This window comes from Silene latifolia, chromosome 7 (genome assembly GCF_048544455.1).
Source record: "Silene latifolia isolate original U9 population chromosome 7, ASM4854445v1, whole genome shotgun sequence".
Lineage (NCBI taxonomy): Eukaryota > Viridiplantae > Streptophyta > Magnoliopsida > Caryophyllales > Caryophyllaceae > Silene > Silene latifolia.
In genome coordinates this window covers 44,916,812-44,988,900 of record NC_133532.1, presented here as the reverse complement: position 1 = coordinate 44,988,900, position 72,089 = coordinate 44,916,812, and the positions used below count along the sequence as shown (strand labels likewise).

At 35.0% G+C, this 72,089-nt stretch overlaps 2 protein-coding genes across 2 annotated transcripts; one reads left to right on the top strand and one right to left on the bottom strand.

The window, feature by feature from the left end:
• The first annotated feature begins 32,856 nt into the window (after window positions 1–32,856).
• On the top strand, window positions 32,857–33,570 carry LOC141590022 (auxin-induced in root cultures protein 12-like). The gene has a single exon (XM_074410639.1). The coding sequence runs from the start codon at window positions 32,857–32,859 to the stop codon at window positions 33,568–33,570; it is 714 nt and encodes a 237-aa protein (XP_074266740.1).
• A 5,544-nt stretch (window positions 33,571–39,114) lies between these two features.
• LOC141592107 (U-box domain-containing protein 9-like) lies at window positions 39,115–42,473 on the bottom strand. Its single transcript, XM_074412694.1, has 2 exons — window positions 41,901–42,473; window positions 39,115–40,517 (listed from the first exon to the last, which is right to left on the bottom strand). Exons 1-2 carry the CDS (start codon window positions 42,228–42,230, stop codon window positions 39,414–39,416), a joined length of 1,434 nt encoding a protein of 477 aa, XP_074268795.1. The 5' UTR covers window positions 42,231–42,473; the 3' UTR covers window positions 39,115–39,413.
• Window positions 42,474–72,089: the final 29,616 nt, after the last annotated feature.

Here is a 72,089-nt window from a genome sequence, read left to right as displayed (position 1 = left end):
TCATTTTTAACAAGTGACGAATTTAACCTCCTAGGTTTTAAAGAAACAATATTTTACACAAAACGTCTCATGTAGCCAAGAAATACCAGTTTCTTGCGACATAACATTCTTTGTGGCTCTTGAATAATTTTCTCCCACTCTGTCTTCTAGAAATAAACTTGCATTTTTAGAAAGACAGTTTCACGAGCCACAAACCCGGTGTACTCGTGATAATTGAAAAGGGAAAAATGAGCATTTGTTTCTTGTGAAAACTTACAAACATGGTACCCTTACCATTTCATATCTCATATGATTCGATTTAGTGGAAAAATAATTTAGACAAAAATGATAAAATCCCCAAAAGGATCAAGTAACTCAAAGTAACTTGATTGAAGTTCAAACCATATCGAATAGCGTTTGATATTTTATCTAATCACACATTATTCCACAATGCGTGCTAAGAGAGATTAACTTGTGATACTATATCACATTTCCTTTGGCTTATATCAAAGTGTTCACTTTGATAATCCCATCACGACTTAAATCGTGATTCCTTGAACTCTTTGAAATTCTTAAAAGATTTCTCTATTTACCTTATTAAGTGAACATATTAGCGTCAACTTAAATCGTTGGTAAAAGAAAATGATCAACCTATTTTGGATCGATGATTTACAAACTCGATCTCCTTTTCAACCAAAAGGCACGAGACATCTTGCTTTGAATACAAGATACGCATATACCATTAACAATCTAATGGTTTCAAGAGTACTCGATAACTCTTTGCGTTCATCATTCCAAAATTTTAAGGTTTAATCTTGGGTTACTAATTTTGAGTCTTGCATCATCTTCATGATATATTATTCTAGTTTGGTTTAGAATATAATCACCTTGATGATGGGCTAGCCATACATCAAATCATGGTGTATAGGGTCACAAAAGTGAAACCTCTTTTGTATCTTTAACAAATTGTATTCTTATTTAGAGTTTATGTACTTAATAGTCACAATTAAGTACAACTCCAACCCGAAAACTAGATTTAGTACACAATGACTCTATCTCTTGACTTCATTGTTGCTAGTCGTCATATTCTAATCATCCTATGTATCAAACATAATGATGAAAACCACCACCGGTTTCTAATATTGACGAAGTAATACTAGCAAAATTATGTTTAATCAAATAAACATTTAACGAAGAAGGTCCCATTAGATGTCCCACAACTAACTTGTTGATTCTTCAATAATTTGGGGTAGTTTCCTTTCTTGTGTCCAACATTTAGGACAATGGAAACTTTATCGGTCGGGATTGATAGGTTTAGTATCGTCATTCTCAACAACTTTACCTTTAACATTACCTTGTATCAATTCCATTATAATCCTTACTTCTTGAACCTCGTCCTTATCTTAACGGTTTAAGAGAACGCTCCCACTTAATTCAATGAGTCTTTGCTTTGAGAAGCAAAATTGAATTCATGAAGATTCACTCTTCATTTGTTCGTTTTAGTCTTAAAACTTTCATTGAAGTGGTTGCGTTATTTTGGTCAATTACGAATTCTTGACAAAACTAATTACCAAAACAATTTATCGCTTCAAGGTACTTAATTCATTTAAGTACATGAAAAATAATCCATTGTAAGCAGATGTGTTAGTCAAGAATCAAAAACCTGTTTGATAATGAATAACTTTAATCTATACTCTTTACAAGAGATCCTTAGCAATGGTTCATATGAGGTTTTAGAAGCAAATTCATATTTGTCTTTAGTTACGATGTTTTAATGGAGTTTTGAATCAAAAACGAAATGATATCGTATATGAATTGTGGTAAAGAAATAGACCAATATAACAACGGAATAGTGGAAAAAACTTAACATTTATCGTTTTATTAATACTTGTAAACAACAAGTAAAGCATTTACATAGTGACCTCTACCCAACTATGATAAATGATTCCAAGACCCAAATTCATATTGACTTAGGCACGGTAGGGCCGATACATCCTTTATCAATATAACTCGGTGGATTAACGTTTAATCGATTCTACTTTTAGAACTCTTGGTCGATAATATTACATTAACAATTATCTTTAGCCCAAAACACATCCGACAAGGGCACGGTAGGGCCGATACATCCCTTATCAAAAACTTTTGTTGAGTTCAATCCAAATTTCGAATAAATGTGTCCATGATCCAAATCCATATCAACTTGGGCACGGTAGGGCCGATTCATCCCTTATCAACATGAATTCGGTGGATTAACATTCATCACCCACTTCCCCTACGTAACAAGGTTTGTACCCCAAAGAGGGCCGAGTGCACTCCCCTCGCGAAATAGGTTTTCATGGTTTCTACTATTTGGTAAGGCTATATCTCAATTAATTGTTTTAGCGAGAGGTCATGTCAATTTATTATCTATCACGTTTGAAGTGAACTAAAGCGGTGAACTACGATAATTCGAATTGACACGGTCGATAAACTCGATAAAATAGGATGCATGTTTTAGTTATGGCGATTTAGCGATGCATGCGACATAAAATAAAATGCAAGCATAAAAATAAATAAATCCTAGTATGGCCTTTCCTAAAATAGAAAAACTATTTAACTATTACATATTCGGAAACCAACTCCATTGGTCCCTTGAACTTCGGTTGTGGCACGCATCTCGAGGTAACACCGTCTTTATGTATCGCCATTCTTGAAGAAATCCGTCTTTGGGAACTCCTAATGAATAAAATTACATAATAAATTACATAATTTCCTATTATACATTTGTAACTAAAATAAAATAAATCTATTAAATTACAAAACGGTGATACGAGATCACAATAAAATTACAACCGAATCGATATTCCCATACATTTCGGGAAATACCAATTAAAATCTAAGGCCATACTAAGTAAAATTACATAATTCAAAATTACATAAATTAAAATTATGACAATCATAAAGAAAAATGGAGCATTATAATATGTATGACCATGCTCAATTTTATGCTAAATCGCCTTTAATTAGCCAATATCGTATATTACTCGTTTTTTTTACGGTTTGCGTGATTTCAACATTTTACAATCACAAAAATTACATAAATTCATATTTATGCATAAGTTAATTACCCTAACCTCTTAGGACTCAAAATTTAGTCTTCACTAATAATTTGACCATAATTAACTCATATTTTCAAAATTGTTCATTAATGGACTAAAAATTACAAAAATAAGCTATAAACTTCAAATAAATCACAAAATTTCAAATAAATTCAAAATTTGAAATTTAAACTCATGAACATTCTGGAAAAATACCATGACACTCATAATGTTCAAAATCTTAGGTTAAAAAATTTTTAAATTTTTTCCGGAAAAACAATGTTGCGGTTTATCGGTTTTTTAATAAAATAATCATAAAACATGGAAAAATTATATTCATTAACTTTTCAATTTTAGATTTGAAAAAGATAATAAAATGCAACATTAGACGTTTTTCCTAAGTCATAGATTATGTTTTATTAATTTTTCACTAATAATGTCACTATTTATGCTATTTTTCTTCAAAAATTCATAAATCATGCAAAAAGACTTCTTTATAGCCAATTATTTTACACACATTTTGTAGAATTGCATGTGACAACATATTAAATTTCTATGACCATATTCGAAATTTAACTCATATTAACCTATTTTTCACCTAAATCCGAATTTAATAATGAAAAATCCATTTTTCTAGCATAACAAGTCCAAAAATTATGAAAATTTACAGGTTATCTCAAAATAATATATGTGACAACATATCCAAAAATAAACTGAAAATTCGAAGTATAGCTAATTTTAGACCGAAAATGACATTTTTACTCATAAAATCATATTTAAATGCCATTATTGTATAATATGAACAATAAAAATCCGTAAAATTAACCAAAATATCCTAAAACATTTTAGGACCAGAAATATTAACATGCATGGATTAATTTCGTGATATATCATAATAACACAAAATATCAAGTTTTATATGTTATTCTTATAACTCGGAAAAACTTTTAACCGATTTGCATGCAAACAACCGTGGCTCTTGATACCGATTGAAGGAAAAGTAGATCTATATATTCAACATATTCATATATATGTTATAAATTAATTTGTCATAAAATTAAAGATGGATTTTATGCATGCAAACTTTAATAAAAGAAGATAAGAAAACATTTTCTCACCATAAAAACGGATCATAAAGGGCACAAGTGGAGAACTCCTTCCTCCACTTGATCTTGAGCTTTCCATATGTTAGGATGATCCTCCAAGCACTCAAAGTAGAATGCCTCCAATTAGTTGCATCCAAGACTAATCCCATAATCCTTACACTATTATTAACTAGATAATAATATAAGTAACCTTAAAATTATTCTAATATTTTATGATTACTACATTGTAATCTTGAGAATATATTAGATATTGAGAACAAATTTCCATAAAAACAATTTTATGTATTTAGAGAGAAGTTAGAGTATTTTCTTTTCAAAAACATGTGAAAAAGAAAAACACCACACTCCTCAAAAGAGAGGGTGGGACGGTTCAAAAGAGTGAGCATGGAGAGTGCAATTTTTGATGTTATTTATGCCCAATAGCTTTTGACATAGATTAGAGAAAAATATGGAAAAGACAAAAGCCAATCAAAAACAATGGCTTGTCTCATGTGTGTCTAATTGTGTCTAGTGCACACAATTCAAGGCACATTTTACACGGTCCAAAATGACCTATTTACGGGTCCATTTTGGTTCTTATATTTGTCGCACCAATACGTGTAATTTTATTTTAAACATCGTCTCATGTTTTAAATAATTCCCAATTAATTTCGTCTAACATCACTCTGCAAATATACGTGTACAACTGCACATATATTTTACGTACCAATATTAATCACATTAATCGATCAGTACAAATTTAATAATTAACCGCTTAATTAATAATTCCTGTCTCAAATAATTCATTATTCAATTATCGCATAATAAAAATAATAATTTCCGTGCCTTGAGTTCAAAAAACTCGAATTCTCTCTAAATAATTTGTTCGACTACCTTTTAGTCAATTTTAAGGAATTAATTAACTCGTATTGTCATACAATTAATTAATCTTTTCTATTATGGGAATCGTCCTTTAGGTGTGACCTCAAGGGATCAACTGACCACCACCGTCAAACGACAGTAATGTCAAACTCTAGTCAGCCAATCATTACCGATAAATGTTGGTCAGATGACTATATATAATAGAATCATCCCAAGCGTATTCTTGTAATGAGATTTAATAATGATATTTAAATCATGTGATCGCACTATTGTTGAGGACACATTTCCCAACAAGACGCTCGTCCAACACTTCAGGAATCCGAGCGTCTTTGCCAGAGGGACGCCCGTCCAACCACGCCACAATTCGCTCGTCCAGCGTACCAATCCGCCCGTCTAGCCACCACGAAATCCGCTCCTCCCGACACCTTGGACGCTCGGATTCTCTTACAGGCCCATACGTCCTCTTCTTCCCTCCATGAAAGATGCGCATATTTATGAAAGACCGGCAAAAAGGAGACTCGCATCTTTTCTGAGAGGAGTGATTCCTCAAGGACTTAATCGTCATTTAAGCCCTTAGTAAACCCTAATTTGTGTACTTAATCCCCACTATAAATACCCCATTAGTCTAATTAGATTAATCATGTTCTTCTTATCAATCTTTAGTGTAGTTTATATCATTCTAATCCCTTCTTAATCTTGTAATCAAATTCTAATCAAATATTAATACAAATCTCATTTCCTTTATTTCTCTTTTGTTCATCTTTTATTTAGGGTAATTGAAGATTATTTGGGTTATTATTGGGAGATTGACAACCTTCCAATCATTCATCAAGTACTTCTATTATTCTTTGCTTTATTTTGGGAATCATTAGTAGGTATAATTCTCTTAATCCCTTTTTAATTATTGTTAATCATATTCATATATTCATCATGTTTTGCTTTGTTAATATGATTGACAACCTTGTTAACATGTTAAACTTGATAATGAGTGAGTAGTTTCCTTAACTAGGGTTAATGGGTAATTAGGGGAAACCAACATGGGAGATGATTCATGCTTAATTTAATATGTTTTCATAGTTTATTTTCTTGCTTGTTGTGATCTCAACTTATGCACATGTTATGTTTGATGAAATGCGAGCCTATGAATCCTTGCATTTTTTTAGCCATCACTTACCTTTTCAATGAGACTTTTAAGGCATAAACCAACTCGAGTCTCATTAGACCATGCATATAGTTGAGTAACGAGGATTAAGTCGACTTGTAGGTGTTGTACAATCTAATCGATTCGGCTTCGAGACCCAAACCTTCCTAGGATTGTAAGATATAAACCAACTCGATCCATCACAACAATAATTGCTTGCTTATAATTTGAGAACATGTTATGTATGATCAATTCTCATGAATTCCCTATGGCCCCTAGACACCGCTACTTGCAATCGAAAATCCTACATCAATACCCGTCCCATGGGATCCGACCTTTACTTGTCTCTTTACTAATAGTAGAGTTGTTTGTGAAGTTATAAATATTGTTTTGGTCTAGGTGATCCTAACGACAAGTAACCGAAAATTAAGCTCCAAGTGAGTCCGACCACTATTGTCGGAAATTGAAGATTTGTTCAACCTTTGAAGAATGCTTCTACTTCCTCGAAGATATTTCTCATTCTTTGTGTACCTTGCCCTATTCTTTACTTCTTGATGCTTATTTCCTCTTCTAAACTTTATTTTCTTTTTCCTTAGGAGTTACTCTTGTACCCCCAACTTGTTCGTTGTCCCTTATTTAACCTCCCTTAATGCCTTGTAGATATTTCTCCTTCTTTTGTGGGATGTTAATTTTGGTTGGATAATTTGGCTTTGTGGATTTTGTTTGTGATTGACCCATAACTCTTGGTTTTGAGAAGTTGTGATGTTGGAAGGACTTAGGTAGTATGGTGAGACATACTTGGTAATTCTTATACCTAGTTCATTGGTAAGGTGAGTATAATTGATCGGTGGAATCCTGTGTGTTAAGTGTGAGTTGCCTATGATACTAAGATTATGGAACTTGGCCTTGTTGTTTATACTTGGAATTTGAGAATTTGGTAACTCGAGTTTTGTTGCTTGGGTTTTAACATGGAGTAGAGTTTATGATGAGAGCTTGGAAGGAAACACCTCTAGGATTTTGTTGGCCATTGGTGATGAAAGTGTTACTTAGAAATTTGAGTTGAGCTCGAGGTTAGCATAGTCGGTGTACTTTTGTGAGTGTTGTGATGATTACATGGGAACCATGTTAGGTGAGAGTCATAACTATTTTGGAAATCTCATTTGGGTATCCACTTTGCGGTAACGAGGATTAGTAGCCAGAGTTCTTGAGATGTGATTATGAGTTGGGATCGATAGATGTTGAGCTGAAATGAGTTAGATGTTTTGGGTGGTTGTCTCGTAGTTTGTAGAATGTCACCATTTATGCCTTAGGTTTCGAGAGTATAACAAGATCTCCTTGGGATGATAAAATGTGCAAAATAACTTTTGAATTTGGATTTTTGATTGATGGTTTACCATTTTGAGAAACCCATGGTTGACCCTAGTTGAAATGAGTATAGCTTTGTTAGAAGCTTTGACCTTGATCTCGTCGAGGTTGTTTGTAGATGTTTGAGGATTTGGAGTGGTGAAATCACACTTATAATGAAGTACCTTGTTTCATTGAATAGCTTAGGATGAAGTAACATGAATGTTTTGAGGAAATCTTTGGGAGTGATGTGGTTATGAATTTTGTTGTAGGAAGTCTTCGGAACCGCTTAGGTTAATGTTGTTATTTGAGATTGGAGTACCTGGCGTTTCCGTTTTGTCTAATTTCCCTTTTTCTTTGACCATAAGCGTTACCGTTCATACCTCTCTTCCTCGCTCGTTGTATTTCCCTTTGAGTTTGATGCAAGAGGCATATAAAACTCTATGTTCTGTGACCTCCTTGTTGACCTTACCGTGACTTTTTACACTTAAGAGTTCGTCATAGTCTTTTTGTTGGTTAAGTTTTGGGTTCCTTAGTGTACTTTGTAATTACGGTGTCTAAATTCTTTTCATTTTATGCAATTTCTAACCATTTGAGTTACCATTTTGGATTCATTGTTAAAATTTTGTGCTACTTTGACAAAACCTTACTTATTTTAAAGGTTTGAAAATGAAAGTTTGCTTTCAATTTTGTAGGTTCTTAGAAAAATTTGATTCTTTGTTGAAGTTTAATGTTACATTTTCAAAAGTTTGACTTCTTTTAGAGTTTGAAAACGGATCTTTTACTTTCAATCTAGCTTTTGCAAAAGAAAATATGAGTGAATTATCATTTTCATTTAGTTTTAACGTTGACAGGATGTTAGAACTCGTTATTGGAGACGTCTAATAACTTGTTCTACGCTTATCGACGAATGATTTTGTATTTGAGCTTGTCTTTGACTTGGAAAGTTTGCGTTCTTGTGTGCACAACAAGAGCTATTTCGTTCCACGGAAGAGAACTTATACTTTTGAAACCTCTTCTTAAAAGTTTTTGGAAGAATTACTATATCCATCATTGTAAATGCTTTCATTGTCGATTTCAAAAGAAATCCGAATTTATCTTTATGACTTTTCATTTCTACTTTCAAGTTTCGAGGACGAAACTTTTTAAAAGGTGGGATGATTGTAACACCCGCGAATTTTCTATTTTGGCATTTATAATTTAATTAGCCATTTTATTATTTTATTTATATTTTAAATCCGTTTTTTTTTATAAAAATGCGGATTTACATGTATAATAGTGTTAATATTAACAGAAATATCCGTCTTAAGTTTGTAGTAGGTTTGAAACGTATTTTAGTGGAAAATCGACTCGATTTAAGGTTTTGGGCTTAGGATGACCATTGGGCCTTTCTTTTATTTCTTCCCCTCCACCAATCCCGCACTCAAAACCCTATCTTTTTCCTTCTACTCTAAAATTTCAGCAACTTTCCTCAACAAACAAATATGAAACACCATTGTTTCACCATTTCTTCCATTTCACTAAAATCCCCATAATTTGCTCAATTCTTATCCGAATCAAGTGATTTTCGCGTCTATATTCTCCTCTTTCCGTTTGCCGTCCATCCATGTAAGAAAGAACCCAACTTTCCTCTTCCCCTTATTCTGGCCGTGTATATAAGGCACGTTTTTCCCCGATTAAATCGTTTTCTTTGTGTTTAGGTGAGTTCTTGGACAACCCGGAGTAGTTTTGAGTCGAAAGTGTTTTCTTTGAAAAGCTAAAAGGTAACGGTGATAGGTTACTCAACATTATGTTGAATTTATGTGGTTGTTTACTCTTTTAGTGAACAAGTTTACATTTTTACTTGTGTTTGTACTATGTTTGTATGTGACGGTTTTATACAAGTTTTACTAACCTATTTTGAGAAAAGATGGTACCTTTAGATTCATGGTGAAGTGGGTAAATGAATTGGGTAGTTTATTTGAATGGAGATTACATGTTTCATGCTTAAAATTTTGTCTTAAGACGGCTTCACTAATTGTCTAGAAACCATGTGTATAGGTTGTTGATGGGTGTATTTTGTGGACTGTTTTTGAGTCGGTTTCTTGGGTGATTTGAGCCAAATTGTTAATTTCCGTCTCTTGTGTATATACATGTATGATTTGGGTAAGTAGTATGGACGAATACCGCTTTACTCATGCTTAGGAACCCGTCTTAAAATCACCCGTGTTGGCCTGGACACCTGTCATTCCTGACCAGGGCGACCTCCAATACCGCAGAAAATATGACAGATGGACCGGCGTCGAAAAATTAGGTGGTTTACCCACTTGAATCACTCGATTCGGAGTCCGTATGAGTAAATGGCGACCGTTTTACTGTTTCAAATTATATAAATATATACTCCCTCCGTACCTGACCAAAGGTAACACTTACTATAAACGGACGTACCACACCAAAGGTAACATTTCTTATTTGGTCCACAACATTACCAAGTTATCCTTATACCTATTTGATATTTACACAAAATGTCATTACATACCCCACCTATCAACCCACAATTAAACCCACAATTACATACCCCACCTATTTTTTCCCTCTTTACCCTTACTTTTTCCACTTTTTCTTAAATACTCCACTTTTTCCTACGTTACCTTTGGTGTGGTACGGAAGGAGTATATCCTTTGTGTATGATGGTTGTTTATGCTTTTTATTCGTATCATGACCCAAGTTTTCCCTTGTTGACTCGTATATGTTTATGGGCTGTTTGGATTTTGGTTTGTTTACATTTTGCCTCGTGTTTCGTATTAGTTAATTCATTTGTTATCGGTTATTTATACTTTGTTCAAGTAACATGTAAATGTGAAATAAAATGTTTATTCATGATAAGAAAGCATGAAATGATGCTATATGCTTCATATTTGAGTTCATATTCATTTGTTTACATTTTGCCATGTGTTTTGTATTACTCGTTCCATTTTGAGCTCACTTGTTCCATTTTGAGCTCAAGTGACATATAAATACGAAATATAAGGTTTATTCAAGTTATATAAGATTGAAATGGTATTATATACTCCACATATGAGTTCTTCTTTGTTCATGGTCGAATCTTTATCAAGTTTCAAGTATGAAATGACTTAGTATATTTTATTTATGGCTGTACTTACTCATTTCCATGTTTCCATCATATTTCAAGTATGAATGATTTATTCTAAGTAACTACTTGTAATGAGTCGTATTCTTGTGAAAATGTCATAATGATATGCCTTCTTGCTTGACTTATCTTTACGCCTTACTTGTGCCGTTCTGCCAAGTGTTGGTTTACGCCGCTCTCGTGCCGTTCTGCCGGGAGTTGGTTGATTTATGTTTTTCCCGCCCTTTTCGGACTGTTCTGCCGATTGTGGGTTAGCTCATATCATATTCTGGTGACAATGCCTTTATGCTATACATTTTGCTTGACTTGTCTTTACGCCCCTTTTGGACTGTCCTGCCGATTGTGGGTTTAGCTCATATTTTCCGCCTCTTTCGGACTGTTCTGCCGATTATGGGTTCTCGACTTCCATTCTGTCGATCGAGTCTTGGATGCAGACTGTTCTGCCGCATGTCGAATCGGGAACCGTTCTGTCCCGAGAGTCTGGCCAGATTTATACTAGGACTGAGTCTTGGGAGTACCATTGTCATCCTACTAGGGGAATTATATATTAATATATGAGTAGTAAAGGTCTTGTTTGGTTATAGATATTGGTATTTGTCTTTCAAGGCAAGAGTTATGCCTTGTGTTGTTTGTCTTCGTCCTATCGGATACTAGGGGTCGGGATTGATGTTCCCATTCGTTCTTATGGTGAGATGCAAGCCATAAGTATGAATGTGACATTAGTAGCCACGTCCCGTGCAATGTTTGCTAAGTGGTTTTCCAAGTAATGGCTACGATTTCTATTCCTGTAATTTGCATTGATTGATCCCTTACTTAACTACTTCACATGACTCGAATTCTAATCTCATATGTATGTTGTATTTCCTTGAAATGCGTGTTTTTTGTATAAATGACTGTATTGTTGTCTTTCATATTATTTAATTGTCTCACATGAATAGTTGATTTTTTATTATGCTAATGTTGATCTATCTTGTTCCATCTCATTTAATTGCCATGTTTACACATAAACTTGATATTCATATCTTTTGTAAGTATCTTACATGACTTACCTGTTTTAGTTCTTCGTTATGTTCGTTTCGACATTTTGTGGCTGGGAGAACCTTGAGTTACTCCCCACTGACTGTGGCGTTCATGTTTACATGAATGACAGGTACTAGTTGGTGCATTTATGGGGTGAAGACATGTGTGAGCTAGCGAGCACTTTGACCTTGTAGTCGGTTTATTAAGATTGATTAGACTCACCTTTTATTGTATTGTCATTCGAGGGATATATTTTCCCTCACTTTGACTATCACGTTTGTATAATTTAATCTTTATTTCCGTAATACTTTATCTATGTTTTAGATTTTAATGAACCCGCGCTTTAAATTTTAAAAGTTTTAAAAAAATTTCCCATTTTCCGCTTGAATTTATAAGTTATATTTTTCCGCTTTATCGCGAGCTGTCACATATGTGTTCTATCTCAAGGTGTACAGAATCTTTGAATCTCAAGAGTTCACTTAATGAACATGGAGATTACAACTAAGACTTAAGAATCTTGGAACAAACTCGTTATGTCAAAGTACAACGAACAGATACTTCGAGGTTTACAGCTTTTCGAAAACAAATGAAGACTTTAAAATATGAAAAAAAACGTTTTGCAAACACTTGAAGAACAAAGCTTGAAATGCACAAATGATTTTCAAGGTTTTACAATAAATGCTTTGGAAAGTCTTAAGAAATAAATGAGACTAAGACACTTTATTTAGAGTGGATTTGATCATCCAAGTAGTACAACTTAGATAATTAAATCAAATATTAAATAGATAGCCTTTGAGTGATGGTAAGTGTTAGGTTGTAGGCTTGGAGCACAAGTCTTGAATCAAAATCAGAAAACTCTTCCCAAAATACTCAACATGTGACACTTTACCGAAATGGCAAAAAACTTTTCTAGCTTTAGAACTTTGACAAGTTCAACTTACCATTTTGGTAAAAGGTAAATGCACAAATCTTGAGCTTTAATCAATGTGGATTTGTGACTTAAAATTTCAGATTTATTTTCAAACTTTGAAGATTCAAATGCTAAGGTTTAAATTTGTAAAGTTTTAACACTTAAACATTTCGAGTAAAAAGATCCTCCATACTGTAGTATCAGAAACCACAGTGCAATGCATTGTTGCATGGTTTTGCAGCTACTTGACATAAGTGAGAGTGTTACACTTACTCTTACAATTTTCGACCAAGGCTAGGATAACATCATTGTCTTAACTTCTTGATTGCTCCATCTTGATCATGTTGAGCCGTCATTTTAGAGTTCATTTGATTGCTTCAATTACTAATGACTTTCAACTAAAAGCAAACAATCAAATAACAAAGGGACTTGGCATCATCAACCAAATGTGTTCTAACAAATTCCCCCTTTGATGATGACAAGTCTAAACATGTGTGATATTCCCCCTTTAGCCCCTGGTATAACAACCTGACCCGCCACCGTCGTAACAAATCCCCAATAAGATGGGATGTCTACCTTTGGGCCCATAATTTTGTCCTCACTTAAGCCCAAAAGCACAAGGCCTTGTTACTAAGTGATGGGTGGAAGCCCTTATAAACATATCACAAGCTCCATATTTTTCCGATGTGGGACAAATTTCCTCTCCACCTCTTGAGGTGTTACAAACTCCCCTACTTAAATAACACAACGTCCCCGTTGTGCCTGGAAGCTAACCGCAGCCAAACCCAGAATCCTCCCCCGCTAGATGGGTAACCCGGGTACTCCTGACCACAGGCTCACCACATGGTCGCAGGGTTGCTCTGATACCATTTATAATAACCTGACTCGCCACCGTCATAACACAACCCCAATAAGATGGGATGTCTACCTTTGGGCCCATAATTTTGTCCTCACTTAAGCCCAAAAGCACAAGGCCTTGTTACTAAGTGTTGGGTGGAAGCCCTTATAAACATATCGCAAGCTCCATATTTTCCCGATGTGGGACAAATTTCCTCTCCACCTCTTGGGGTGTTACACATGGTTAGTCGGTCTTTGGTCATTTCAACATATACATAATTTATAAACATGATCAAGGTATTCGAAGGGTTCAACATGCTTGACTAAAATAGAACATCTAATCATGGAAGCTAAGACATAATTACGGTGAACGTTAGCCTAAGAGTTAAGAGATCACATATAAGCACGCTTAAACTACTTCCCCCTCTTGACATCATCAAGCAGGGATAAAATATGTTCAAACTAGCTACACGATTCAAACCACATGCAAATATTGTTCAAACAAAATAAAAAAACATCCAAAAGTTGCACAAGAGTTTTAAGAGACATAGAGCCAAATTAGGATAAGGGATAAAAGGATTAGGGAGGCAAGAGCATATGCCATGGATTTTGGCTTCTTGTCATCAAGACGTTCAAAGATATCCTTGCTCATGGTGCGGATATCAGCCACTTCATCCCTTAGCTTGGCATTTTCCTTGATCAAGTGATTAACAAGCCTAACAAGTTGATCCAACTTAGCAATAACCACCCCCTGTTCAACAGTTGACCCAACCGTAGCATCACCTCCACCTTGATTTTTCCTCATCAATTTCCCATTTCTGATTTCCATATTCATCCGAGAAAGCAAACCCGGAGTCATTTCATCACTCAATTTTTCAATGGCGGGACTTCATTTCATGACCAACCCTTCTTTCATAAAAATAATAGAGAGCCACATGCCATAAGGTACCACGGCATTTTTATCGAAATTGCCGTTTTGGAATTCGGTGGACATCTCGTGAATTCGGTGAAACATAAGACGGGGAAGGTTGATTAGTTTGTGTTTGACGATGTGGTGGATAAGGAGCATGTCAAGGAGAGAGCATCTCCCTCGACTTTTGTTGCTTGGGACAAGGTTGCGAAAAACTAGGTTAAAGATGAACCTAATTGGTGCGGTCAATTCAAGAGCATAGATGTTGGTTGGTTCATTATCATCATGGGGTCGAAGAACTTTCATGACTTGGGTAGATGTAACCTCATCAATCTCACCCCAGTCACGTTTTGGGTAAGAGGTAAGCCCGACATCACACACTTCAAGGTGGGCATCAAGTTGTTCAATTGTTAAGACAAATGGTTTTTGGTTAATGTAGGTCGAAAGGGTTCCTGATGCAACATCGACTTTAACTGTAGCATAGAATTAAATGATCTAGGACAAATACATAGGACTATATTTTTCCAAGAGATTCACCCAACCCTGAGCATACATGGCTTCTTTGAAGTATTTGAAAGCGAGAGAGGTATCATACCATGATTTTTTGTATCTCCTTCCACAGTGAAAGCAACAGACAAACATACCGTGAAATAGTTTGAGTACATCCTAAGAAAGATCAAGTGAGTTGAGATGATTGAGGACATCATTCTTGAATGATTCTCTAAAGGGTAAAACAACCAGGTTCGTGCATGTGTTAAGGGGAACTTTGGCCTCAATGATGTCATCTTCATTAGCCACACCCTCCACTAAACCGGGTATGGTTCATGGGTATCGAGGCTTTTTGGGAGCCCGAGGTTTGGATCCGGATCCTTTTCTTCTTTTTTCGCCGGTTTTGGGTTTTGGAGGAGATGATTCAGGGGTTACATCATCACCATCACCAAAGATCTCCACCATTTTCCTCTTGGATCGGGTTCTAGAGGCGGGTTTTGAGAACAATGGGTCAAACCCATCATCAAACACTTGCTCGGCATGCCCTTGGTCATTACCATCTTCAACATTGATGATTTCTTCAACAAGCACCTTCTTTGTTGCATCAATTTTTGGGAGTTCATCTACTTCTTCGGCCTTATTACCGATTTCTGCTTCCCCAACATCATCAATCTTTTCTTTTTCCTTCTCAACTTCAATTTCAACACTTTTCTCCTTATTTTCTTTCGATTTTTCCTCCTTTTCTCTCAAATCTTTCTCCTTTTCTTTTGATTCTCTCTCATTTTGTTTTGATTCTTCCTCATTTTCTTTTGATTTTCCCTCAAGAAGTTCCCTCTCTTTCTCCTCTTTATTTTCACTCGAATAACTCTTTTTCTCCTTTTCTTTTTCTTTCGACTTTTTAATTATCTCATCGTCCTTTTCAATTGTTCCAACTTTTTCAGATTTCATGGTAGAGGGTTCTTCCTCATCAGTATCAAAGTCAACCCAGTGTCCAACTGTAGCGAGATCGGAAATCTCCTACCACGACCTCCTCTGCCCCGACCACCACCTCTTTTAGCAGTTGTTTTGTTTCGTGCAATAGTGGTCTTGGCAGTAGCGGGAATGGTCACATCAGTTTTGGCAGCGGATTTGGGAGGCATTTTTCTTTTTGCAATGTATTTTGAATTGAAAGTGTTTCTCAGTTTGAGAACTTCCTTGGAGTATTTTGGTTTTGAGGACATTTAAATTATTGTAAAGGGAAAGGGGTTTTTACGGTTTTGGGAATTCAAAAAGGAAGTTGATGGGAGGTTTTGTTTAGTGGATAATAGGAAGTTAGTATGGGTGTATGGGGAGTAATTGTGGGGTTGGTGTGGTTAACTAGGAGAGGGTAGTGAAAGTGGACGGTTGAGTATTGAAGAGTTAAGGCTAGGCTTAGGCTTTTGAGTGATGTGACATAAAGGTGTTTAGTGGCTCAATGTAACAATTATCTCAAGTGCAACAAGAGGTTATTAAGTTGTTTTTTTCGGTTAATTTGCATGCAACAAATAATGTATTTAGCCAATTTTGTTTACATGTTAGCCCAACCTCTAATCAATCATTAAGAGAATTATTCCAAACATGTCACATGTCACCAAATAAACCAATTTTCCAACTGAAGTTTTACGAATTGTTCTCTTTCTAACGGTTTTGTAAAAATGACGGCAATTTGATTTTCCGTTCTACAAAAGCTTAGACATATATTACCTTTTTCAACTTGATCACGTAAGAAATGATGTCTTATGTCGATGTGTTTAGTGCGTGAGTGTTGTATTGGATTCTTTGATATGTTAATTGCACTAGTATTATCACAAAATATGGGAGTGGTTTCAAACGTAATACCATAATCATGCAATTGTTGACGTACCCAAAGAATTTGTGCACAACAAAGAGCGGCACTTACATACTCACTTTCGGCCGTGGATAATGCAACGGTATTTTGTTTCTTGGATGCCCATGAGATGAGGCATGGTCCTAAGAATGTAGCAATACCCGAGGTACTCTTCCTATCCAATGAGTCACCGGCATAATCCGCATCCGAAAATCCTACAAGATCAAGTTCGTAGTGAGTTGGGTACCAAAGATATAGCCCTTGTGTTCCAATCAAATACCTAAAAATCCGTTTGACGGCTTTGAAATGTGATTCCTTAGGATTTGATTGGAAATGGGCACAAACACACACACTAAATTGTATGTCGGGTCGACTAGCGATCAAGTAGAGTAATGAACCGATCATACCTCGACATACCTTTTCACTAATGCTCTTACCATTGTCGTCCTTATCAAGCTTGACTTTGGACACCATTGGTATAGGCATAGGCTTGGAATTAGTCAACCCGAACTTATTTAACATTTCCTTTAAGTACTTTTGTTGATGAATCATTGTTCCTTTTTCACTTTGTTTAATTTGAAGACCAAGGAAGAATCCAAGTTCTCCCATCATACTCATTTCAAATTCGGAAGTCATTAAATCGGACAAGTACTTATAAAGAACATTGTTAGTTGCTCCAAAAATAATGTCGTCGACATATGCTTGCACAAGCAACAATTCGTCTCCTTGTGACTTGATAAACAACGTTTTATCAACGGAATCACGTAAGAAACCATTTTCCAATAGAAATTTTGAAAGCCTATCATACGAGGCCCTAGGAGCCTGTTTTAACCCATAAAGCGCTTTATCAAGTTTAAAGACGTGGTTAGGAAATTCGTTGTTTACAAAGCCCGAAGGTTGTTCGACAAAAACTTCTTCATCAAGGTACCCATTTAAAAATGCAGTTTTGACATCCATTTGAAAAAGTTTTATGACTTTATAAGATGCAAAAGCTACAAGCATTCGTATGGCTTCAAGCCTAGCTACCGGTGCAAAGGTTTCGTCATAATCGATTCCCTCTTGTTGGTTAAAACCTTGCACCACTAGTCTAGCTTTGTTCCTTACGATTTCTCTAACATCATCTAGCTTGTTGCGAAAGACCCACCGTGTACCAATTATAGTACATTGGGAGGGCCTAGGGACAAGATGCCATACCTTGTTTCTTTCGAATTGCACCAATTCCTCCTGCATAGCTGTCACCCAGTATTCATCAGACAAGGCTACCGTGACATGGCCAGGTTCAATTTGAGAGAGGAATGCATCGTATGTGATGCGTGTCTATAACATGATGTTTTACATCTTTATTTCCACGCATTTTATGTCTATTATATGTAGTTTATTCTACTATTTCCCCTATTTCTGTCTACTCTCGTGTTTTTATGCAATATTGCAGATTATTGCGGAAATGGGTAGAAAATGAACCAAATCTTGACCCCGGAAGCTAAGCTTAGGAAGGACATGAATATTTGACTCGGACTTGAAGTTTAGAATGCATTTCAAGGCCTGAAGATAGCAAAAGCATGGGTGCGTACGAGTTTAACAAGCAAAGAAGCACCTCACGACATTGCAGGCTGCTTCAGATGGCTATATCTCGAGTTCTACAGCAGATAATCGAGTGATTCCAATTGGAGGTGAAAGCTTATTCTCTTAGCTTTCCAACGCCGCGTAGAACGTATGATTTGACCAAGTAACGAAGAAATGGCAGCTGTTTTAAGATCAGTGCGCGTACGTAGGAATCGTCGAATGCAATTCAGCATGTGGCCGTCGTTGGTCGATCGACTGGTCAAAGTGGTCGATCGACCAGACCGCGGGTATTAGAAGCTACTGTTCAGCTATACTTGGTCGATCGACTGGGTCTAGTGGTTGATCGACCACTCCACGAGCTGATGCGTGAATTAAAAGATGAGATTTAACTTAAGCCCATTGTATATTAGGTTTAGGAATAAGAGTTGCGTGATATTCCTATATAACGTAGCTTAGGTTTCAGATTTATGCATTCAGTTTTCATCAGTTTTAGAATATCAAATAGTTAGGTTTTCATTCTTGTTTCGTATTCAATACAAGTTACCTTTTGCATTCGTTTTACGGATTCTACTCTTGGAATTCTTCCATTCGGTATCCTCTTTGTTCTTATTCAGTTTATTGCTCATATTTAGTTCATAGTATAGAATTGCTAGTTAGTGTCCCGAAGCCGATTATTGTTTATTGCCTTTTTGTTATTTCAAGCATGAATTCGGTAGATTGTTTCGTTAATATTGTTGTTGTTTTTAGCAATATCATGAGTAGCTAAATCCCTTGTGCTAGGATGTAGGGGATCTATAGCGTAGATGGCGTAGAATTAGGCGACCTGAAGTAGGGCATCCGTCGATCGACTGGCTTCTCTTCGTCGATCGATCGTAGCGCTTGGTCGATCGATGCCTATAGTGGTCGATCGATTGACGCGTGTATGATTAGCACCGTTTTTAATTTATTAATAGCAATATTTGACAACGAGGCGAGAGGCTATTTGTTAAATGCTTAGTATTGACCAACCCATTAAGATCGAGAGACAGGGGAGGGAAATAATTAATGAATTAGAACGACTAAATTGCTAAGATCGAAAGACAGGTAATTTAGGCTTTAAGAATCACTTTTCAGTGCGAGAGCTAGCATTAGTGAGACTTAGGGGCTAGTAGCATAGGCCGAAAGGAGCTACTGGTTAACTTGGACCGAGAGGACTTGTTATTTACCCATCTACACGACTTTATTTCAGACTTACCTAGGATTTTGTGCCATCGCAGCTATAGTGAACCGACCGTCTTAGCATTTCTTTTATATTTGATTTAATCCAGTCTCTTTAGTTTACTTTTAATTTCATTGCCACTAGTATTAGACCAATTCAACTCAAACACCCCCCTTATTTGTTACTTCTAGACTGAAATATAGAACAACTAAAATTCCCTTCCTCCCTGCGGATCGACCCTGACAGCCACTAGCTTCTGTTAGTAGTATTTAGGTTATAAATATTATTTTTGGTACTAAACGACGGTATCAAATTTTGGCGCCGTTGCCGGGGAGGTAGCGCTAGTTTTAGTTGTTTTTATTTTAGTTTGTCTTTAGCCTCAAGGGATTTATTCCTTGAGGCAGTTCTCATCTTTTTCCTTTAGTTTTGTTTTTATAGGTCTTTCAGGTCCCATCTAAGCAGGATTTTGGAAGGAGCATACCAAAGGGAAGGCTTGAGTACCTTTGATTATTCCACCAAGATGTCTAACGTCTCCAGAATTGTAGCACAATTTGAAGCTCAGAATGCAAAATCTGACAAGCTGGAGAGTGTACAGTCGCGGAAAGCAAGTGTAGAGATGAGTACTGTTGCGGCACTTGAGGCTTCTGTTAATGCTCAATCTGAAAAGCTTGAGGTGGCACAATTGAAGCAAGAAAATTCAGAGCAGAATGCTTCGGTTCATGGCACCAATGAGATTGCGGAATTGAGAACGGCAGTCCAAGCTCTTATGGCTCATATGGTGAAAATTGAGAGCCAAATGGCTATCTTAGCGGCTAATCAGCAAGGAGAGGATTCGGGAAATATGGAGAAGCTTACTAAAATTTCTGATGCGGAAAGAGATCACGTTCCCAGTGCTCGTGGTCGATCGACCAACACCACTGGTCGACCGACCAGTATACCTGAGCAGACCGCAAAATCATCATCTGATTTGCAAGATTCCATAGCTAATGATGATGTGACGAGGGTTTTGAACATGGACAAGTCCGATATTGTCGATTTACGTGATACTTCGGCCCGAGTTATTGACGGGTCGTTCATAGAGCGAGCTATGAAGTCATTTCCGAGAGTTGATAAAGACAAGGTCCTTAATTCAAAGGATGTTTCAAGGAAGGAAGTAGAAGAGCGGCCCAAGTTGTCGATAAAGCCTCCATTTCCTGAGCTGCTCCAGAAATCGGCAGATGAGGTACACTATCGACTGCATATTGATGATGTCCCATTTTTTATTCCTACCCTTATTTCTGCTCTAACACCTCCGCCCCAGATTGGGAGCAAGATGGAGGAAGATTTTGCTTTGCTTTGACTATTTCAGAGCCGGTTTGGGAAGAAAGAGCCGCCCGATTTTCCAAAGATTGAAGAAGTCAGAGCGAGGCATGGAGTATGATCTGGAGTTCGATGAGCCGGACGATACTAGAGCATGGAGGGCTAGAGCTGCTGACAATCCATTTAGTTACCTAGATGACGGAGATGGGTGGTCTCCATCTGCTGAGATTAGTATTGCTGAGGCGACTGCATCTAGCCAAAGGCCATGGTCGGAGTTATCCTGCGTTTCTCGCGGATAAATAATTTAATGCTTGAGTTTTTAAGACAATTTACCGCATTTAAGACTTTTTACTGTTTTTGGTTTGCGCGAGACTTCGCTTTTATAAGTTTGCTTAGGATTTATTTATGCTTTAAACTATTACTTTGGGTTGTGCGCAATTTTTGGGCGCGTTATTATGTGCTTTTGCAGGTTTATAGACCATATTAGCTCAAGTTATTGAGCTAATTTGAAGAAATCGAAGTTACAAAGGGTTTTGGTCGATCGACCGCCTATGTGGTCGATCGACGATCGCTACGATTCTGAAGCTTTTGTTCGTGTCACCTTGGTCGATCGATCGGGTGATGTGGTCGATCGACCACTTTCATTTCTTACTGTTATCGATCATTCCCCTGCTGTGTTTGGTCGGTTTGCGGAGTTGAGGGAGTCTTTTCTCCACTTTATTCTCCGATTTATTTCTGTTTTCTTCCATTTCTTTATTTTACACATAATTTTGCGTTTAATAAATTGTTTTCTCGGATTTACGCACGGTACTTTTGTTTGTCTTTTCGTGTACTTATTGGTAGCATCACTGCCATCAAAACCTCCTAGCTCACGCTGGTTTGGGGAGGTTTCCTTTTGCGCTTAAAATCTTGTAAGTTTCCGAGTCCCAATTTCATGTCTTATTTAGTTTCTTATCGCAAAATCCCAATTTCCTTTGCTTATTTTTACACATGATTTCGCACAATGAGGGCATTGTGTGATTTGGTTTGGGGAAGGGTTTTGCGTTGCATTTCATTCTGTTTTGCATTCACGTTTACATTTTTGTCTTGCATTGTTTTTTATTTTCCATATATACAAAATTTGAAAAAAAAAAAAATTCAAAAATTCAAAAATATCACGTTTAATATTGCATATTAGGTTGAGTCGGATTGGAGTATTCATTACTGATAGTTGTCATTTGCTTAAGCCCTGCATTTTATCACATCTTTTAGCAAAAGTTTTTGCAATATCTCGAATTTCGTTTCAAAATTTGTTGAACAATTAGACTTGACTTGAAATTTTGGCAAACTACAAAACTTTCTAAGGAATTAGAGCTTTATAAACTGGTGTCATTCATGACCAGTTTCATTTAGGATTGTGAGTAGTTACTCCCTGCATATCGTGTAACATTAATTTGCACAAGTATGACATTTAATTTCTTTTTGCCTGCATACATTCGGGTTGGTGGTTGGTATTGCATGTTTGGAGAATGCTTGCGAAAATCCCTTTTATTCATTTTACCCATTAGCTTCACATTAGCCAAAAATTGCCAGTTGACCATTTAGCTACAATCCATAAACTAAGCCTACCCTTTGCTCAGCTAGTTTAGTAGTTTTAGTGGTATTCGTTGTATTGTAACAATTTTGGCTCTATTTGCACTCTATGAAGTTGGTAATGAATGAAGAAGGAAAGAAAAAGAAAAATGAAAAAAATTGAAAAATAGTGACTGCCGAAGAAAAAGAAAAAAAAAACGAAAAAAAAAAGAAAGAAAAACAAAAGAAAAAGAAACGGCAAAGAAAGAAAAAAAAAAGGGGTTTATTCCTATGTTGCGATTTGTATTTTATGAGGAGTATTGAGTTTGGATTAGTGAAGTGTTTGCCTAATTCATTAAGGCATTTGAGCTTATTTCATTGAGTTAGAAGTGGATGTTTTATTCGGTTTGTTAGGATGCTAGCTTGGCTATTTCCCTCTCATTCCCATATTGTTTTTGCCTCTTCTTACCCATAGCCTCACTTATCCAAATCTTTGCAAGTATTCGGCATGTGATGGACCCTGAATGGTTGGAATGTATGTGCACGGTAGCTAGAATTACTTATCATACTATATTGCATGCATGATCATGTTGGTTGAGTTTAGGTGAGCGACTCTTATTTCCTTCTCTCTTACACATATATATTTGCTTACCATTTGCTTTGTTGAGAGAAGAGTGACCCGGGAGAGTCCAATCTTGAAAGTCTTGCAAGGTCAAACGTTCAACATCTTTTTGGAATATGCATAAATTCGTTTGTGTGACATTGAGCTATTAGTAGTTGATTCATATGCATTAAATTGGTTTAAGTAGATGATTTTCAGTTTGTCCATGTTTTGCTCCTTTCTATCTAGATTTAGTTTTGCATTTAGTTTGCTTGGGGACAAGCAAAGGTTTGGTTTGGGGAAGTTTGATGCGTGTCTATAATATGATGTTTTACATCTTTATTTCCACGCATTTTATGTCTATTATATGTAGTTTATTCTACTATTTCCCCTATTTCTGTCTACTCTCGTGTTTTTATGCAATATTGCAGATTATTGTGGAAATGGGTAGAAAATGAACCAAATCTTGACCCCGGAAGCTAAGCTTAGGAAGGACATGAATATTTGACTCGGACTTGAAGTTTAGAATGCATTTCAAGGCCTGAAGATAGCAAAAGCATGGGTGCGTACGAGTTTAACAAGCAAAGAAGCACCTCACGACATTGCAGGCTGCTTCAGATGGCTATATCTCGAGTTCTACAGCAGATAATCGAGTGATTCCAATTGGAGGTGAAAGCTTATTCTCTTAGCTTTCCAACGCCGCGTAGAACGTATGATTTGACCAAGTAACGAAGAAATGGCAGCTGTTTTAAGATCAGTGCGCGCTGTAGGAATCGTCAGAATGCAATTCATGACAATTGTTGGTCGATCGATCGGTCAAAGTGGTCGATCGACCAGACCGCGGGTATTAGAAGCTACTGTTCAGCTATACTTGGTCGATCGACTGGGTCTAGTGGTTGATCGACCACTCCACGAGCTGATGCGTGAATTAAAAGATGAGATTTAACTTAAGCCCATTGTATATTAGGTTTAGGAATAAGAGTTGCGTGATATTCCTATATAACGTAGCTTAGGTTTCAGATTTATGCATTCAGTTTTCATCAGTTTTAGAATATCAAATAGTTAGGTTTTCATTCTTGTTTCGTATTCAATACAAGTTACCTTTTGCATTCGTTTTCTGGATTCTACTCTTCGGCAATTCTTCCATTCGGTATCCTCTTTGTTCTTATTCAGTTTATTGCTCATATTTAGTTCATAGTATAGAATTGCTAGTTAGTGTCCCGAAGCCGATTATTGTTTATTGCCTTTTTGTTATTTCAAGCATGAATTCGGTAGATTGTTTCGTTAATATTGTTGTTGTTTTTATCAATATCATGAGTAGCTAAATCCCTTGTGCTAGGATGTAGGGGATCTATAGCGTAGATGGCGTAGAATTAGGCGACCTGAAGTAGGGCATCCGTCGATCGACTGGCTTCTCGGTCGATCGATCAGTGCGCTTGGTCGATCGATCGCCTATAGTGGTCGATCGACTGACGCGTGTATGATTAGCACCGTTTTTAATTTATTAATAGCAATATTTGACAACGAGACCGAGAGGCTATTTGTTAAATGCTTAGTATTGACCAACCCATTAAGATCGAGAGACAGGGGAGGGAAATAATTAATGAATTAGAACGACTAAATTGCTAAGATCGAAAGACAGGTAATTTAGGCTTTAAGAATCACTTTTCAAAGTCGAGCTAGCATTAGTGAGACTTAGGGGCTAGTAGCATAGGCCGAAAGGAGCTCTTTGGTTAACTTGGACCGAGAGGACTTGTTATTTACCCATCTACACGACTTTATTTCAGACTTACCTAGGATTTTGTGCCATCGCAGCTATAGTGAACCGACCGTCTTAGCATTTCTTTTATATTTGATTTAATCCAGTCTCTTTAGTTTACTTTTAATTTCATTGCCACTAGTATTAGACCAATTCAACTCAAACACCCCCCTTATTTGTTACTTCTAGACTGAAATATAGAACAACTAAAATTCCCTTCCTCCCTGCGGATCGACCCTGACTGCCACTAGCTTCTGTTAGTAGTATTTAGGTTATAAATATTATTTTTGGTACTAAACGACGGTATCAGTATGCATAGAAATTTTGGAGCGATGATCTGGTTTTTTTGCCAGATGTTGGGTCACTGGTTAGGTTTGATAAAGGATGTGAGCTTTGGTGTTTCCATTTTTTGGGAATAAGTGGGTTTGAGGAATTGGTTTGTTCTTGTGTAACGATCGAGGTATTTGCATGAGGATTATTTGAGGGGGGTGATTGTGGTTCGTTTATTACTTGGTTGGGCTGTTCTTCACCATCCACATTCCCCCTGGATGAGCTACCCTCTTCTTGTGTTAGAGGACGATTAGTTCCCCCTGAATTTTGGACATCATCCTCAAGCAACAGTGGCTCCAACTGTTGCTCAGCCTCTTCCACCACTTGATCCATATCATGTCGTGTTATTCCAATCTGAAAATCATCATCATCTTCATCATCTTCATCATCTTCATCATCAACCTGTGTGTTAGACACAAATAGACTAGTTTCATCAAATATTACATGAACACTTTCTTCCATCTTCATAGTCCTCTTGTTATATATTTTATAAGCTTTACTATGATCGGAATAACCAACAAAAACTCCTTCATCACTACGAGCATCAAATTTGCCTAGGTTGTCTTTTCCATTATTGTGCACAAAGCATTTACTACCAAAGCATTTTAAGTGTGAGATGTTAGGTTTTATTCCTCGTAGTAGTTCATGGGGAGTTTTCTCAATGATTTTTCTAATCATGACACGGTTGTAAATGTAAGAAGATGTGTTTACGGCTTCGGCCCAAAAATTCGTTGGAACTTTAGAGCTAATGAGCATGGTCCTAGCCATATTTTCAAGAGTTCGATTCATTCGTTCCACAACCCCATTTTGTTGTGGGGTTCTTGCGGTCGAAAAGTTGTGGCTAATACCATTCTCATTACAATAGGCCTCGAATGACAAGTTTTCAAATTCGGTTCCATGGTCGGATCTCAATGAGATGAGTTTATAACCAAATTTGTTTTGAACCTTTTTGACCCAAATTAAAAACTCATCAAATGTTTGGTCTTTAGAACTTAAGAAAAGAAGCCAAACAAATCTTGTAAAATCATCTACAATGACACAAATGTAGCGACTTCCACCTCTACTTATAACGCGCATGGGTCCACATAAGTCTGTGTGAATGAGTTCAAGAGGTAAGGAAGTTCTAACTACCTTTTTGGATTTAAAGGAGCACTTGACTTGTTTGCCTTTGACACAATCGTCACAAAGTGATTTTGATACAAAATAAAGGTTTTCCATAAATCATTAGGACTAGTTTATTTCCTAATTAGAGATTATTATTAGTTTATTTTATTTCCTAGTTAACAGAATAAGGCAAGACGGTTTTAGGTAAGTTTCATATTGTGTTTTAGGTTAGCTAGGCCGGTTTCTAACTCCTATATAAGGAGGTCTAATGTATTGTTTATCACATCGATTGAAAGTTAATAAAAATTCCAGAAAAACGATCAAGGTTGATCAGAAATTCCAGATTTGAGACGGTACTTCAAATCTTTGATTTAAGTTAAATAGGTCTTTAACTTAAGCACCCATTGTTCGAGATATAGGTCTAGATCGCACAAATATCCCATTGTTTCGATTTCTAGACAGATTTCGAAGCAAATATCCCTTTTTCATTATTGTTCTTTATCCTTTGAAACCGCTTCCGCTCAATTTTCATATCATAAGTGGTATCAGAGTTTCGGCTCTTGATTTCCCTAAATCTAGACGGTCCTAGGCGTGTCAAAGCCAAGTTGTTAGTTGAATTTCTGATTGCGATTGGAGTTCAAGGGTTAAACTCGTACAGGTAGTTCGAGGGTTAATCGGTTTTGATCCAAGGAGGTTCTAGTAACTTGCTACTCAAGGCGTGAAGGTTGAAAAAAAAAAAAAAAAAAAAAAAAAAAGTTCTTCACGACGCGCATCGTTCATCCGCGAAAAAAAAAAAAAAAAAAAAAAAAAAAAAACCTGAAAAAAAGGGGCAAAAAGAAGAAGACATGTCGGGAGTATTCTCAAGTCAAAGCATCTACGAGGAGAATGTTAAGTTTGATCCCACATCACCTCCTATCTTTGATGAATATGATCATGAGGAGGCGTGGTACTTTATTGAGATAAAGGACTTGTTGAATTTTAGGATGGCTGATTTTCAAATAGGGGAGCATGATAAAAGTGTTGAGAAGTTGTCCTTTCAAGTTGAATCTGTTATCAAAACGATTCATAACAATCAGGCTGATAGAGAATTTTCAAGACTTGTGCATGGAGGGAGGAGGAGTGGTAGGCACATGCAGTTATGGCACAAGAGGATGCTGAAATTAAGAGGAATGAACGAGATGAGGCTTGGCGTCGAAGGTGTGTTCGTTTTTGATCCTGGCGAATTAAGTTACATGAATTGAGGACAATTCCTTTCAAAGGGGGAGGGGATGATCCGAAAATGGTTAGCTCGATTTAGGAGAAATACTATAATTTTTATTGCTGATATTTTAATTAGGAGTTTAATAAAGGTTTCCTAAAAACCATAGAACTAGTTTATTTCCTAATTAGATTATTACTAGTTTATTTATTTCCTAATTTCAGAATAATAGAATAAGGTAATTGTGTAAGTCGTGTTTTAGGAAAATATTAACTTGTGAAGCAAGGAAGCACTAGGTCGTTTATTTTCTAGTATAAATAGCGGTCGTTGTATGTTATTTTCAGATAGATTGAGAATTAATAAAAATCAAAGTTGTTGCTTTGTTTGTGTTTGCAAGTTTTGTAAACATAGGATCGACGCGTTTTCGTTCCGAAACTGTTATTGTTTGACGCGTTTTCAAACTCTAACCCGATTGATAGCAATAGGTCTTGCGATTCAATCACCATTGTTCGATCTATAGGTCTAGATCGCGCAAATATCCCATTGTTTCGATTTCTAGATAGATTTCGAAGCAAATATCCCTTTTTCATTATTGTTCTTTATCCTTTGAAACCGCTTCCGCTCAATTTTCGTATCATGGAAATCAAGAGCCGAAGCTCTGATACCACTTATGATACGAAAATTGAGCGGAAGCGGTTTCAAAGGATAAAGAACAATAATGAAAAAGGTGATTGAATCGCAAGACCTATTGCTATCAATCGGGTTAGAGTTTGAAAACGCGTCAGACAGAAACCGTTTTGGAACGAAACGCGTCGATCCTATGTTTACAGAACTTGCAAACACAAACAAAGCAACAGCTTTAATTTTTATTAATTCTCAATCTGATGTTTAAAACGTAGCACACCCTATGCCTTATATAGGCTTAAAATCATCTAACCCTAGTACCTTTAGGAGATATTATTCTTGTACAATAAGAAAACTAACTTTAGGAAAGAAATAACAGAAAGCAGAAATAAGTAAGCTTCCTAAAAACTAGTAATAATCTAACTAGGAAATAAACTAGTCCTAATGGTTTATGGAAAACCTTTATTTTGTATCAGTTCCTTATTCTATTAAATCGCTTCCGCGCAACTTTCGTATCATAAGTGGTATCAGAGCTTCGGCTCTTGATTTCCCTAAATCTAGACGGTCCTAGGCGTGTTAAAACCAAGTTGTTAGTTGAATTTCTGATTGCGATTGAAGTTCAAGGGTTAAACTCAAGCAGGTAGTTTGAGAGTTAATCGGTTTTGCATCTCTGGAGCGACTTTCTAGTAACAAGGCTGACGGTTTTCCAAAAAAAAAAAAAAAAAAAAGTTACTGTTCACCGAGCCGTGGTACTGTTCATCCGCGAAAAAAAAAAACTGGAAAAAAAGGGGCAAAAAGAAGAAGATATGTCGGGAATGTTATCAAGTCAAATCATCCACGAGGAGAATGTTAAGTTTGATCCGAAATTGCCTCCTATTTTTGATGATTATAATGATGAAGAGACAATTGAGGTTAATGGTGATGTTATTTTTCAAGAACAAGATCTAGTTAATAAGTGCGTCAATGGAAAATTATTTGGTAATGCTGATGGGCATAATTATATTATGAACCGTATTCCCGTAGTTGACATAGGTGATTCAAAAAGATTAAAGCTTGATGTCGTGCAAGGAGGGTGGTGGGGTGGAAGACACGAGCTCATATGGGAAAAGATGGATAAGCTTGAAGGCTGCATTGAAGACGACGAGCTGAAAAGGGGAGCAATGATTTTCACGAATAACTTCTTATTCTTAGTCAATTTTGCATCTGAATTTGCTAGGATTGTATTCGATCCCGGTGGATTCCATGGTTCTAAGAATCGGGACGATTCTTTTGAAGACAGGGAGTATGATACAAAATAAAGGTTTTCCATAAACCATTAGGACTAGTTTATTTCCTAGTTAGATTATTACTAGTTTTTAGGAAGCTTACTTATTTCTGCTTTCTGTTATTTCTTTCCTAAAGTTAGTTTTCTTATTGTACAAGAATAATATCTCCTAAAGGTACTAGGGTTAGATGATTGTAAGCCTATATAAGGCATAGGGTGTGCTACGTTTTAAACATCAGATTGAGAATTAATAAAAATTAAAGCTGTTGCTTTGTTTGTGTTTGCAAGTTCTGTAAACATAGGATCGACGCGTTTCGTTCCAAAACGGTTTCTGTCTGACGCGTTTTCAAACTCTAACCCGATTGATAGCAATAGGTCTTGCGATTCAATCACCTTTTTCATTATTGTTCTTTATCCTTTGAAACCGCTTCCGCTCAATTTTCGTATCATAAGTGGTATCAGAGCTTCGGCTCTTGATTTCCATGATACGAAAATTGAGCGGAAGCGGTTTCAAAGGATAAAGAACAATAATGAAAAAGGTGATTGAATCGCAAGACCTATTGCTATCAATCGGGTTAGAGTTTGAAAACGCGTCAGACAGAAACCGTTTTGGAACGAAACGCGTCGATCCTATGTTTACAGAACTTGCAAACACAAACAAAGCAAAAACTTTAATTTTTATTAATTCTCAATCTGATGTTTAAAACGTAGCACACCCTATGCCTTATATAGGCTTAAAATCATCTAACCCTAGTACCTTTAGGAGATATTATTCTTGTACAATAAGAAAACTAACTTTAGGAAAGAAATAACAGAAAGCAGAAATAAGTAAGCTTCCTAAAAACTAGTAATAATCTAACTAGGAAATAAACTAGTCCTAATGGTTTATGGAAAACCTTTATTTTGTATCAGTTCCTTATTCTATTAAATCGCTTCCGCGCAACTTTCGTATCATAAGTGGTATCAGAGCTTCGGCTCTTGATTTCCCTAAATCTAGACGGTCCTAGGCGTGTTAAAACCAAGTTGTTAGTTGAATTTCTGATTGCGATTGAAGTTCAAGGGTTAAACTCAAGCAGGTAGTTTGAGAGTTAATCGGTTTTGCATCTCTGGAGCGACTTTCTAGTAACAAGGCTGACGGTTTTCCAAAAAAAAAAAAAAAAAAAAGTTACTGTTCACCGAGCCGTGGTACTGTTCATCCGCGAAAAAAAAAAACTGGAAAAAAAGGGGCAAAAAGAAGAAGATATGTCGGGAATGTTATCAAGTCAAATCATCCACGAGGAGAATGTTAAGTTTGATCCGAAATTGCCTCCTATTTTTGATGATTATAATGATGAAGAGACAATTGAGGTTAATGGTGATGTTATTTTTCAAGAACAAGATCTAGTTAATAAGTGCGTCAATGGAAAATTATTTGGTAATGCTGATGGGCATAATTATATTATGAACCGTATTCCCGTAGTTGACATAGGTGATTCAAAAAGATTAAAGCTTGATGTCGTGCAAGGAGGGTGGTGGGGTGGAAGACACGAGCTCATATGGGAAAAGATGGATAAGCTTGAAGGCTGCATTGAAGACGACGAGCTGAAAAGGGGAGCAATGATTTTCACGAATAACTTCTTATTCTTAGTCAATTTTGCATCTGAATTTGCTAGGATTGTATTCGATCCCGGTGGATTCCATGGTTCTAAGAATCGGGACGATTCTTTTGAAGACAGGGAGTATGATACAAAATAAAGGTTTTCCATAAACCATTAGGACTAGTTTATTTCCTAGTTAGATTATTACTAGTTTTTAGGAAGCTTACTTATTTCTGCTTTCTGTTATTTCTTTCCTAAAGTTAGTTTTCTTATTGTACAAGAATAATATCTCCTAAAGGTACTAGGGTTAGATGATTGTAAGCCTATATAAGGCATAGGGTGTGCTACGTTTTAAACATCAGATTGAGAATTAATAAAAATTAAAGTTTTTGCTTTGTTTGTGTTTGCAAGTTCTGTAAACATAGGATCGACGCGTTTCGTTCCAAAACGGTTTCTGTCTGACGCGTTTTCAGGCTTAAACTAGATCGACTAGCACGCGATTTGCTACATCGGTCACCATTGTTCAAAGCATAGGTCTGTTTTGAGCAAATATCACATTGTTTCAAAATCTTACCAGATTTTGAAGCAAATATCCCTTTTTCTTTATTGTTCCTTATTCTATTAAATCGCTTCCGCGCAACTTTCGTATCACGAACAATGATGAAAACGCAACTTTCGCACAAATATCCCATTGTTTCGATTTCTAGACAGATTTCGAAGCAAATATCCCTTTTTCATTATTGTTCTTTATCCTTTGAAACCGCTTCCGCTCAATTTTCGTATCAGATTTAAACTCAAATTTGATGTTATGAATGCCATCAACTAGATCAAGTCTTTTGACGGTGTTAAGTGTAGCATTTACATGACCAAGTCGTTTATGCCAAAGCCGAGGGTCATTCTTTTGAACACTCATGCAAGATAATGTTTGACCCGACAAAGAGTATAAGTTAGTCATGTAGACATCTTTGACACGTTTACCTTCAAGTATGATCTCTCTAGTCTTTCCATTGATTATTCTACATTCACTAGCAAGAAATTCAACAATATTACATCGATCACATAGTCTTTTGAGGGTGTTAAGTGCTCCTTTAAAGCCGAAAGACCAAGGAAAGGAATGCGACAATTTATTTACTTTTAATTTTCACACAATTAAACTATGTTTTAATTTTTTAATTAGGCCAATTAAGCCTTGCTCTTTCAATTAAATTACAGTTTGACTTTCAATAAATCATTGCCTTTTCAAATTAGATTTGTGTGTAGAATTTTCAATTAGTCATTCCTCTTATGAATTGCTCTTTCACTTCAAATGAATTGTTATCCTTAATTGAAAAGTATGTATATTATTTTCGACATAAATTGATAGGTTTTTTTCTTCAATTACGAGTAATAAATTGTGGAACAAAAGAAAGATAAGAGAAAATCGACTCAAAAATTAGAGAGGTAAAATTAAAAATACGTATATACAGAAAGAAATATGTACATAAAAGAATAATGACCAAAAAATTTATCAACCCTCTTAGATTACATGCTAAAATAATCAAAATTTTCATGTTCATAGTACAAGTCTATAAGAAAGAAAGTAAAAAGTGGGCAAATTAATATGATTATGCTTACTATTTGGTTTATGTGAAATTTTTTTATATAAAAAATCGTATACGCACTTTTGTTTTTATCCGGCCCAGAACCGAAATCGTATTGTTTATACAGAAATTCGTGTAGTTAAAATCTTATATCGTATATTTTTGCACATCCCACTATTTTACATTATTCGGTACTACATTTCTACTTCCTTTGACACCGGAAAAAACACAGAAATTTTTAACAAATGTGTTATTTTTTCATCAAAGGTAAGGTAATCAACAATGTCATACTTTTGGAGATGTTCATCATCTAAATTAGGAGCTCATATTTGCATAATTTTAGTACATTTGAAGATGATATATGAAACATCCTAATCCATACAACTAAATTTAACTAAAATTAGCTCATACTAATAACAACCATTTCAAAAATTCATCATTTATATAAATTCCATACCATGTTTTGTTTTAATCAAAATCAAGTACATCCATACCATTTTATCTCCATTCTTTGTTCCCCCTTTTCTTTTTTATGGTGTCATCTCCATTATTCGAACCATGGCGGCTTTCCTTAGAATAATGTTGATGACACTATGTCTCATAACCCTCCTACCTCACCCTACCAACTCCCAACCACAATGCAAATCCATGACTTTTTCCAAAAACCAACTTTTCGCGAAATGTATGGATCTTCCGACTCTAAACGCCACCTTACATTGGACATATGACGCATCCACCTCCGCCCTCTCAATGGCCTACACGGCCCCAGCATCCAGCAAAGATAGTTGGGTTGCGTGGGCATTAAACCCGACAGGGTCAGGTATGTTGGGAGCCCAAGCAATTGCAACCTTTTCACCTGGAACAATCGGCCTATTTAATATCGTCCAGACAGTGGACATCACCTCTTACCATTCGATCAGGCAGGGGCCTCTCTCATACAATGTTACCGGGCTTTCTTGTGAAGCTTCCCTCGGTAAATTGACCGTTTTTGGGACGTGGGTTTTACCGCCTGGTGAGCCTACTGTAAACATGGTTTGGCAAATTGGGCCAGTAACTGCTGGAAGGATGGATGCGCATGCTATGGAACCGGATAATTTTAAGTCTAAGATGAAGATTGATTTGAGTAGCGGGGTAGACGTCGAGACTGTTAATGGGTCTGCTGTAGCTCCAGCTCCTTGGACTCTTGAATCGGCTAAACAAAAGGGTGGTGCTGTAAAGGAGTTGGTTTCTATTTTTTGTGTTTTGGGAGGATTTTTAGTTTCTTTGCTTTAAATAATTATAGGATAAAAAAAGGGGAAATTCAAAGAGGAATAGAGATCATTACAAAATGGAATGTACCTATTTTCGAGTGTTTAAACATATTAATCGATTTTATTCAACATTTATGTACATTTTTTTTTTTTTGACAGGGAACATTGTTCATGTAAACTAATGAACATAATCAAATCCTTCGTAACACTTGGTGAAGAAAGTTTTTTTTTTTTTTTTTTTTTTTTTTTTTTTTTTAACAAAAAATAATGTTTAAAAATGGACAATGGAAATTATAGCGATTGGAGATCGGTTTAGAAATATTTGTTGAATTGGCGTTCGTATATGATCGAAAATTTTCTAAATTCTAAAGTCAGTATAAAGCCATCATGTCACATGGCGGCTCTACAATGGCCTTTTTTCTTTTCGTGTTTTTTCAAAAACATATTACTCGCAGTAAAAAGGCCGTCATAGCCAGAGTCGCAATTCAACGTGCCCGGTTCTATCCATGAGGGGTTTATTGTTTTCGGAATATATGACGCGACTTTTTTATCCGAAGAATTTGGGAATGAGAACAATTAACTTGTTAAACTTTCCGATAAAAAAAAAATTACGAATAAAATTAAAGTGTTTTTCAACCTATTTGTAAACTATTAAGTGCTATTTCGGACACATAATATAATCATTTGATGTAGCAATGTTAAAACTAATGAAACTTAACCACCTTATTAATCCTACTAAGCACGAACCGGACTAAATCGAATGACCTGCACAAAAAAAAAATTAGAGTCCATTTGATCTTATGATGCGTTATAATGGAAGTTGAGGGATAATCGGATTGTAGATTTTGTAGGAGAGTATGTTGGGTTATGTCAAAAGTCGAGACCCTAAGGCCCAAGTGAAGTATAAGCCCAAGAGGTAGATTAGAAAATTTTGGTTTCATGCAGGTTATCTTGTAGTAGTGGTAACTAGTTTTCAACCCGTGTAAAATTGCACGGGTATATTTTTAATAACATTGTCGTAAATAGCCAATATTTAAAAAATATTAACCAAAAATGCATAAATATATTATACTCTATTTTTCTTATAATGATAATAGATTTATACACTGCAAAAATGCAGTGTTAAAACATGGTATAGAGTATATTAAATACAATGTATATAAAACAATATGCATGTCATATAGAAAAATTATATTTGACTGAATATATTTATGAGATAATAGCTTGTTTTTCAAAAAGAAAATTCTAGTATGTTGTTCTTTAATTTCTTACTTCATTTACGGTTAATTTAAACTTAAATTTAGTATTTAGTATTTTTGTAACAATATTGATTGTTAGGGCATTAGGGATAGACCAACTCCAAATGAGGTTTGTCTAATGTTATACTCCCTCCAATTCACCATATTCTTCCCTATTTCCTAAAACGGTTATTCAAGTTTTCTTCCCCTTTCTATTTTTGGTAACTTTTTACTCTTATTTTATTCATACCTATCTCCTATTACCCCACCCACCCAACTCTTTTAATCCTATTTTATTCATTATTTAATATTTGTGGCCCACATTTCATTATTTAACTGTTAATTATTCATCCCTCTCTCCTATCACCAAACCCCACCCAACTTTTTATCAATATAATACTTCATTTCTTAATTATTGTGCCCAAACTAAAGAGGAAGAAAATAGAAGATTGGAGGGAGTATGACTCAACACATAAACCTCTCTAACAACAAACCTTAATACAACAATAGACAAACCTCTTAAATATAGACAAATCTCATAAAGGTATACTATATGGGGTTCACTATCACTCACAACTAAAAACACAAACTTGTATACAAAATTGTAACCATTCTCATCTATGAACCTCAACACTCATTCACAACAATAGAGAGGTTTATCAACAAACCTCTAAAAAGTACACAAATCTTTGTTGACAAACCTTTATTTTAATTGTTATTGTAATTTATTATTGTGGTAAATTTTGGAGTGGATTTTTAACAGTTGGTGTCATTTATTAGTAAAATTTTCGGCTGAATTATTTACATTTTAAATTATTTATTTTTCGTTATTATTCACTAATATTTACGTGTAGAAAATATAAACGTAAATATTTACGTTTGAAACTTAAACATATTGGTTTTTCAGCAATTAGTTCCAACTATTTTTCAGTGGGTTCTACATTTACTTAAAAAAATAAAAATAAAAATAAAAATATGTATGTGATGATGTGGTTTAAGGGGAATGTTTGAAATGTCTTTGGTTTTATATAGATAAGATAAGATGAGTATCCTTAGTAGCACCAAAACGGACACGAACACGTGATATGACATCCCATGAAATTTAAGACACGGAACACGTTACTTAAATTTAATATAGTATAGTATATTTTATAGTTATAAATAACGTATGATTTTATTTTTGTAACGTATTTGATATTAAATTTAAATAAGTGAAGGTAAAATTTGATCTTGACTATAACTAATTCTCATTTTCCACCCAAACCCATCTTTTAATCAATCTCTTTTGACATTCTATTCCCCGTCTAAGCTATAACATGTTTAGGCGTGTCCCCGACGAGTGTTAGGTGTCCGACACGGCGTCGGACACGGGACGACTAGTTAGGAGGAGTGTCCGTGCTACCTAACTCTACTAGCTGAAAGATTAGGAGGGCAATAAGCAGATTATATATTCGATGTATTACACCCGTAGTATAGTTTTTGAGCATTATAATAAAGTTTTGAATTTTGTTTTAAAAATTTTGAGTTTTACTATAAATTTCGGAGTTCATTCAGTTAAACATTAAACTCAAGAAATTACAATATAACTCAAAAACATTAAATATAAGAAGCTCAGTTAAATAGTTTCAAAATCAACCCAAAACGATAAGTACTTTATTTTAAAAAAATCGTTCATAAATTGATTAAATGTTTCTCATAATTGAAGGGTAGGAAATGATATTAGTAGATGGTTGAGAGTTGATAATTGAAATTGATGATAGTGTATGAAGTAAATTAGTTACGGACCACATTGATATATTGATGATACTATGAACAAAGAGGTCACGTGGTCAACTGACAATATCAGCCTATTTTGATATCTGACATCATTTATGTATGCAAGTGCAAGTAATACTAGCAGTTATGTACTGATATTGCTTGTAGCTCTATTGGTGAATGTTTGTATCTCGACTCTGAAATCTGAATGCATTACCATACGTCCATACCTGTGTCATACTTTGAAAAGGATAGGGCCGACAGCGATACCGATCACCAAACCCTTTTCCACAACCCGACTAACTCACTCGATTTGATGATAACTCGAATAGTCGCATGTTTACATTCAAATTTGCAATGTTAACATCGGCCTTTAATCACACGTGTAGGTTTTAATTTTAAATCGTGTTTTGCATGAATTTATCTGATTTCGAGGCTAAAAATTGTTAGGGTCGGATTCAAATATGACAGATAAAATTGACGAACTTATGTCATAAAATGTGGATCGGACCGAGTCAAAATTTAAACAGACTAATCATAGAAATCCATGATCTTACTCAATCCATACATATCAAGATTTGAGAGATGCACATGCAAATTGGGTAGAGTCCAAGTGACATAGGCTGGAACACAAATTATTGGTACGGAAATGTGATGTGCAAAATCATGGGTAGTAATAGTCTACCTCATTAACCTATCATGCTTCTTCAGTTTTTGTTTTGTATTTGGTGGTGATTGAGAAGAAGATATTGAGGACAAATTTCTAGGACACCCTATCCTCTACGGACTCATGGGTTTCAAAGATACAAACAAGCAGTTATCTTTTCTCCAATTTATAATCCATCCACCAGTTTATCACGACACAATAATGTACCTCCAACTCTTTAAAATTACCCATTTTTCAAATATAACGCTATTCTAAAGAATATAAGGGAGCATAAGGATCAATAATTTGAATCACCATTTGCTATCGGAGATGCTCAACACGGGGAAAATTCAATGAAGTTCATGTGACGATCTTGAACAAAATTCAACAATGACTAATATGAAAATTTGCTATATGGCCCTATCCTTTGTGAAGGAACCAAGGTTTAAAATTAGCAGGGACGAATTAGTAATATCATATGGTAACGTAGAAAAAGAGAGTCCTTTAATTCCGTCAATAGCGACTCTTAAAAGTGAATGAACCATCGGGTCCTAAGATAAGATAAAGAGATGAATAAGGATCCTGACATGAAGCAAGTTAAACCCCTTAAGGTGGTAGGTACTGTAGAATCAGAGAGGTATTAATAGTGGTGACATGAAATTGATGGTTATGGTGATAAGTCAGTAAATGCTGTATTCATTGCATGTTCATGTGTTACATGAAAAGTGGAGGGGTTGACACTTTTGATTCTTACCACTTCATACACTCCCATTATTTGTTGTCTTCTCATTCCATCTTACTTCCACCCATTCATTCCAATTCAATGATAATATGTACCTGCAATATTAATAGTCTTGTACCTCTTATACGTGTGTATCATATAATCCTCGTGTGATTTTACCCTTCTTCCTTGCAATAGTAACGCTAAAAACTACGAGTACTACGAATACAACATTATCCTAATGTCATAATTCACAATGGCTCCAACAAATTGTGAGGTAGGGGAGGTCAAATGTACGCAGTATTGCCTTTGTGTTAGCAACACAAAGAGGATGTTTCCAAATGACCCAAGAAAAAAATTGCGTTAAAAACTGCAACGAATGACCCCTACTTCACAAGCTAAGAGAAAAAAGTGCAACTATTTTAATGAGCCATTTTAATTTATTCCGTATAATCCAGAACCAAAGAGTAATGAATTTTTGGTTCCATCTGAAAGGTGGAAATTAACACTAAAAACTACTCTTTTAAAAAATTACATTTAACCGCATAGACCGGTAGAAATTGCAGCCGTTATCTACTTGCATCAGGAGAAAACGAAAACTATTCTCATCTCTTATGAAAGAACGTAAATTGTAAAAGGTTAAGTGAAAGATCTTAGTTATGTTGGGAAGGGGTCTGTCTTCGCTTGGTTTCATATTTCAATATAAAATTATTTTTATTAGACCTCTTGGCTTAATGATTGATTCTTAAATATTAAACCTCAACCCTCCTTATCATTTATTCCAAGATCCGCCAGTGATTAGAGATCAACATAATCGAACCATAATTTTTTTTTTTTTTTTTTTTTTTTTGGAGTAATGTGTGCATAGTCATGTAAACTACTTTGCCTCATTCTCCTGTTCCAAAAGTAAAAGCAGCAGACAAACAAAAAAATAAAATTAGATGCCTACATCATTTGCTTACACGATTGTAAAACTCAGGTGTGCAGCAACATTTAATACTCAAAAGAACTAAGTTGGTAGGTTCTTAAAGAATCTGGCAGAAACCATCTGAATTCTGAATGCCTAAAATGATGTACATTTGTTAGCCTTTGAATGAAAAGTACAAGCCCCACTATAGCTACTTGTTAACTAAAATACAAACTAATTCTGCAATAAAAATTGGACCATCAACATTAATTTTAGGCAACTTCTGTCCAAACATTAAGTTCATGAACATAATAATCTGATCTTTTCATTTATTTATTCACATAGATATGACATTTAGTGGCACAGCTAGGAGAGGGCTAGTCCGGGCTCGCCCTCGCTGGAAGATAAAAATTTCAAAATTTTTAGTTAACATTTTCGAACTTTTTTCTTGTTTTCCTTATACCATTACTCATTCTCCCCCGGTGAAATTTTCACCTCGCTAATTAGGTCATAACTTAAGACAACTTCCCTAAAGGAAAAAGAAAGAGTAAAGAAGGTAAAAAAAAAAATTACATACAGATTTTGATTAATGGTATGATCAAGCAGTGTGTGTGATATTAAGGGATCTATTTAGTTTCTCAAGTATGCCATTAGCTTTTCTCTTGGCCCTTGAAGTACCATCTTGTGCTAGTTGTGATAGCGTCCCGTGGGCACGCTCCTCTTCTCGCATGTCTCTTAACTTGGACCGATCATGAATGCAGATTGTGTACAGGATTGCGATACAATTTTCTCTGATCCTAGCACAAGAACCCTCTCGTATAATGCCTAGAAATGTCGAAACAGCACCAAGCTCGGTCAGTTCTTGGACTGCCCTTTGATGAGTCGAGAGCATTGCTAGTATTGCCAATAGTTCATCAACATTTACTCCATTCTCGATCTTCTTTAGTATCACACTCACCACACCTTCATGAACGGCCCTAGCCTTGTTTTCGTGCACTATGCATAGATTAAAAATAGCTGAGGCGGCATCCTTCACGGCCAGAGGATGGCCTTCGTCCAAAAGACAGATCAAAGATTTCAATGCGCCTGATTTTCCAATTAGGGTTTTGTTGGAATCGAGGGCAGATAATGTGAAAAGAGCTGCTGCACTGTTACTCCTACTTGCGGGTGTTCCACTCGTAAGGGCATCAATGAGTAAGGGGATCACCATTGGTGTCTCGGCAACAAGCTTTTTGTTATTATCATGGATGGATATGTTCAACAGAGTGGTGATCAAATCTTCTTGGAGATTAGGATCAACCGTCTCATTGTTCCGACTCCTAGAAAACCCTCTTCTTTGTGTTAAGGGTTTCAACAATCGAGGGATAGAGTCACTTGATTCACCAAAAAGACCGCGAAAAGAAGGTGTCCGCTTTGTAAGAAGTCGGAGCTCCTTGGCCGCTGATTTTTGCTCTGGCATTGACTTGGACATTTCATCAAGTAGCGATACAAAACGGTCCCGGTCAGTCTCAGTTGGTCCATCCTCATTTATACTAGTAACAGGATCTGGGTATTTAATCCCCCGGGTTTTGCACCACTGGGAGATCATTTCCCTTACCAAGTAATTCGGAGTAAGAAGCGAGTGAGATAGGACTTGCTGCGTAAGAGGGCATATCATATCCCCTGCTTTAAGCCATTTCTGAATGAATGGTCTGTCATAAGTCTGAAATCAAACAACCAACGCAAGAACAAAATTTTGTTAAGATCATGACGATCAACATTCTTATGTCAAAGGTAAAAATTTAAAACATAGTTCAATCAATTACTTAAATTACCCCCGCTGTCTAAAAGGGTTAATGTACCTAACTTTACCCTTATTCTAAAAAACCAATTAGTAAGAGTGGCATTTGGCTACACGCCTACACTTGATCTTATGCCAAATGGCCGAGAAAGGTATGGTGACATTTAGCTAAACGGAAATAACTTTATCATATCAGTTACCTTATAACGCGTACAACATAATTATCATGACTATCATTACACACGGTACATACCAATGGTCATATGAGTTTGTGTTAATCATAGTAGGGCATAAAAGCAAAAAACATTACATAGGGGGACCACTGAGGTTGACAATCTTGTAACAGAGTTTATAAAACATATGATTAACGGTAATCGTGTAATTACTCGTCCCACATTACCAATTGCCCAACCCGAAAAGTTGACGGGCAAGTGGGTTGAATCTAATCGATTAATGCCAAAATTGAAGAAACCACATGATATGATCCAAGAAATAATTGAGTTACTTTAGAAAAGGGCAAAATTAGGTGCTTAGCGTTGATGCAAAGCTAGTCCATAACTTCATTGTCACATGGAATTGGAATTTTGCTTCTTCAGTCTCAAATACAGTTGGAAAGAAATTAAAAAAAGTACATGATAAATTGACAATTGACAATTAACACCATTGATTGAAATGTTAAAAAGTCCAAATACCATAAACGTTAATTATATCCTTTTTCCTCATGAACCCACCAAAATTAAGTTTCATTAAACCAACATTACCCCACTAGACACCATCAAATTGCAGGATAAGAGGATCGGAGTTACATCCAGAATTACGAGGAAAAAAAAAACTTCCTGATAAAAAGATAGGCATCCAATTTAGGTGGGAAAATCTTAAATCAATAATCACTAATTCTAGTGTATGACCTCTTTTCCGTGTAAATTGGCAAAATGTGACCACTTCTAGGTAAAAAAATGGTCATTTTTTAGTCGTAAAAAAGGGGTGACTATTTAACTAAAAGTCGTCACATTTTTCTCGTCGCACCCTAGAATTTGTGATCAATAATAATACGAAAAAAATAAATGCAGGGATTTAAAGTCATGATTTGAAATAAACTAAATCATGGAAAATAAGAGAGCGCCTCTGTAGTGGTGCCGAAGCTCAGTACCACCCAGTGGCGTCTAGCATTGTACTCCGTATAAGTCAATTATACAGAAAATCAAAGTAAATAACACAAAAATCAAAATTTACGTAATAATTAGAGAAATGTGACAACAATTACAAAGATTAAGTTTACTAATTAGTGATTTTAAAGTGACAAACCTTGCCAGTGGAAATAACAACAGGATCTTTCATGAGTTGTTTAGAAAGAGGACATCGAAATTCAGGAGGACAAGATAAAGAACAATCATGGTGATCATCATCAGCCACCGTCAACGACGACGTCGTTTTCTTAATCTTTACTTCTTTCAAATATGATAAAACTTGTTTAGCTTTATCAATGGCGTCTATACAACATGATTTACTTGAATTTGAGATAAATTCATTATCTTGTTCTTCTTCTAAAATTGCCTTGACTAAAAATCTAAGCTCTTTCTTCAATTCAGAAACTTTGGTTGAATCTATTTCGGAAATTAGCCCTGTTTTTGCCATGAAAATGAAAACCCAGATTAAATTTAGGCTCAATTGAAATGGGTATTCATCAGAATTGCGTAATTGTTGATTTTGGTGTGGTAATTAATTCATCGGATTTACTATGATATAAAAGCACATGCTGACATGCAAAAGTGTATATAATATGGATAGTTTTAATATTAAATATTAATAGTATGGTTTTAATGGAGGGGGGTGGGAATAGTGTGAATGAATGAGAGCACGAGTAATGAAGGAAAGTGAATGATGAATTTTATGAGGACGAATTTTATTAGCGGAAGTGGTGATTGACCCTATAACTTTCTGCAATTGTGAAATTAATTCCCCTATAATTTTTAAGTTGGGTGATTAGGTCCATAATTTACATAATAAGTGAAATTAAATCTATTTATCAAAATCTCATGAGAAATTTAATTTATTATATCACAAAAATAAAAATGGTTATGTTCTTATGAAAAATACGAAATAAAATTTTAAAAAAGTTAATAAAAAAAATTAGCGTAAATTAGATAAAATAAAATTAAAAATATATTACAAAAATCAAACCCAATTTATTATTTTATATAATGTACAGATTTTTAAAATTTTTGTTATATAAAGTACAGATTTTTCAAATTTTTGTAAAAAAATTTCAATTGCAAATTATTTTGTTAGGTAGTTGTGTTAAAATTAGAAGTTGGAATAAAAAAATTCTATGACAAAAAATATAATAGAAGGGTAAAAAAAATATTCAAATTTTTTTATTTTTCAACAATTAAAAAAAGTTTATACATAAAATTGTTAATTTTTTTTCCAAAAAATCACACCGAATTTTACTATTTCGTATTTTACATAAGAACATAACCATTTTTACTTTTGTAATATGATAAATTGAATTTCTCGTGAGATTTTGATAAAGGAGTTTAATTTCACTTATTATGTAAGTTATGGGGCTTAATCACTCCAATTGAAAGTTCTGAGGTTAATTTCACAATTGCACAAAGTTATGAGAGTCAATCACCACTTTCCCGGAATTCTAATTGGAAAACAATAGGTCTTCCTCAAACGATATATTCGTCTTAAGAATAAAACAGGTCAAATAACATCCATTTGTATAGACGGGATAAACCTGTTGACAATCTCAATGCCATCATATTTTTGTTTTATAGGTGATACTTGACCCGTTTTAAAGATAAAATAGAGAAAATGTATGTCTTAAATAAGAATTTGTAATTGCCAATTTAAGAAACACAAAATCTTATTGAAGACGGCACGTATCCGTCACTTTGGAGTGACGGATACCATTTCCTCTTATGAATGACCCAAATAGAGGAGAGAGGGAAGCACATGGGGGTGCCCCGACCTTGTCCCTCTATCCGTTTTGTGAGTGACATTACTCGTCACTTGCTCCGACCCGTTTTCAGCAAGGCTAACTGTTTAAGAAATAAAGGGGAATTTGTGGACCCAATGAGGTCCCATGATGCCAATCCAACTGTGGTTAACGCGGTGTGTGAAGTTGCTCATTACTCGGCTCGTTCGGTTGTCCCTTCTTTCTCTTGTACTCTTTTACCTGCGACATGCCTATCGGATGACAAGCCCCCTTCAATATAGGTAGGGGTGAGGGGGAGATTTGTTGGGATGTTCCCTCGAATTAGGCCTCTATTCTCTCTTCATAGGTACCTTCTTTGTCTTGTGTTCCGGGAGTTATGTAAAAGCGGGTAAGGGTGCTTGTGCTTGTGCGATTGGATGCCCAAGATGGGACTTGCATACTTTCAGACTTGTGGATATAGAGCTTTCGGATCAGGCGCCGAGCGAGAAGTCTCTTCTTTCCTCCGCTCGTTCCTCTCCTTTACTTGTTACATAAATATGCGAGTGTCAGGCAAGGTAGAGTTTGTTTGGATAGCAAAAGTGGAGGGGAGGGGAAGGGAGGGGAAAGGAGGGAAGAGAAAGAGAGGCAAGGGAAGGGGAGGGGAAATGTGGTGTGGTTGTTTGGATACAATTTCCTTCCAAATCTTGTCTATTATGAAGAGATTTTGATTTGGCTTGGAGGAGGGAAAATGGATCCCTCCAAATTCCTCTCCCTCCATTTCTCTCCACCCTTATTTGCTATCCAAATAAGGAATTTTAAATCCCCTACTTTCCCTCCCTTTTTTTCCCTCCAAACCCCTCAATCCAAACACACCCTTAACGTGGGGGAGGAATTCCATTTATGTGAGTCAAAATCCTCTCTATTTCCTAAAAAGAAATGGACATGTCATTACCTATCAACTGTGACACCCTCATTCATTGCGGAAAAGTAAACACGTAATTCTAGAATAAAACTGCATGGATATGTTTGTAATAGGTTCATTTGGGTAAAAACCTGTAATTTTTAAAACCTGAACCTGTTATAAAAATATCCAAATTGAGAGGTGTCAAAACATACAAGGTCTAAATAGAAGTTTCATAACATAACCATCGCTAAAGTCGCGAATAGCAAAGTTATACAACCAAATGTAACGAGGGAGACATATGTCCCTAAAATGTATGTGACATAAAAACTCGTATAAGAGTCTCTACAAATAAAACCAAATCTAAGTAAGTCCCAAGGTTAATTTGCTCGCTAGCTCGTCCATGAACCCCATATAAGCATCACCATACCTGTCGATCGCATTTTATACAAATACGAAAGCCACAGTCAGTGGGGAGTAACTCCGAGTTCTCTCAGCCACGAAATGTCATAATTAATATAACATGTAAACATAAGAATATGAATAACACATAGCTTTAGCATATAGATGCTAGACAATCGTGCTTATCATGGGAACAACAATATAACAACACATAGTCCTAGCATGTGAATACTAGACCGACTCATACTACACAATCATGTGAATCACATAACATCCAGGAATCCAAACTCTATCAACCATAGCCGGCTTGCATCTCACCTTCTATGATTCATAGAATCATCAAACAAGAAAGGACAATATATCTAGAGACAGACATAAGTTCCTAGTACAGTCAATAGTCACTCTGTAACTCGAGTCTATACCACGAGGTAAGGTAAACACCCTAGTCCTAAACCTGCGCAGACCTAGTGACATGCGGAAAACTACCGCATCCAAGACTCATGATAACAACACATGAGTACCCCTAAGGAGTCCACCAAAGGGTTGCCTAGTGTTTAAGCTGACTACATACTTCTAAGAGTACGTCAAAAAGTCATACCCCTAACTTGGATATAAACCCACCAAGCTAAGACACAAAGGGTATTAAGCGGTGAACATACACTCGTCAAAGACTATAAGGGCCTATCTATGACGATGGTCTAAGATACCAACACCACACAAGACAAGTAGGACACCCACTTAACCATAAGAGGGGCAAAGAGTCCAAACTGGCAACATAAATACTTATACTCAAATCAAGGACTCTAGGATAACATCCTTCCTTGTAAAAGACTACAAAAATGTAAATTCAGCTGACAATCCAACAATATCCACAATCTCATTAGTAATCCAAAACTCAGCGAACCATTAATCTCATAATTCATGAGAACAAGCTAAAATGGCAACAACGCAAAAAGACTCAAGTATAAGGCAACCAATTCATCCAACAACCAACATATGAAAAGACAATCATACTCAAAGACAAATCCTCGACCCTAGTCCCGCGACGGGTCATCGGTCAAATGGAGGCTGACCGGTTTAAACCTAGCTTGACCAAACTCATTTGGTCAAATTGGCCCAGCTCAGAGTCTTGGCCCATTTTGGCCCACATCACGGAATTTACCACAATGTCATACTCTTGCCATTTTTAATTTTTATCATGTGAAAACTATTGACATAGAGAAAATATGTCAACTTATAAAATAATCAATTCAACGGAAATATTAGCTTAAACAATTTCGTACATGCCAAAATACCAACATACTTCAAAACATGAACCATAGGCCCAAAACATCAAACAATAGACCCAAGACCCGACCCAAAGTGACGGGTCAAAATCCGGACCGGACCCACCGGGTCTGCCGCGCCCCTTTGTGGGCTGTTTTGGGCGGTTTTTCCGCCCTTTTCCCTTTTTCCTACCAAAATCCGTTTCAAGCTCAATTTAATACCGTCTCAAGCAACAATCAACAATACCCATTTCGTTTCAATACTCAAGTATATGAAATAACCACAAATTAGTAAACTTTAACAACACAAGTCATGTGAAAAACGAAACTAACACATTATCAATCACCTAAACACTTAACAAACAATAAACACAACATCTATGTGACATTAAATCGTCGAGTAACTCGGAATAGTTACCTTAAGCTAGCAAAGAGACAAGTAATAACTTGAGAAAGCTTCTAAAACCCAAAATTACTCTCCATCTTCAACCACATATGAGTCACCTAACTCATTTTCAAATTTTTCACCTATAAGAACAACAAAAACACAATTATTAAGCTTAAATTCGAAACCCTAAAAAGATAAGACCCGAAACGAAATTGGGGGAAATGAAAATAAAGCTTACTAGTAGATGAGGATTGAAGAGAGGATTCCAAATATATAAGTTTTATGCAAATTGGTGGAGAAATGAAGGATTTATGGTGGTTTTAGGGATTGTGAGGAGGATTTTTGGTAGGTTTTTGGTGTTTGAGAGAAGGAGGAGATAGATTGAGAAAGGAGGAACTGAAAATTGAAAGAGGAGACAAATGGAGGGTGATTTTTCGGTCCAAATGGCATGGGGAGGGTGGTCAATTGTTTACGTTTTGGGTTTGCTTCGACGGTAATTAGAAATATTCGTCGAACGCGATTTCCGAGAATATTAAAGTTCTTAAACACGATTTTACTAAAAGATTAAGTACTCATATGCCCAAATATCCAAACTCGTTTACCCAACGACCGTAGAAAATGGGAAAATCTCAATATTACGACTTTTATCAGAAATCTATTTTATCAAAGTAAAAGGTTTAAATATAGTTTAAATTAATTTTAAACATTTCTAAACTATCAAAAGTGATTACATTACTTCAAACTAAAATAAAATTATATTTTATCAAATTATTATTATTTCAAATAAATTAATATTAAATTAAAATGGATTAAAATATTACTTTTAAAATATAATAAAGCTCTTCAAATTTACGGGGTGTTACAATCATCCCTTCTTTTAAGAAGTTTCGTCCCCGAAACTTAGAAGAAGGAACATTGTATATATGTAGGTCTTTCTCTTTAAATCAATTAATCAACATCTTTAAAACATGAATTTATGAAAATATACGTGTCCTTTCAATGGAACGGAAATATCCTCGTCGGTCGCCCGAGAACACCAACATTCCAAATCAGAACAAAAATACATTTTTACGCCAACAACTGAGAAAACTAATTATCGGACGTCTCCAATAATGAGCCTTAACACTCATTGACATTAAAACCAGTGGGAAAACATTAAAACATTTTCAAAAACCTTTAGTTCGAAACTCTTCAATAAGGATAATGACTCCACTAATCATGACTAAACTCTAACTACGGCTCTTATACAACTAAGCAATGACTACTAACGCAGAGAATATTCCAGGGAAGGAGAGGAACACTCGAAAGGATAGCTAGAACTCACAAGGATTAAATAAAGGAACGGAAAGTACCTCACGAGAAGAGTTCGGGATATTTAGCTAACATAGAAGATTCAGGCTCCCAAGTTTCTTCTTCGACATTTCCACAACGCCAAAGGATACGAACTAGGGGCACCACTTTGTTTCTAAGTTGCTTGTTTGCCCTTTCGAGGATTCGGATCGGCCTTTCTTCTAAAGCCAAGTTAGGTTCCAAATCTGGGATTTCTTCTCGAATAACATGGCTCGGATCACTAATGTACTTCCTCAACTGAGATACATGGAAGACATTATGAACCTTGATCAAATTCGAGGGCAACTCTAAACGGTAAGCAATAGGATCAATCTTCTCAAGCATACGGAAAGGTCCAATGTATTTGGGACTCAGCTTTCCTTTCACACCAAAACGTTTCACCTCTTTCATAGGTGACACCTTAAGGAATACTCGATCATCAACCTCAAAGGCAAGTGGTCGACGACGGGCATCAGCATACGATTTCTGTCGGTCTTGAGCGGCTTTCATACGCTCTCGAGTGATCTGAATCTGATTGATGGTCTCAGTCACCAAATCGGGTCCCAACACATACTTAGACTCCTTCTTCAACAATTGAGTCATCGGTCTAGCTAACTTAGAGAAATCCTTAACGAATCGACGGTAATAACCCGCCAAACCGAGAAAGCTTCGAATCTCAGTCACATTTTTCGGACTCTTCCAATCAACAACGGCCTCAATCTTAGAAGGATCTACCATAACACCATCTTTGGATATGACATGTCCAAGAAAAGTTACTTGATGCAACCAAAATTCACATTTCGAGAACTTAGCATACCACTTTTGACGATGTAGAATGTCTAAGATGATACGGAGGTGTAGGGCATGTTCTTCATCATTCTTTGAGAAAATCAAGATATCATCAATGAACACCACCACACACTTATCGAGGTACTCACTAAAGGTACGATTTATTTGATCCATGAAGATAGCCGGAGCATTAGTCAATCCGAAAGGCATCACTTTAAATTCGAAATGACCATATCTCGTCTTTGAAAGCGATCTTAGGAATATCGGACTCACGCACCGGAATTTGATGATAACCCGATCGGAGGTCAATCTTGGAAAAAGTAGAAGCACCACGTAATTGGTCAAAGAGATCATCAATTCGTGGAATAGGATACTTGTTCTTGATTGTCACACGATTGAGTTCACGATAATCAATGCAAAGTCGCATAGATCCATCCTTTTTCTTCACAAAGAGGACGGAGGAAACCCAAGGAGAAGCACTAGGCCTAATAAAGCCTTTCTCAATCAAGTCATCAAGTTGAACTCTTAACTCCTTCAATTCGGAAGGTGCCATACGATAAGGAGCTTTAGCAATAGGACCGGTTCCGGGAACTAGGTCAATAGAAAATTCAACATCTCTTTCAGGTGGAATCCCGGGTAATTCATCGGGAAATACATCCGGAAATTCACAAACAATGGGAACATCCTTCAAGGGAGGAAGAGAAGGAGAATTAGAAGTAGTCACTACACATAGGAATGCTTGATGACCCTTCTTCAAAGCATTCACCATCTTCATAGCTGAGATCAACTTCACACCTGTTTGCTTTCTAACCCCTTGATAAGATACGCGAGTACCCAAAGGGCTTTTAAGAACAATCTTTTGATCTCGACATTCAAATCGACCATGATAAGTAGATAACCAATCCATGCCCAAAACAACATCAAACTCCTCAAGTGGAAATCGAAGGAGATTAGCCGGGAAAATAGATTCCGCTATCGATATAGGGACATCCGAATAAAAATAAGAACAAGAGAAGATGTCGCCAGAGGGTAAAGATATTGATGTACTATCTCCAAGTGTAGGTTCAAGAGGTAACTTGTCGGAGAATTTCATCGATATAAATGTCAAAGAAGCACCGGTATCAAATAAAACCAAACAAGGGACATCAAATATTAAGAACGTACCAGTGACTATGTCTGGGTGTGCCTCAGCCTCAGCACGGCTCATCACAAAGATGCGACCTCTCGGCCTCTCAGGAGCAGCAGGAGTAGAAGTAGTCTTCCTCTCAGGACACTCATTAGCCTTGTGTCCAGGCTTATTGCAGGAGAAACACACAAATTGCTTATCAAAGCAACCAATTCCGGGATGCAAAGGCTTCTTACAATGATAGCACATACAAACCTTAGGATTTTTGTCGTTGCTAGGAGATAGAACACGAGCACCTTGATTTGCTTGTCCACTCGGAACAAACCTCTTCTTGTTAGGATAAGAGGGGGAAGAAGTAGGCACAAAGGGTCTAGAAGGAGCAACATAAGGCCTAGAAGTGGAGTAAAGTGGCTTCTTGCCAAGGGAAGTACGAGAAGCACGAGCCTCTTCGTCAATAACCCGAATAGAGCTCTCGGCCCATAATGCATCATCATAGATTGAGACAAAGGAAGTAGAATCCCTACGGATCAAGCTATTAAGCTTTGGAGTAAGCTTGTCAAGGTAAAAGAAAGCCTTTTCTTCTTCATTTTTGACAAGTCTAGAAGCATAGTGAGCAAGTTCATTGAACATGTCGGTAAAGGCTTGGGCAGAAAGACTTCCTTGCTTCAAAGCCTTTGTTGTTTCAGCTCTTTTGGATAGAACCTAGTCTCAACTAGATCCTTAAAGCGATCCCAACCAAAACCAGGCTCAAGAGTGGAAGTAGGACTAGTCATGGTCCACCATCTATCAGCTTCTTTCACAAGGAAGTGAGAAGCCAATTTCACCTTGTCCTCTTCACGAACATCATACAAGACAAAGCTCTTCTCCAATTCCCGAAACCATTCGGTGAGTGCCACCGGGTCTACTTCACCACCATAAGTTTGAGTCTTGTTTCGAGTCAATTGACTTGCCACCCAAGTGTAAGAATCGGGTCTATCACCTTATGGAAACTGAGGAGGGGGAGGAGGAGCTGGTTGGTTTTGCTGATTTTGAAGAATCTGAGTAAGAGCTTGTAAGATTGCATTATCTACGGATCTTGGAGGAGCCATCTTGTAAAAGAGAACATTGGTTAGCACCTAACGAATAACAATCACAAAGAGACTGCAACATAAGGTACTAAGTCTACCCATCCTACCCATCTCTCAAGTTTATTATTTTAAGGTCAAGTTATTTATATTGGGGGTGCACAAACGTGCGTCGGGAGCAAATATGCTCTGATACCAACTGTGACACCCTCATTCATTGCGTAAAAGTAAACATGTAATTCTAGAATAAAACTGCATGGATATGTTTGTAATAGGTTCATTTGGGTAAAAACCTGTAATTTTTAAAACCTGAACCTGTTATAAAGATATCCAAATTGAGAGGTGTTAAAACATACAAGGTCTAAATAGAAGTTTCATAACATAACCATCGCTAAAGTCGCGAATAGCAAAGTTATACAACCAAATGTAACGAGGGAGACATATGTCCCTAAAATGTATGTGACATAAAAACTCGTATAAGAGTCTCTACAAATAAAACCAAATCTAAGTAAGTCCCAAGGTTACTTTGCTCGCTAGCTCGTCCATGAACTCCATATAATCATCACCATACTTGTCGATCACATTTTATACAAATACGAAAGCCACAGTCAGTGGGGAGTAACTCCGAGTTCTCTCAGCCACGAAATGTCATAATTAATATAACATGTAAACATAAGAATATGAATATGAATAACACATAGCCTTAGCATATAGATGCTAGACAATCGTGCCTATCATGTGAACAACAATATAACAACACATAGTCCTAGCATGTGAATACTAGACCGACTCATACTACACAATCATGTGAATCACATAACATCCAGGAATCCAAACTCTATCAACCATAGCCGGCTTGTATCTCACCTTCTATGATTCATAGAATCATCAAACAAGAAAGGACAATATATCTAGAGACAGGCATAAGTTCCTAGTACAGTCAATAGTCACTCTGTAACTCGAGTCTATACCACGAGGTAAGGTAAACACCCTAGTCCTAAACCTGCGCAGACCTAGCGACATGCGGAAAACTACCGCATACAAGACCCATGATAACTGAAGGAAAAGTAGATTCACATACATACTAACATACTCATATATGTCGAAATTAATTTGTCATAAAATTAAATGTGGATTTTATGCATGCAAACAAGATAAAAATAGAGGAGAAATCATGTCCTTATATTGATGATTTCGGTTATATTGGGCACAAGAGAGATCACCTTTCTCTCTTGTTCTTGAGCTTTCCCTTATGGAAGAACAAAGATCCAAGTATAGGATCTCTCCTTAGGATTAATACCCAAAGCTTTCTCTTAATTTAATTAATATTACAAGAACTAGTATAATATTAATTAGTAAAAATTGACCCAAAAATATTATAATATTCTTAATATTTTCGGCCTTTTAGAGAGAAGAAGAGAGGAATTATTTTTCTCTCTAGGATTATTTTGGATGAGTTAGAATTAGTGAATGAAAAAATTACACTCATGCATGTAGTGTATAGGAAAAAATGAAGCAAAAACCCTTTGCTTTTCTCTTGTGAAAAACCGGGCAAGAGGAGGTGAGAGGAGCCAATGCATGGAAAAATTGTTCTTCACAATGAACAATAGGCTTGCATGGCTAGACTTGCTTTTTAATCATTATGTTTACCACTAAATAAAACAATTAATTAGCTTAATACTCCTCCAATTTTTCGGCACTTTACATAATATGGATTCCATATTATTTTTGTCAATTGTCAATATGTCACATGTCATATGTGACATAAATTTGTTATGTATTTTTAATATATTAAAAATCAACGTATAAATAAAAATACGTCACACACAAAAATCGACTTAGTAATTTCATAATTACTTGTGCCAAAATATTTTACCATTTATAAATCACAACAGATTGTATTTATAATAATTCATTCAATTTCGATTGTTTCTTTAAACATTAATTTCATCCGAGTAATCATACAATTTGATTACTCAGACCGTATCTCATTTAATCACATTTCAATTTGATACGTAAATTTTACTTCCAAAATCGTCCGTCAATTTTCAAGTAATTTAATTAACTCGTAACATTATACGACTAATTAAATAATCAATTAAGAGTGTTGCCCTATAGGTATGACCTAGGGGTCAATCGATCACCACCGTCACACGACGCAGAATGTCAAACTCTAGTCACCAATCATTACCGATATATGTTGACCAGATTGACAAAGAACAATATTACTTCCCAATTGTATTCTTTAAAATGAGATTTAAACATGTGATCATCATGATCAACAGTCGTGATCGCATTATTGTCGGAGGACACATATTCCAACAATCTCCCACTTGTCCTCGACAAGTGTGCGTCACCAATTCTCTTGTCCTATTACGACTCCCACTCAATGCAAGGTGTCTTTCAGGTCGTACTTGTAAGTGATCATATCGAAAGTGGTTTCCTCGATCTGGAGAATAACTGATTGACCGGATTTATCCACTCTGGATACCTTCCGAGCGTGGCCACGCATTTCCAGTTCATTACTCCTCGAGTGGCCCTGAGATATTGTTATAACCGTGACTAGGGATGGACAATTCCTATCGCACTCATTCCCTTCGACTAGCCACAGCCATCATAACCCAAAATATGCCCATTTGACCCCATTTACGAAGGTCGTAGTAACACAAATCAAAGTTAATCTGAAACTGTGTCATCTTAGGAGAATAGTCTTTAGTCAAAAGAATCGACTCATTTGAATACTATAGTAGCTCTCGCCACGACCAGGCTATATAAATTTGCCAGAACTCTATAAGCGGTTATTAGGCCCGACAAAATGTTCCTAACAATCATTTATGTGATCGACTAGTCATCTCACATGACTCTATGGCACTTGAACTTGTCATCAATCGCATCACACTCTAGTCACTTCGAGACGTCACCTCATATAAGTAACTATGGGCAAAAACAATGTTAATCCATGTTCACTTTAACGGGGTTCAATTGTCTCTACAACCCGTTTGGATATAACAATGTACAAGGTGAGTTAATAATAACTCAAACGACAAATGTCGACATCACACTCGGGTAGTCAATATCATATTACAACCTTGTGATGTATATCATCAGTGTAAACACTTATTGATTGCAATAGAAGTTTAACATCCCATGTGTCCATGTGTTCAAACTTCTTACACTTGCAATTTCCTTCACATTCATGTTCTCTCTCATAGCATGAATCTTACCAAGTACACATCAAGGTTCCCGACCTTGGTTTCGGTTCTTTAACTTGAAAGAACTTTCTTATCGATTATCACATAACGAACGAATTTGTGATGAATAATATAACTTGTACTGATCAAGTATTCCATCCACACACAATGCACTAGGTATATGTTTTGTAGAATCTTATAACAATTTGTCAAGATTATTAGCTTAGTACTTCTCACAAGTCCTAGCTTAACTAGGAAAGATTATCTTGAATAACCTCTTATTCAACCAAGCATCTTTCCAAAAACTTCTCATTTCTCTTTCTAGGCTTGAAAGAATTGGGATTCTCATAAATCCTTACATGTGCTCGGACTTTCTATAATATGTGCAACCTCTTAACACACAATGGAACATTCCGTCAAACACTGAAATCGCTCATCGGATTCTACTTGAGAATTCATGACGTTTGTATTATGGCTCACAAATCAATCATCATGCTCTTATGCATATGATTCATAATTGGACATGTACATGATTATTCTAATGGCGGAAACATTAGTTACAAATAATCATGAGATCAACCATTCATAGATTCAGTGAACGACCATGACTGCTAATGGCAATTCCATTTTCATCTACATGAATAACCTATGTGAATGTTGACACGATGTGTATCTCTTAATACTAACCCAACATCCCTTGATGTAATTGGATTCATCATAGTCCATTTTCACCCAGAATTGAAAACTCAAATACTTCTTTGTAAAGAAGATATTAGCTCGTCATTCCTTAATGAGTAATGAGTTTTATACATTCAAAGATTATAGCTCCCACTAAATTTCATGTCTTCACATGAGAATTTCCTAACTCCCACTCAATTCTACACATTTCGAAATCGACTTCTCAATCGAAATTTATTCAATAATTGAAATATGAATTGCATTGCCAAGTTATTAAGATAGAGTCATATATGTTCCCATCATATCCCTTCAAAATACCTATTTTGAAGTGGTCTCATCTTAACCTTACGGAAAGAGTTTTTAAATCTCCAACACACTCATGTCATATTGATGTGTAGCAATGTCATTATTCAAGTATAAACATATCTAGAATACGTCCTTCGAAATACCCTTTTGGAAGGAGGTTTAACCATTTCATAGTGAGGTTAATTAATGACATTTGCGTGGTTAAAACTTGGTCGTTGAAGATATCGGTATATCAATCTTTGCAACTCGATCATAACTAGTATGTTACTATGATTCATTTAGGCACTTAAGTAAATCTCAAGGTTGAAACTATTGGTCAAATGTTTCATAAACTTAGTCAAAAACTTGTTAAGACTTTACATTAGTCATTTTTCTTCCAAAACTTTCTTTTGGTCTCCTCGTGTAGTTATCTTGAGAATATTTTCTTATGTTTACTACACTTGGTCTCTTTAGTCATATAGAACTAACTTGAGACCATAGATCTCATCTATTCGGTATACTATGTAAATAGATATACCTTCATTCAAATCATTTTCTCTTGCGTAGATCTTCATTTACTCAAGTACACAATTTTATCTTGCCTTGTGTGTTGTGTCCTCATTTTTCTCCCACTCTATCTTTAGAATAAATACACTATATATTCAAAGATAGCATATGAGACACAAATTAATGATGTTGAAGTATAAGGAGAACTATCTCATAGATAGACTAATAGTTATTGATATCATATGTGTACTTGGTGATTGACATTCCTTTATGAGAGTTCATAGACTCAAAATCGCTTTATAAATGATCATACACAAGCCTTAAGCATGTGGACATATAATGAAACCCGTCATTATATTTGTCTATTAGATCACTTTAAGTGACTAATCTTATGTTTCAAAGTGCAAGCATTTAAAGATGAATTTTTAGAACATAAAAGGATAAATGATAAAACGGGTGACTTGGGTTGCAAACCAAGTCACCATCATCCAAAATACAAACCATTATCCAAAATACCTTTCCATGTCGAACACGGAAACTTAAAGTTCTAAAATCCAAAATACAACTTAAAATAAGACAATGAAAAGCAAAGCTCCATAAAAGCTATCCATAGCTTCTCGATGGTTTATCATGCTTGTTTTTCCTTTCCCTTGTCTTTGCTTGGTGGAGGCCCTATTTACAATAAAAAGGGAGATACATTATCACAACTTTGCATCATATTACCATAGTTGAATTTGAAACATAAAAAAAGGATAGTCATTTACCTACTGGAGTGATCTTTCCAGCTTTGATATCACCAAGGTATTTGGAACAATTTCTTTTCCAATGTCCCATGCCATTACAATAATGGCACTTATCAAGAGGACCCTTCTTGACTTTGGAGGTGCTAGCTTCACAAGACTTAGCTTTGGTGAATGTGGGAGCTTGCTTCTTGCCCTTTCTCCCATTCTTCTTGAACTTCCCCTTACTCTTAGTGCTTATATTAAGCACATCCTTGGGAGGGTTCACATTTAACCCCATGTCCCTCTCGGCTTGCACAAGTAACTTGTGCAACTCCTCTAGAGACACATCCTTGTCTTGCATGTTGAAATTCACCCGGAATTGCACATATGCCTTGACTTTAGACAAGGAGTGTAGAATCCTATCTACGATGAGTTCTTTGGGGATTTCAACCTTTTGAATTTTCAAGGTCTCGACAAGCTCCATGAGTTTGAGCACATGAGGGCTAACCTTTTGGCCCTCTTTGAAGTCGAGATCAAAGAATGCCGCGACCGCCTCATATTGGACGATCCGCGGAGTTTGTGAAAACATGGTCACAAGTTTGGAGTAAATCTCATTAGCATTGCCCATTTTAAAGGCTCTCCTTTGGAGGTTCGCCTCCATCGCAAATATTAAGACATTTTTTCATTGCGGCGGACTCCTTTTGGTAAGCCTCATATGCTTCCCTTGTGGCCGCGGTGGACCTAGTGGAGGGTTCGGGTGGAGAGGCCTCGGTAAGGTAACGAAGCTTGTCGTCACCTTCGGCGGCTAATTTGAGTTGGGCATCCCATTCGGAGAAATTTGACCCATTCTTTTCAAGTTTACATCGATCCATAAAGGATCGGAGCCAAGACGAACTAGCGAGTGGTGTAGCATTAGGAGTTGGTGTTGATGTTGCCATTTGTTATGAAAAAGAAGTGGTCTACAAAACAAAAATATATAAGGAGTAAAACAAATGTCGTTTTAATAATACTTGTAAAATGTATGATTTAAACAAGTTTTATGCATTTTTCTAGTGACCTCTTCCCAACTAGATAAATGATTCCAAGACCCAAATTCATATCGACTTAGGCACGGTATGGCCGATGAAACCTTTATCAATATAACTCGGTGGATTAACGTTTTAATCGATTCTACTTCTAGAACTCTTGGTCGATAAAATTACTCTAATAATTATCTATAGCCCGGAACACATGCAACTACGGTCGCGAATACTTCCGTTGAGCTCAATCCAAATTTCGAATAAATGTGTCCATGATCCAAGTCCACATCAACTTGGGCACGGTATGGCCGATGAAACCCTCATTAACATGAATTCGGTGGATTAACACTCATCACCCACTTCCCCTACGTAACAAGGTTTGTACCCCGGTAGGGCCGAGTGCACTCCCTCGCGAAATAGGTTTTCATGGTTTCTACTATTTGGTAAGGCTATGTCTCAATTGTTTGTTTTAGCGAGAGGTCATGTCAATTTATTATCTATCACGTTTTAAGTGAACTAAAGCGGTGAACTACGATAATTCTAATTGACACGGTCGATAAACTCGATAAAATAAAGATGCATGTTTTAGTTATGGCGATTTAGCGATGCATGTGACATAAAATAAAATGCAAGCATAAAGATAAATAAATCCTAGTATGGCCTTTCCTAAAATAGAAAAATTATTTAACTATTACATATTCGGAAACCAACTCCATTGGTCCCTTGAACTTCGGTTGTGGCACGCATCTCGAGGTAACAGCGTCTTTATGTATCGCCATCTTGAAGAAATCCGTCTTTGGGAACTCCGAGATAAATAAAATTACATAATAAATTACATAATTTCCTATTATACATTTGTAACTAAAATAAAATAAATCTATTAAATTACAAAACGGTGATACGAGATCACAATAAAAATTACAACCGAATCGATATTCCCATAAATACCAATTAAAATCTAAGGCCATACTAAGTAAAATTACATAATTCAAAAATTACATAAATTAAAATTATGACAATCATAAAGAAAATGCAGCATTATAATATGTATGAACATGCTCAATTTTAATGCTAAATCGCCTTTAAATAGCCAATATCGTATATTACTCGGTTTTTACGGATTTGCGTGATTTCAACATTTTATAATCACAAAAATACATAAACTCATATTTATGCATAAGTTAGTTACCCTAACCTCTTGGGACTCAAAATTTAGTCTTCACTAATAATTTGACCATAATTAACCCTTATTTTATAAAATTGTTCATAAATGGACCAAAATTACAAAAATAAGCCATAAACTTCAAATAAATCACAAAATTTCAAATAAATTCAAAATTTGAAATTTAAACTCATGAACATTATGGAAAAATTCCATGACACTCATAATGTTCAAAATCTTAGGTTAAAAAATTTCGAAATTTTTCCGGAAAAACAATGTTGCGGTTTATCGATTTTAATAAAATAATCATAAAAACATGGAAAAATTGTTTTCATTAACTTTTCAATTTTAGATCTGAAAAAGATAATAAAATGAAACATTAGACGTTTTTCCTAAGTCATAGATTATGTTTTATTAATTTTCCACTAATAATGTCACTATTAATGCTATTTTTCATCAAAAATCCATAAATCATGCAAAAAGACTTCTTTATAGCCAATTATTTTACACACATCTTGTAAAATTGCATGTGACAACATATTAATTTTCTATGACCAGATTCAAAATTTAACTCATATTAACCTATTTTTCACCTAAATCCGAATTTAATAATGAAAAATTCATTTTTCGAGCATAACAAGTCCAAAAATTATGAAAATTTACAGGTTATCTCAAAATAATATATGTGACAAAATATCCAAAAACCAACTGAAAATTCGAAGTATAGCTAATTTTAGACCAAAAATGACATTTTTACTCATAAAATCACATTTAAATGCCATTATTATAAATTATGAACAATAAAAATCCGAAAAATTAACCAAAATATCCTAAAACATTTTAGGACCAGAAATATTAACATGCATGGATTAATTTCGTGATATCTCATAATAACACAAATTTTACAAGTTTTATTTGTTATTCTTATAACTCGGAAAAACTTTTAACCGATTTGCATGCAAACAACCGTGGCTCTTGATACCGATTGAAGGAAAAGTAGATTCACATACATACTAACATACTCATATATGTCGAAATTAATTTGTCATAAAATTAAATGTGGATTTTATGCATGCAAACAAGATAAAAATAGAGGAGAAATCATGTCCTTACATTGATGATTTCGGTTATATTGGGCACAAGAGAGATTACCTTTCTCTCTTGTTCTTGAGCTTTCCCTTATGGAAGAACAAAGATCCAAGTATAGGATCTCTCCTTAGGATTAATACCCAAAGCTTTCTCTTAATTTAATTAATATTACAAGAACTAGTATAATATTAATTAGTAAAAATTGACCCAAAAATATTATAATATTCTTAATATTTTCGGCCTTTTAGAGAGAAGAAGAGAGGAATTATTTTTCTCTCTAGGATTATTTTGGATGAGTTAGAATTAGTGAATGAAAAAATTACACTCATGCATGTAGTGTATAGGAAAAAATGAAGCAAAAACCCTTTGCTTTTCTCTTGTGAAAAACCGGGCAAGAGGAGGTGAGAGGAGCCAATGCATGGAAAAATTGTTCTTCACAATGAACAATAGGCTTGCATGGCTAGACTTGCTTTTTAATCATTATGTTTACCACTAAATAAAACAATTAATTAGCTTAATACTCCTCCAATTTTTCGGCACTTTACATAATATGGATTCCATATTATTTTTGTCAATTGTCAATATGTCACATGTCATATGTGACATAAATTTGTTATGTATTTTTAACATATTAAAAATCAACGTATAAATAAAAATACGTCACACACAAAAATCGACTTAGTAATTTCATAATTACTTGTGCCAAAATATTTTACCATTTATAAATCACAACAGATTGTATTTATAATAATTCATTCAATTTCGATTGTTTCTTTAAACATTAATTTCATCCGAGTAATCATACAATTTGATTACTCAGACCGTATCTCATTTAATCACATTTCAATTTGATACGTAAATTTTACTTCCAAAATCGTCCGTCAATTTTCAAGTAATTTAATTAACTCGTAACATTATACGACTAATTAAATAATCAATTAAGAGTGTTGCCCTATAGGTATGACCTAGGGGTCAATCGATCACCACCGTCACACGACAATGTGTCAAACTCTAGTCAGCCAATCATTACCGATATATGTTGACCAGTTGACAGTAAGAATATTACTTCCCAATTGTATTCTTTATAATGAGATTTAAACATGTGATCATCATGATCAACAGTCGTGATCGCATTATTGTCGGAGGACACATATTCCAACAATAACAACACATGAGTACCCCTAAGGAGTCCACCAAAGGGTTGGCTAGTGCTTAAACTGACTACATACTTCTAAGAGTACGTCAAAAAGTCATACCCCTAACTTGGATATAAGCCCACCAAGTTAAGACACAAAGGGTATTAAGCGGTGAACATACACTCGTCAAAGACTATAAGGGCCTATCTATGACGATGGTCTAAGATACCAACACCACACAAGACAAGTAGGACACCCACTTAACCATAAGAGGGGCAAAGAGTCCAAACTGGCAACATAAATACTTATACTCAAATCAAGGACTCTAGGATAACATCCTTGTAAAAGACTACAAAAATGTAAATCCAGCTGACAATCCAACAATATCCACAATCTCATTAGTAATCCAAAACTCAGCGAACCGTTAATCTCATAATTCATGAGAACAAGTTAAAATGGCAACAAGGCAAGAAGACTCAAGTATAAGGCAACCAATTCATCCAACAACCAACATATGAAAAGACAATCATACTCAAAGACAAATCCTCGACCCTAGTCCCGCGATGGGTCATCGGTTAAATCGAGGCTGACCGGTTTAAACCTAGCTTGACCAAACTCATTCGGTCAAATTGGCCCAGCTCAGAGTATTGGCCCATTTTGGCCCACATCACGGAATTTACCACAATGTCATACTCTTGCCATTTTTAATTTTTATCATGTGAAAACTATTGACATAGAGAAAATATGCCAACTTATAAAATAATCAATTCAACGGAAATATTAGCTTAAACGATTTCCTACATGCCAAAATACCAACATACTTCAAAACATGAACCATAGGCCCAAAACATCAAACAATAGACCCAAGACCCGGCCCAAAGTGACGGGTCAAAATCCGGGCCGGACCCACCGGGCTTGCCGCGCCCCTTTGTGGGCTGTTTTGGGTGGTTTTTCCGCCCTTTTCCCTTTTTCCTACCAAAATCCGTTTCAAGCTCAATTTAATACCGTCTCAAGCAACAATCAACAATACCCATTTCGTTTCAATACTCAAGTATATGAAATAACCACAAATTAGTAAACTTTAACAACACAAGTCATGTGAAAAACGAAACTAACACATTATCAATCGCCTAAACATTTAACAAACAATAAACACAAAATCTATGTGACATTAAATCGTCGAGTAACTCGGAATAGTTACCTTAAGCTAGCAAAGAGACAAGTAATAACTTGAGAAAGCTTCTAACACCCAAAATTACTCTCCATCTTCAACCATATATGAGTCACCTAACTCATTTTGAAATTCTTCACCTATAAGAACAACAAAAACACAATTATTAAGCTTAAATTCGAAACCCTAAAAAGACAAGACCCGAAACGAAATTGGGGGAAATGAAAATAAAGCTTACTAGTAGATGATTATTGAAGAGAGGATTCCAAATATATAAGTTTTATGCAAATTGGTGGAGAAATGAAGGATTTATGGTGGTTTTAGGGATTGTAAGGAGGATTTTTGGTAGGTTTTTGGTGTTTGAGAGAAACAGGAGATAGATTGAGAATGGAGGAAATGAAAATTGAAAGAGGAGACAAATGGAGGGTGATTTTTCGGTCCAAATGGCATGAGGAGGGTGGTCAATTGTTTACGTTTTGGGTTTGCTTCGACGGTAATTAGAAATATTCGTCGAACGCGATTTCCGAGAATATTAAAGTTCTTAAACACGATTTTACTAAAAGATTAAGTACTCATATGCCCAATATCCAAACTCGTTTACCCATGGGAAAATCCCAATATTACGACTTTTATCAGAAATCTATTTTATCAAAGTAAAAGGTTTAAATATAGTTTAAATTACTTTTAAACATTTCTAAACTATCAAAAGTGATTACATTACTTCAAACTAAAATAAAATTATATTTTATCAAATTATTATTATTTCAAATAAATTAATTTTAAATTAAAATGGATTAAAATATTACTTTTAAAATATAATAAAGGTCTTCAAATTTACGGGGTTGTTACATCAACGGTGCATATTGTATCTGGTCAACATTGAATGATTTACTATTTATGCATAAAAATAAACGGCTAATAAAGTATAGAGAATATAATATTATTAAATGAGTTTGTGAGAAGAAATGGAGAGAATCATTGTTGCATTTATGTAAAGTCAAACGACACTAGTAAGACCTAAGAAGTTACGTAAAATTTTGGAAAAAAAAATTTGTCTGTTATGTTTAAACCTCTCCCGAATCACTAGCATGAGTTCTTAACTTGAAATTTTGATGTGATAGACTCTGAAAGTTAATTTTGAGAAAAACTTGACTCTATTTATTGGAAGAAGTAAAATTGCTTTGGATAGTTAGATTAATACTCTAATTTATGCACAAATTTTTATTTCAGACTGTTATATCCATCTGAAATTGTCAAACGGATAACATTTTCTCTCACAGAAAACCCATTTAGGGTGTGAGTGGGAAAGCACATGGGGGTGTCCCACCACCCATGTGTTTCTCACTTGTGAGAGGTCTTATTGCGGTCTGAAATAAGGCGGTCTTAAGCAAGACGGACTGTAATTTATGTGATTTGCTTAAAAACTACTCGTATTTGGTTAGCATACTGTTGTGCGGAAGCGTGAATATTCCGTGTTGGGCCTCTGCTGCATATGTGTCCACAGATTATAATAGTACGATATTGTCCTCTTTGGGCCAATCCCTCATCACCAAGTCTTGATAACCTCCTCTTAAATGACACACCATGTGTCTCACAGGGCTTGTGCTACACTTGCGTACCAAACTCCTCTGCATCCAATATACCCTGGACTGGGTCCGAATCCACTGCCGCAGCGTGCCACACCGGACCGCCTTCGGACTTACCATGAACCGCTTTGGTTGCCTCCATTAAGTCTCGGCCCACCCCGCCGGGTCGCTGAGGATCTTCTATTGGACGGCCCTGTCTCAACGCCGTGAGACCATGTCGCTTCTCGCGAACATATTAGCTCTCCATCGAGCTATAGGAGTTCCACGTCTTATTGTGTACGTCCACCTTCAAGTCTTGGCCTGATGAATCTTTGTGTCTAGTCCAAATTGAACCTTGGGCTCTGATACCACTTGTTGTGCGGAAGCGTGAATACCTTGTGTTGGGCCTCTGCTGCATCTGTGTCCACAATCCATAATAGTACGATATTGTCCGCTTTGGGCCAAGCCCTCACAGATTTACTCTTGGGCTCCTTCCCAAAAAGCCTCGTACTATTATATTTTGTAGACACTTATAAAGATGATCTTTCATCTTTATTCTACCGATGTGGGACAAGGGTTTGCACCCTAACACATACGAAAATCAAATTTATGTTGGAGTTTGTAATTACGTGGGGGTAAACCGGGTAATTAAACTCTTCCATTATGGTGGATTTCACAATACATGGAGAAAATAAATTATGTGATTTTGAGTAACCAAACATTCACCATTTTTCCCAATTCATAAAATTTGTAATTCACCTATTTTTAAAGAAATAACTAAACAACACCTAAACTGTTAACAATTACACATTTACAACCTCCTATTTATTGAAAATACACCCAATAGCTATGAGCCCATTACCAACTCGTAGAGTACTAAATTGTGAGAAACGTTAGTTTGGCAGCCTTAGCCCAAAGGTGTTTGGTGTGATCCAATAAATAAAACTTGTAAAAAGCCTAAACTAATAGACACAGCCAAACCACAATTGTTTGCAAGCCCCAGCCTACCTCTGAAATTCCAATATGACCCATTTAGATAAAAGGAAAATAGGCCTCTATAAACCGGACTAGACTGGATCAAGTTCAAATCTCAGTAAAGCAGTTGTATATTCAGAAAAATTTTCAATCCTCAAATGATGCAACTCAAAACACTCGGACTTGTTCTTTTTGGCTTAAAAAAGTTAAACTGATTTGGATTTAGTAAAACTGAACAGAACTAAACTTAATAGAGCTGAACTTAGTAAGAGTTAATTTGTGAAAAGATGAGCACAACTGAATAGAGCTAAACTTAACGGCGAAAGTAGCAATTGACCCCCATAACTTTGTCTAATCGTGAGATTAAGCCCCTCAAGTTTCAAATGGAGTAATTAAGCCCCATTAGTTTGATAAAAAGTGTAATTAAGCCCCATTAGTTTGACAAAAGGTGTAATCCAACCCCTTATCCAAAATATCATGAGAAATTGAATATCTCATACTACAAAACAAATACTTAACCTAAAATATAATCAGATTTTGGGAAATATATATATTTTTAATTTAAAATTGATAGTTTCGAAAAAAATTAATAATTAATGTAAAAATATATATTTGAAACTAATTCACAACAAATAATTTTTTATAAAAAAAACTAATTCTTAAAAAATGTCTTTCTTTTGTAAATAATGAGTTTTTCTTCTAAATTTTTTAGCAATTCTCTAAAATTGTAAAAAAAAAAAAAACAGGAATAATTAAATTTGCCAAAACTCAAAAACCCCTTATAATCAATACATATATATAAAGCAGAAACTTTTCGAGCGATATTAGAGAGTCCAACTTTTTTAGAATTCCTAATAAGTGTAGATTTAGCTTTTTTTCTCTTAATAGTTTATGATAAAATTATCCTAATCAAAGTAGATCTAATAATTTATGAGAAAGTAATCCTGATAGAAGTAAATCTAATATTTTATAAGAAAAAAAATACTAATATAAGTGGATCTAATAATTTATTGATTATTTTTATTAACATAATAATAGAAAAATAATGTTATAAAGAATATTTATTTTAGAAATATTTATAAAGTAAAAAAAAAGTCATATAATAAACGTATAAAAGTGTTAAAATTGTATATTTTATAAACATATAATTAATCTTTGTGAGAAAAAAAAAAGATCATAATCTCTTAGAAATATAAATATTGTCAAAAATCTAAGTTGTTCAATTTTAACTATTTTGTGAAATAATTTGTGTAGTAATAAAGATAATTTTATTTAGAATTTTTTTTGAATATTTAAAAGATTTACAAAAGATTCGAGTTGGTAATGAGTATAACCAAACCTGTAATTGTCTTACACAAAAACCTTAGGAAAAAGCTAAACTTTGTTTTAAAAAAAATATTTCATGAAAAAGTAACATGTCATAATAGGAAAAAGAGGTAAAGAATGATATTTACTTAGCATTTGACAGAGAAAAATTCCTACAATGACAATATTAGAAATAAACAACTTCAACGATGGCATAAAATAGTTTTAACTCTGACTTTCTATAACGTGTCAAATGTGTATGATTAAATTACCAATAATATTCACATAAGATTAAAAAAAATTGAACTACTATTTAAAAATATTAAATAAGTCTCATATAGATTTGTCAAATGAGCCAAAAAATTAAATACAAATGAACAAAGTCAAGAATTTCGATTTTATGCAGACTAATAATTCAAGAACCAACTAACTATGAATAAGTCAGTGTAAATATATATACAAATTGTGAGAACTATATATAATCTACTATTATATCACCGATTTTTTTTTTCAAACTGGTTTCAAATTTATCTCAAATCCATAATAGACGTTAGAAATGTATTGAACTGCCAAATATACAAAATTATTCGGTTAGATCAATTTTTACTTTTTAAATTTCAATTCTTCTATGTGTTTTTATTCACTTAATTATTTACCGCGGTTTGCGAATGATTGGTTATTACTTTGTCATGTACTGATTGTATATTTAAAAGTGCAATAGTTTTTACGGTAGCTTTTCAAAGGTGTTTTTTTTTTTTGGAAAATTTTCATTTTGGTCCCTGAGATTTGGGTTAATTCCACTTTAGTGCCATGGGGTTTGCATAATTCCACTTTAGTGTCCTAAGGTTTCGACTACTTCCACTTTGTTAACCTGAATTTTGAATAAAATTTCATTTTGGTGGCCTAAAACATTTAATAGTCAACTTTTATCATAAGTAATTATATTTTCAGTAAAATGAAGTGCAAAATTGGATATTAAACTGCATACAACATAGTAATATTGCAAAAAATGTTTGATTTGTTATGTTCAAAATATATTTTTAGTACTCCCTCCATTATCAATATAGTTGGACTTTTTCTTTTATCAACTTAATTGACGTCTACTATCAAACCATGACAATGTAAACCACGTTTGCAATCTGTTCAACAAATTCTTAGAACATTCAACATGCATATTGTTAAAGATGTTCCTAATGGGAGCCTCATGCATTCTATGTAACAGAATCACATGTATTTTTGTACTGTTGTTTAAAGCTACTAATTTTATTGGAATTTAGTATGAATTTGATTTTACGAGAAGGTATATAAAGAGCAAAATACTCTCTTAATTGTAGATAGTCAAGGTAAACTTTTGCTATAGGAGATCTAACATTTCTCTAAACACACTAAATATAGTTATTTATGATACTTGCTGCTTTACATAACACCATTTAGTTTTACATAGTTGTTATAGGTTAAAATAATTTGCAAAACTCATAAAGGTCTGTCTCAGTTATTAATGGCGGTTCATTTAGTGAGCTGCACTATATTTATGGAGATAATATTTTGTATTTAATTAAAACCTGTGATTTCTATAATAATAATGGAAAAAACTAATTCCATACTCTTATTATGTTACTTAATGTTTTATAACTAAAATGATAACTACTAAATGACAAAACTCCTATGCTAAAAACACTAATAGTTCATTGATCAACTATACCAACCACGAACTTTTGTTTATTATAAATGATTTAAACATAATTGAACTTCTTTTATCAACTATAAAATATATGTATAAAGATGACCCTAATAGGAGCCCCGTGCATCGCACGGGCTTTTCAACTAGTAAACTTTATTTTGACTACAAAAGTGTTTCTTTTTTAGTTTAACAGTTTTGGAAAAAAAATAACGATCTTTCTATGAAAAATATATATATATATATATATATATATATATATATATATATATATATATATATATATATATATATATATATATATATATATATATATATATATATATATATAAAAGAGAGTTTTTTCGAGCGATCTGAGAGCGTCCACATCATCAAAAATCAATTTAGGAAAGTATAATTTTTGATGTAAAAAATAAAGCGGAAAATCTTTTAATTATTATAATATGTATATTTCCTAAATTATATTCAAGTGATATTTCCAATTTTTATATCAAACTTTTACATTTCATTTGGCAAAAAAATATCGTTAAAAAAATTATGAAAATAATATAATTAGCTTTGTGTTAAAAAAATGCTATCATTAGAGTATAAATTTCATAATATTTGCACATATTAAAGATGGTGTACTTCTTAATACGTAAAATTGTGTACTTTTTAGTATGTTTTGTCCCACATTGGAAAATAAGTAGGTGTGGTGAATATACTACATATAAATAGTAGAATTGTCCCACATCGAAAGATTAGTATAAGGTGATGTGATCCTATGATTATAAATAGGATGCATATTTGGAACTTATATTCAAGTGATATTTCCAAGTTTTATATCAAACTGTTACATTTCATTTGGCAAAAAAATATCGTTAAAAAAATTATGAAAATAATATAATTAGCTTTGTGTTAAAAAATGCTATCATTAGAGTATAAATTTCATAATATTTGCACATATTAAAGATGGTGTACTTCTTAATACGTAAAATTGTGTACTGTTTAGTATGTTTTGTCCCACATTGGAAAATAGGTAGGTGTGGTGAATATACTACATATAAATAGTAGAATTGTCCCACATCGAAAGATTAGTATAAGGTGATGTGATCCTATGATTATAAATAGGATGCATATTTGGAACTTATGTATCCACCCAAAAATTTTTTAGTCTCATAAATATTGTTTTAAAGAGCTCTTAAGATTTTCTATCATTATCTACAATATGATATAAAAAATATAGTGGAAATCGTTGGCAACTACCCCGGAAAAGAGTTAAGAACATGAACAAGAAAATAAAAAATAACTAAAGGTTTTACTAATGGTAGTCTTCTGACACAATACAAAACGTACGATGTAGAGATCCATATCTAATGATCGAGACTAAGTGGTTTTACCTTCAAATAAAAATAATATGTATACAATAGTGGTTTTTTTAAGAAGAGACATGTATTTCTTGGTATGTTATATCTTTCACATTGAAAAATAATGTAGCCATTATGAACATACTACGTCTAAATAATTAAATTATGTATCTCACATTGAAATAATAGTATACGTTAGGGTGATTCTATAAATATAAATAGGAGGCATCCTTGAAACTTAGGTATTAATACAAAATTTTTTGATATAAAAGATATAGACTTTTTAGTATGTTATATGTCCCACATTGAAAAATAATGTAGGTGTTGTGAATATATTATGTATAAATAATAGAAATGTCTCATATATATACATTTTCTATATTATATTAAAGTGATATTTATAATTTTGATATAAAAACTTTATATTTCATTTGAAAAAAAAAGTATCGTATAAAAATTATATAATTAGATTGTGACAAAAAAATATTATCATTAGAGTGTATATTGTATTGTATTGTATTTTCTCATTATTAAATCGGGTTGATGTCAAAGTAGGTGCAAAAAAAATGGTGTACTTAGTATGTTATTTGTCCTACATTGAAAAGTAACATAAGTGTGGTGAATATACTATGTATAAATATTAGAATTGCCCCACATTGGAAGATTACCATAAGGCATGGTGATCTTATGATTATAAATAGAAGTCATAATCCAAAATCTTTTGATTCCCTTAAGTATTGTCAGAGATAACTCTTAAAAGAGTTTGTATTACTGTCTCTACAATAATGATTTCTAACCTAAGTTAATGTTTGGAAAATCTTTTATTTATTATAATATTTACTATCAAATAGAATTTTCCCACATCGAATTATAGCAATCCTTGGGTGATTCTATGAGCATCCTTGGTACTTAGGCATCAACCCAAAATCTTTTGAGTCGCTTAAGTATTGTCTTGGAGTGCTCTTAAAAGTTTATATCATTATACTTTCTACCTATAGATTTTATATGTCACATATTGAAAAATAATGTAGGTGTGGTAAATATACTATGTTTAAATAATATAATTAGAATTGTGTTAAAAAATATTCTATAATTAGAGTATAGGTTCTTACCATTTGCACATATTTTAATTATGATTAAAAAATAGAAAACAAACGTCCATGGTAGCATGTCTAATCTTTCAAAGTTCAAGGTTACCATGAGAAATTTCCAATATTATAATGATATAGTTAATTAAATTTGCATTTAAAAGAGAGATATCCGTACCAATAAAACAATAAAGGGGGTATTATTTTTTAATTGTTATTTTATTGTCACACCATCAAACTTAACGTCCATTTAACAGCCTTTACATTAGGGGGTATCATGGGAAAAAAAATGGAACCTCAAAGGTACCATAGGCAGATTTTTAAAAGTAAGGGTAACATGGAAAATCTAACAAAATTAAGGGGTACCACGAGAAATTTCCGTATCTCAATTATGTTAATTTTTTTTTTGAAGAAAAACAACGTACAAATATTAATGGAGAGTACTTGGTCATATTATTAAATTTAAATATAACTATTAGATATAATGAGTAGCAATTGTCTGTATTTGGTATTCGAGATCTGGTTGGATGTCGAATTAAGTGCAAAAAAGATGGTGTAATTCTGAGTATGTTATTTGGCCCACATTGAAAAATAATGCAGGTTTGATAAATATATATTACGTATAAATATTAGAATTGTCCCACATCAGAAAAAAATCCAATTTTTGTAAATATATTATTTATAAATAGTAGAATTGTCCCACATCCAAAGATTAGTATAAGGTGGGGTGATTATAAATAAGAGTTAACCCACGTATATATTAATCTTTTATTTTTTTGAAAGAGATATTTTAATAATATGTAAACAAATCATTAGACATATAATGTAAACATTAAACGCTTATAACGTTTTTTTTGCATTATAAATAAGCTAATTACCCCGTTGCAACGCACGGGCATTCAAACTAGTATATATTAAAAAAAAGTTGACGGTATAAAACATATATAACATGCAATATATATATATATATATATATATATATATATATATATATATATATATATATATATATATATATATAATTTTTTTCGAGGTTTTAGAATTTTCATTTTATTTTCTAAATTTTCAGCATTTTCTCTAAGATATGATTTTTTTTTCTAAATAATACTCCCTCCGTTCCGGTCATTTGTTGTCCTTTTATTTTGGCACAAAGACCAAAGAAATGGGAGGGGGCCAATTACTAAATGACAAGTGGAATAAATTTAGTGTGAATGATCAAATTACTCATCAAATTCATTCTTAAAATAGAAAGTACAACAAATGACTGAGACAACCCAAAATGGAAAAGGACAACAAATGACCGGGATAGAGGGAGTATTATAATTATGTTATTTGTATTATTTTCCGTAATTTTATTATGTATTAGGTTTAAATATTTGTATTTGTGTTATGAGATATCAATTTCTCATGAGATTTTGGGTAGGAGGTTGATTTCACTTTGTATCTAAGTTAAGGGGCCTAATGTAATACTCCGTATTTATATGTCTTGGGGTACTCTATCGAGTAGCCCTTACTCTGTCGAGTATGGGCAAGTTGCGAAATAAAATAGTTTCGACTGTTTGGGTACTCGATCGAGTAAGGGGTACTCGATCGAGTAAGGGGGTACTCGATCGAGTACCTTGGGTACTCGATCGAGTGTCCGGTTTACGGGGAGTTTTTCGCGGGTTTTGTTAATTATGCGATTAGGGTATTTAAACATAATCGTTGTTGTTTTAAAACACTTTTACCAAAACCTAAAACCCGTTTAAGAGAGAAAGCGATCGATCATCTTCCTAATCGCATCCTTAACAATTCCGGAGTTCGACGGTCGGTTCTTCTTGTTTTTTTAGTGTCGTTGGATTCCTTGCGTCGAGGGTAAGCTTTTAACATAGTGTTTATGATGTTTTGTTAAGATTGGTTAAACCCTAATTTAGGAATTTGGGGGTTTTAGTGTGTAGTTTGTAATGTGTAGTCTTTATGTGTTGTATGATAGGAGGAGAATTCGTAGAGGAGCCGTTTTGATACAGCTGTAGATACCGTCTGCGTGTTGTGCTTTCCAGGTAGGATTTCCTACTCAGTATTAGTCCCATAATGGGATATTGGTGATGTGCTGTAGTTAGTTGTTTGATATGTTGGTTGTGATTGTGATTGTGATTGTGTTTGGTTGTCTATGGCTCTCGAGATGCGTTCTCGGCTGAGTGGGGTCACTTGCGGGAGTGACTTCACGCCCTAGTTTCGCCCTTCGTGGAACCCGCCACGAAAGGGGATGTGCACATTAATGGACAGGGTTATCGCTCGTACGATGAGCGGGGCTTAGGTGGGAACGGCTGCGGTCCCCCATCGGCGGTAGTCCAAATGGACGATCGGTGTTGAGATGATGGGTGTTGGTGTGTGTGTGTGTGTGTGTGTGT

Bases quoted from the DNA above. Each gene is read 5' to 3' on its own strand.
- LOC141590022 (XM_074410639.1), top strand. From the start codon at position 32,857: ATGGCGGCTTTCCTTAGAATAATGTTGATGACACTATGTCTCATAACC.
- LOC141592107 (XM_074412694.1), bottom strand. From the start codon at position 42,230: ATGGCAAAAACAGGGCTAATTTCCGAAATAGATTCAACCAAAGTTTCT. The intron at 40,518-41,900 runs GTTTGTCACTTT...GTTTGATTTCAG, and splicing joins TTGTTATTTCCACTGGCAAG to ACTTATGACAGACCATTCAT.